Genomic DNA, 70,187 nt, shown 5'->3' with positions numbered 1-70,187 from the left:
CCTCCTTGTTGAGTTCAGACCGAGTTAATCAGCAGCCATTGAGATCTATGAATTTGGATGTGGGAAAAATCTGATAGCACTGGCACTGGCAGCAAGACTCTGCAAAAGGGGGTGATAGCACGCAATTCCTGTTGAGATAGTATGCTTATATCCATATTCAGTATGCTTCAACCATAACACAAATCAATCTTGTATATAGTATCTACAAGATTGCTTCTGGGGTTTCCTTCCTAAGTGAATCAGAACCATATCATTCTCACTCCTGAGTGTCACAGGACTTTGTGTCTTTGAACTTCAGTGTCCATCCTTTGTTCCCCTCAACAAGTCCCTCCTGCCGAGGGCTATCAGAGGCTTGCTTTGCAAGACCAGACACCCGCAGCAGCAAGGGACTTGGGTGAATTAGTTCGGGGAAAGGCTGGAAGTCTACACGGCGGGGGTGCTTCCTGGCCTGCCCGTTTGTGGAGACAACAGGATCACCAGCTCTGTGAAATCCATTGGATTTCACTGCTCCCCCCGTCGTCTCCGCCCTCCCGTGGAAGATGCGTGGAGACAACGGTGTGGTATGCTTTATGGTATCCCATATACCAAAATCAAAAATTTTCTGCTTTTCTTTCTTATTTCTATTAGTTTTACTCTTAATCTCCCTTTTCCTCTTATCAATCACTTAATATTCCTCAAGATTCAGTTTCTAGGGACAAATTCACCCCTAGTCTTGCCTTACAGAACACTCATAAGGGCACTCACTCAGAAGTTACATACTCTTACACACTCACAATACCCCTTACTAATACAACCTCAAACAGTTACACAATCCACATTTAAAACACTTAGTTACACACATGGTTACATAAATAGCTACATATATATTTACACATAGCTGCATCATCACTTACATACATACAGTATACCCATGCAGGCACACATGCAGGCACACATGCAGGTGCTAGCTGCATGTGATAGCTGCATGCGCTAGTGGATTTTTTGTTGCATAACAACAGCAGGTGACCTGGTTACAGCATGACTACACCAACATCCTGTCCTGACCAATCACACCTCCTGATTCAGCCTGCATGTCATAACCCATAATCACCTGTACAGTCCTGACCAATCACATTCACCCATTCAACATATGTACTAGCCAAAAACCCTCATGTACCTAGCTAAAATCTCTCATGTGGAGCTCCTCTGGAGCTAAAATCCCTTACTGTTGTCTATAAAGGGAGGCTCTCCTCCACTTTCCCCCCCAGCAGACTACCTGCACTCAGTTTCCCCTATAACAAAGTACACAACTGCTCACTCCACAATATATCAGTCAGCCTATATTTTGGTTTTACACACATTACAAAACACTTACACACAAAATAACAACTCTACACAACACTCACTTTACATAACACAAACTTCTGAGGGGACCTCTTTGACCAACTATCACCTGGTTGAAGTCCAGACTCCTCACTCATAACACATTTTAGCAACTTCATCTCGCCCACTTTATAACAACAGTTATCTTTTGATAACACCCCACTATCACTACATTAAACCTGCCAATCTGAGATTGGTGGGCTTGTTTTAGTGTCTAGTGAACCAGGAAAGGCAGAGGTTTCCTCATACATCCCTTTCCGCACTCAGCAAAAGGTTCTCAGGAACACTTTTGAGCTTTACAATGGGCTTTCCCGTCGTCTCCGCCCGCCTGTGATTTCCTTGTCATTCTTGACAAGGAATCCACGGCCACCTGCGGGATCGCGGTGGAGCCCACAAGCACAGGGGCAGCCATGGATTCCCTGTTGTTCTGAACAGCAAGGAAACCACGGTTGCCCCTGAAATGCTGGTGGAACCAACAAGAACGCAGCTCATCGGGAGATTAGGGCTAATTTGATGACAACCGCCGCGGCTCAAACTTCCGGTCCAGCTTGATTACTCTGGATGACCCAGGGAAACAAAGCCTCCTACCAAGATGGAATCCAGGAACAACCAAGCAGTCCATCACACTCCTTGGCTTGGTTGGTACTTTTAACAACTCACTGATCAACTAACCCTGTCGGGCCATCCTCTGCAGCTTGCTGCTTCATGTATGTTTTATCTTCCTCCGTTCCCCAGCAGCCGTCCAGCCAGTCGGAATCATCCCCACTCATGTCATCCATCTTGGCCTTCAGGTTTGGTTTTCTGGTTTGAGGAACTTTGCTGGAACCGCGGGGGACGGACAAGTCCCCTATTGAGGGCGATGATTGCAGCTCGCCCTTCTGAGAATCTTCAAAAGCAGCTTTTTGCTTCTTGCCCTTCTTCTTGGTAGCTGACATTCTGAGAGGCAAAAAGGGAGGAACTGGATCTGTACAACGACCAGATTGGGAAGATTGAGGGTCTCAATAACCTCCAAAATCTGAAGTACTTAGCCCTCATTCATTCCTTATTTGATTTCTGGTCAAGTAACTGATTGTATCGACCAAATTCATTTCCTCACATCTGCTCCGATTGAATTTTGACGGAGGCCACTACCAACACCTTCTAATTTTTCCCTCTTATTTGATTCAGTTCTTATTTCTTTCATGAGATGCTTTCTTGTTTTTTTTTCCTACCATGACCAATTGTTATTTTTATGCTCTCACTACCACAGCCAATTGTAACTAGTGATATACCCTTTTCCTCTGTCTACCACAGTCATTGGATTTGCAATGCAGCGCGTGGTACCCTGGCGGTACCACATTCTGCTACAATATCACCTGTGGATTTGAGCTGCTCCGCCCCGGGCTAGCTTACCTATCACAGCTATTCCTTGGGGAGACCACGGTTGAAGGAGTTGTGATCCACCCGTGGGCTCGACCTTCACGTCGGCATCACTGGGAGTCCACGGGTATTCCACGCGGAGCCGAAAGCTGCCGTGGAATCCACGGGATGATCACGGGGTGGCCGCGAGATCCTCCCGGTGGTGACCCCGTGATTCCCTGGACCTCCAGCAACCTCGCGCGCGGCTACAGCAAAAGCAAAAAAGCTTGCGGTCCGGCAGGCTCAATTTTGGAATCTCAGCCACTGCCCTTCAAGCCTGTATAGGTTCTGTATGTCAAGCTGCATACAGGAATATCATTGGAAGAAAAATGCTATTTCCTTCATTATCAACATTGGGGTATTGAGGGTTGCACCATTGGAATCCTGATGCAATTTTACCCTCATCGGCCACTTTGCCAGGACTATCTGCCCCACCCAATAGTCGGGCAAATCAAGCTCAACCAGTTGCCCGGAGGCGATGTGACATCCTGTACAGCTCCGCTGTACAGGTGTGTGGCTGAAATGCAGCAGGCAATTTTTGGCCTCCCGCACCCGCAAGCTTTTTTGCTTTTGCTGTATTGTGTTTTGAATAAAGCTTGGATGATTTCTCAAATTTTCTGGTTTTGTTGACCAAGGTCAACTCCATATTTTTGATATCCTTTCCACATGGTGCATCTTGACAGATGTCAGATGAGGCCCAAGGCTAAATCCACCCCTGGAGCCAATTTCCTCCAGTAGGGGGTGAAGGAGTTGGGTTAGAGAAATACCGAGTTCATTTTCAGAACCAGAGCAGCTTCTTTACCTCACCCACCACAGGCCATGACCATCGGCCGTTGCCCTCTGCCAGTATGGGCCGGGCAGGGAGAGGCCGACCGAGCGCGGGGTCGTGACACAAAGACATCCCGGGCGGAAGTCAATTTCAAGGTTTTGTTTAAAGTTGGGTCTGGCTTTTACAGTTTGGTGTGAAGTTTAAGATAAAGTTACTAGGGGTGTTCAAAGTTGACTGCATAAAATTATAAAACCATAAATTCATAAAATTTTAATCTGAAAAAAATGTGTAACACGCAATCACTCAAAAAAGAGCAACAATTCTAAAATGGTACACAAAAAATGATCACTCAAAAGTGTTATGATTTTATGATTTTATGATTTGAAAAAAATATGATTTCAACTTTGAACACCCTTACTACATAACAAAACCAGAAAATTTGAGGAAAGATCCAAGCATTATTCAAAACACAATATGTACCACGTGGAGTCCTCGTGGACTCTGCGTGATTTCCCCGTGGATGGACTCCCCGGGTGTATTTACATGCATAAACTGCCGGTATTTGGGTGCCGGGCCCCGGCGCACTTTGAACGCATCCATCTGAAGATGCACCAAGTTGTACAACTACGCCAGCGTCGTCCCGTACAAGCCAGGATAATGTACTACCAACAGATTATCCGTTGTGATGGTGGGTTCTTATTGAAAAATGTACTTCGGACGCATTGGAGATGTTTTTTTGGGCGTTGTCCTAGTCGTCCTTCCGAGATTGGACCCTACTGTACCCGAGGTGTACAATATTGAACACTAGGAAAAGACGACACATTAACAGAGAACCTTTTTAACCGATATGGCAAAATAACGAGACAGCCGCAAGGAGTGAATCAATTTAAACGTTTCGGGTTTCGTCGGAGACACCCGACCACCGGCTGCAATGGATTCTGCATACAAAACCGCTTCAAAGGGCCCGGCTAGGTCCGGCCATACCGCTATCCCTGTAGGCTGTACTTGCACCCAGTATGGCTATGTACTGTACATGTATCACCGACCCTGGGCACCCTGGAGCACCTGAGCGACTGCCACTCAGCTGTCCGTGGGGTATTTAATTAGTGGACAATGCCGGTTAACACTTTATCATTCCAATTCCCCCTCTCGTCGACTGTTTTTTCTTTTTCTTTCTGGTGTATAAACACGGACAAGTCATTTTTTTAATTTCCTTGACGTTTTCAATACTGTGCAAGAAAATCAATCCTGGACAGAGGCCGGCAATATGTCGAAACTGGTTCTTTTTCAAGCAGCCATGCTGATTAGCAGCGCATTGTGCGTCCCATCTTTGCCCGGAAATTGTGAGTCACAAGCAGCTTACACAACACCGTTCCCAATTCAAAGTTTGACTGAAATTATCTGCCCACACTTCAGCTGGCATCCAATCACGTTCCATAACTTCGGTTCTCTCTGAGAGGTCTGCCCCGGATGAACGTCAGGTGCACACAAGTACAGCTTATGCATTCGAAAAAACTGCGATATTAGTGTACGAAGTTCTGAACCGCGTAGCAAGCCACAGGTCAGTAAAAAATCCTTGATACACTTTTTAAACAAACAGTCTCACTGATTTCATGTTGTTTTTCCTCTAGTTGGGAATGGGGCGCCCAAGCGCAGGTCATCTTTGAGAGAGATTACCCGGATTATAGCGTTTACTCCCAAACTCGTAAACTACCACTGTCTTCAGAAGATGGGCCGCTGAAACCTCCTACAGGATTGATCAATTTCCTCGAGCCGATTCTTGCCAAACGCGATCCTAAAACTAAGCCTATTGTTGATGGGGATGGCGCATCAGGTGACCCGGCAAGCCTAGGGGTTCCGGTGATTGTTGCTGCTGCGACCAGCAACAAAGGTAGATTTCGGGTTTTATTAGTCTTCCGCTCACTGGGCTGGTCAACTGAACTTTTTATTTCTCTTGTTATCAGAAAGGGCCAAATATTTTCAAAAGCTGGCGGATGACCAGCTAGATTGGTTAATGCATCACGTCCCGACTAACGAAAATGGTGCAATATCTCAAAGAAACAAAGAGCTGCAATACTGGTAAGTTTCTTTTTTTCGCAAGTTCTTGAACCTCAATCTCACCCTCGAATGCCTTTTGCCGATGTTTGTTTTCAGGTCAGATTATATGTACATGGCTCCTCCATTTCTTGCCTTTTACGGAGCTCAAACCTCCAACGCCACCCTACTGGAAATCGCCTACAATCAAGCCAAGCAATACCGAACTATTTTGCGGAATGGCAAAATTAAAGTATGGGAACACATCAAGGATGGTTGGTGAAGCTCATAACTTCAAGAGATAGGGACTGGCTGAATTCGTGTCTTTTTATTACAAACAGGAAGCTTTGAAGATCGAAATTTTTGGTCTACTGGTGAGCTTGTGACCCTGAACACTGCGATCCCCCGTGTTAGGAGCGCGAGATCTGATACAAAAACACGTTTTAATCTTTAGGCAACGGGTGGGCAGCCGCTGGAATGATGAGACTCTATTCCACCTTTCTCAATTTGCGCGACCCGAAGCTCAGAGAACTTACAGAGCTGTGGAGACAGGATTTGGCTAAATGGGTCGCTGAAATCGTCAAAGGTGCCTATGCATATCAAGACAAAGAGACACTTCTGTTGCCCAACTACCTGGCAAACACCGACCCAGCGCACAATTGCAAGTATCCGGAAATTTTCCTGAAAAATTAGACCCTCTGAAAACTAATCCCATTGGCTCCAAATTATTTGCCTAGACCCCGAATGCTCCGGTACTGCTTTAATCGCCGCCGCTGCTTACCGGCTAGTATCCCTTCGCCCGACTAGCGCAAAGCGCCTGCCGCTTGATGCCATCAATGCAGCCCGCGTGGCTATCTTCACAAAATACACCAACCCGAAAACGGGCGCAGTGGCCCCAGTCGTGGACCCTCTAAATTGGAATGCACCCAAGCCGTTCAACGGAGAAAAGCCAATTGTTGGATATGTCAGTCCCGAAGGTCAAGCCTTTACGATTTTACTGTTTGAAGCCTGGAAGGCGTATGTCTCAACCCTCAACTGCAACGCCAATTCTTCTGATCATCCCCACTGTCCAAGCGACACTTCAGCCTCATAAACGTCGTTTACCCCAATACCTTCGCTCTCGTTCTCAGTTATCAAAAAGTAGCACAAATTTAGGAAATCTCTCTTCACATTTCTTAGGACGTTGATGATACGCTTTAGTAATAATTTTAACTGTTCTTCACATTTCCCATTCATGTAAAGTTAGTCGCCCCCACATACAAACCATTTCAAATAATACTTTGAGATGCAGCGCATAAATCAAGCCCAATAGCGGAATAACAACTTTATTTACCATCTTCTTGATTTTTTGAGTGGGTGCATCCAGCCGCATAACAGCCCTGCCCATTGTCCCACCTGCGGACGCCGGAGACGGCTCAGGGGCGGAAAGTTAGCCGACCGATGGGAGAGCCTCCCATCGTACCTCAACGCGCCCTCACCGTCGTCGCCAACCAGCCAAGCCAGGCGGCGCCGTCGGCGCCTTCCAAACCTCCACTCGCATGATTTGGGGGACGGGAAATTTCCGACGCCTATGCGGCACGCCCTCGTCCCCGAAGGCATTGGGATGAGAGCACAGCAGGCGACCAAAAGACCCCCAAAAGGCGTGCGCAGGTCATCAGCAATCAGTCAACATGACCGCCATGGCCCCCGCAAGTAGGACGCCAGGCAGGGCGCCAGAGGACCCTGGAAACCCCCTATAAATGGGGGTAATGAAAATGTATGAATTTTTTGGCAAAAACCCAAAATGGTAGGCACAAAAACAGTATGAATGGGCTTTTTTGGCCTCAATGGTAAGCACTTCAAGTGTATGAATTTTTTCCTGGGCAAGGGAGGGTAGTAACTAAGATGTATAAAATTCCTGAGAGTGCAACAGAAAAGCCCCTTCCCCCTCAGCAGCCCCCCTTGTCTTAGGGCCTATACCATTGGCATAGGGCATCAAAAGTCAATTTTACCAATTTTATTTCCCTCAATACTTCTTAAAAATTAAGCTGAAAATCACCAGAAGGCATTCTTATAAAGCCCACAATTGAACCCTCCTATTGTTTTCTTTTTTGCATAGAGGACAAGAAAAGTGGAAATTTTGCAGAATTGAAGCAAGATTTTATTCTTCTGCGCCACCCCCCCCCCCCCCCCCCCTTGGCAGCAATGGTAGGCATTAAAAATGTATGAAAAACTGGAAAATCCCCTGAGTGTAGGCATGAAACGTGTATGAATCAAGTCAAAAAATGTATGAATTTTGGCGAAATTCTGGATTTTACATTCCCCCCTTTTATAGGGGGTTTCCAGGGTCCTGGCGCCAGGCGCTTGCGCGGGCCTGGCTTTTTGAATGCAGACTCAGATGAGGCGCCACCCCCTGGGCGTCATCTGCGGGCGTTTCCGGGGCGCCTATGTCCGACGCCTGGCCGGCATTGCTAGTCCCAGCGCCACGTGGGCGCGATTGACCTGCAGGGCCACGGTGGCGCCATGGGACAATCGGGGGGCGCCCCAATCGTCCCGGTGTGTAGGTACAGCTAACGCGGAAAAGCTTGCGGCCAGCTTTTGGACGAACTTAGTCAGTCCCTCTTCTGAGGGGCAGGCAGGGGCCCCTCGCGCAAAGCGCGAGCCTCCAAAGGAGGAACTTGGGACTAAGCGGCAAAATTTGGTGTGAGTCCTGAGAACAGCTTTCACCTCTTTGGCTGGTGTGAAAGTTTGGCACCACTTTTCTATAGCATCCTGGTGGCCAAATGGGCTGCCCAGGGGCCAAATTGAAGGTCTGCATCTGGCCTTCAAGACTACATAGGCCACATGTTGATGCTTTGAATGGCCTTCAAGCTACAAGGAATGTAAAGTCATGGAATCATGATTCCAGGATTGATCTTACACCATACTATTAGATAAGTACATGAAAGTTTCAATTAATTCTAATAAGTACATGAAGTATGTTTATTGTTTGAATTGAACAATGAACTACATTTGGTATGCAGGCCACACATAAAATGTGTACAGGAGTTGAAAAAAACACGCTCAGCTCGCTGGGACAAGCTTGGCATGATTTTTGAAAGCATGCCCAGCAGCTCTACAAGGAGCTTGATGGATGGTGGATGGCTGGCTGTCTGCGCAAGAAGCTAGGCTTCAAGGCCGTGCCACTCATGAGCCTGCCCGGGTAGTGGTTGATGTGTAATAAGGGATCCTTTGAAAATTGGGGGTTGGCCAAGCCTTAGGTGCGTCAGGATTCACGCCAAAGCTTGACGCTTGGGGGAAAGCCTCTCTGTGAGACAAAGACCCTGCCGGGCCCTCCTCCAGAGAGGCTTTGTTAAGCTCAGCTTTTGGACCACTGATTTCAGCCTCAAAGCCTGCATGGCTCATGTTTGTCAGGAATGCCATCAGAAGAAAAAAACTAGTTTCTTTGTTTTCCACTTTGGGGCCTTGAGGGCTCCACCATTGGATTCCTGGATCAATTTTACCATGATCTGGCCCCCCGCCGCTCCTGCCTCCCTCGCCCCTTGCCTGGCCCAGCACCCATGTCAAGCAAAACCAGCCGGCCAAACAGGTTTTGAATGGGCCTGTGGCTGAAATGCAGAAATCATTTCAGCCACAAAATTTGGCAAGCTTTTCCACATTAGCTGTACTTCTAACTTAACTAATTCCCTCTCTGTGTGGAGGGGGGGAACGTCCCGCAGGGACCCTCCAAAGGAGGGACTTATGCGCTATTTCGCCCCTCTTGCCTGAGAGCATCAGGAAAATCAAGCTTTTTTTCAATCTGCTGTACAGCTGCCATCTCTTATTGGGTGACTACAAAGTCACCCAAAAAAATGAGGGGCTTATCCAGGAGAATCTCTGTGTCTCCTTCTTGAACTTGTGAGGGCCTTCAATGTTTGGTTAATTGTGTGTTTTCCAATTTTATTCCTCCAAAGAGACTGAAACAACAAATCCTGTATCAACTGCCACATCTCATGGAACAAATATTCCACATGAAGTACAGCAGTTGAAATGATTAATCAAAAATCGTAAAGAACCCTTGCTACTTAAATGTCTATACGCACTCATGGGCTACAGTCATTGAAACAGCATAGTATGTTTCAGCACTGGATACAGTTTGAATGTGTGGAAGTGCCTGGAATTCAAGTGTAATGCCCAAGAGGAAATAAAAAATCTACACAGCAGGATAGTGAAGGCAGCTGATGGCATGGAGAAAAAAAAAAATAGTAGGTACATGGGGACCGCTTGTGTGGTCCCATAAATGAAAACTAGAAGGAAAAGCGTCCAGAGACAAGTGTGTGAGGTTGATTATGAAAAACTGCCCACCAAAAGCTGAAATGCTCTCAGGCCACAGAGTCGACTTAGCACGGAATTCCCTCCTTTGGAGGTCACTGTGCTCCCCCAAGGAGGGAAATTAGCTAAGTTGGGCTGTACTTACTGAAGGGACTCATTCCCTCCCGGTGTAAGACTCAAAAGTGGTAATAAAACCCTTTTGCTGAATGGTGTCGAAGGGTATGATGGAGTTGCAAGCTCTGCCCTTCTGTTATCAGTCAACAAGACCCACCAAGCTCAGCTTGACAAGTTTTATTAAGTGATAGGTCTGGTCTGTTCCAGATGAAATCTGTTTGAATGGCAATGTGTAAGTGTTTTAATTGTTATAAGGGTTGAATTAATTTTTTATAAGGGTTGAATTAATTTGTTATAAGGGTTGAATTAATTTGTTATAAGGGTTGAATTATTGTTATAAGGGTTTTAGGATTTGAGTGTGGATGAGTGTTGGGTGACTTGTGAGTTCTGGGTGAGGAACTGGGCAGCAGGCCACTGGGGGTGGAGAGAGCTCCTTTTATAGACAAAAGTGGAGCCCCAAAGGGGCTTGTGGGTTAGGGTTTTCAGCTAATCTAGAAAACAGGGTGAGGGATTTTAGCTGGTGAGAGTAGATACAAATGATGTCATAACCCCCCAAGGCGCATGAATGGTGTCAGAATATACCACAGAACATTCTAAACATGCCAGGGGTGCATACATGATGTCAAAATATACAACAGAACATTGTAACACATGGGTAAGGTGAAAGTAGACTGCATGAGCTGTCATACAGGGGTAATTAGTTTATACACAAAGTCTGAGGCTGCAGAAACAGTGTAAATGATGTCATATTATGTATATAAAGGAGTGTATTTAGCTAATATGTAATGAGTGTAGCCTGATGTATTTTTGTATCCTGTGATATTTATAAGTGTACTACTGTGAAACTTGGGTTGAGGCAGGTGACAGCTGGGTTACTGGGGCTGGCCGTGTGATAGGTGTAACTTCCACGCTAGAGGGGGCCCAGAGGTTTTTCCGGTGGTGACTAGGGGTGAGATTGGCCGTAGAATCCATTCCTGGGGTCCATTTGGTTGTATCTTGAGGCCTGTTATGAGTAATTATGTGGCATAGAAACAACTTTTTATTTTTCCACTTTTCCGTCTACCACACCAGCTAGCATGTTTGCAATACAGATTGGAACTAGAACTTCTGCCTCCGCCAGATCCATGTGCCTTTTCCTCTCATCTCCAGTGACGGTCCACAGGACCCTTAAAATTTCCTTCTCTCTATCGCGATGGGAAAGTGCCTGGTAAAACTTGCGCAAACGCCAAGCAGATTGTGTTCCAAAAATCAGTCAAAGATTTGACTTAGTTAGTTGGAAAGAAGCTTGAAGGACTCACCCAGTGAAGCAATACTCTTCTGATTGTGGTATTTGTACTTACACCAGGAAAGGAATATAGCCACTTGATGGCAAGTGACCCGATGCAGCTTTGGTTTCTGCTCCAGAGCTGCTCCAAGTCCCACCAGCACTTGTAGAGATTGCAGGACTGCACCAGAGCACTCAATGTGGCACAGTCAGCTCAAGCTGATCCTAAATTTTTCCCAGGAACAGCCAATGCTCATCAAAAGCTGAGTAGTAGGCATTGAATGAGCCTGGGCCAAACTGAGCATTGGGTGAGCCTCAGAGACACAGCTCAGCATTGGCTATTCCAAGTCTGATACAAAGCCAAGTGTCAGCTGTACCAATAATATTCCAAATCTGAGCATCAGCTTAGCCAACAATGGTACAAAGCTGAGTATCATCTTGGAAAAGGCTTGTGCAGAGCTGAGGATCAGCTGGGACAATACTTTTCCAAAGATTAACACCATCTGGGCCAAGAATTTTCAAAAGCTGAGCATCAGCTGAGCCAATACTGGTCCAAAGCTGAGCATTGGTTGAGCCAAGGCTGTTCCAAAGCTGAGAATCAGGTGTTTCAAGACTATTCAAAAGATGTGTATCACCTAAGCCAAGGCTGTTCAACAGCTGAGCATCAGCTGAGCCAAGGCTGGTCCACAGCTGAGCATTGTCTGAGCCTAGGCTGTTCCACAGCTGAGCATCTGCTGAGCCAAGGCTGGTCCACAGCTGAGCATCTGCTGAGCCAAGGCTGTTCCAAACCTGAGCATCAGCTGAGCCAAGGCTGGTCCACAGATGAGCATCAGCTGTTACAAGAGTGGTCAGAAGCTGAGAATTGGCTGGGACAAGATTTATCCAAAGCTGAAAATCAGCTGAGCCAATACTGGTCCAAAGCTGAGCATTGGCTGGGCCAATGATAGTCCTAATCTGAGTCCAAGCTGAGCCATGACTGGACTAAAGCTGACAATCAGCTGGGCCAGGACTGGTTCAAAGCTGAGCATGATCTGGGCACCAAAGCTGAGCCTGAGCTGGGAGCCAAAGCTGAGTATCAGCTGACCAGAAATGAGGATTAGTGGTGCCCAGCCAAAACTGAGTACACTGCCAGCATATTTGGCTGGGATGAAGTAATCCCAGTTTAACTGGGATGCACTAAACCAATTCAAAATGGGTTGATCTTGGCCAATAAAATATAAATCCAAGGGGGGTACCTTGTATTTATATTTCATCAGTTGAGATCAACCAATTTTAAATTGGTTGTGTTCATCCCAGTTTAACTTGGATAACCTTAACCCAGCTAATTATGCTGGCAGTGGTATCTCCTGTGTAAATTCTGAGAGGTAAGTAGCTGGGGGGGGGGGGGGGGGGGGGGGAGATGTGGTTAGATGGTAGATGGTGGGTAGATGGTGGGTAGATGGTGGGTAGATGGTGGGTAGCCCGCTGGAGCTGGCATGATGTCACTTGTCATCAAGTGACTATTTTTTCTTCCTGGTGTATCCTTTCAAAGAAAGGAAAGAATCTGAAGTGACAGACTGGAATTAGCAGAAACTACAAAATTTAGGAAGCCTCAATTTTGCTGCCATCCACAACCCCAACATGCTGACAGAGGATTTCACACTTACATATGTGAAATCTGATCTCATTGCCTGTGTCCACCAGTTTGCCAAAATCATGTGCAATCCCAAAGTTGGAGATAAAGATCTTTGGTCAGCTGAGACACTTTATTGTAAGATGTTAGATATTCTGCAAAACGCTTGAGAAAAGCTGGAGAAAAAACTGAGCTATTCATAAGCGTAAGTAGCTCCACTACTCTTGGTTTGCCTTGTTTGGTTAACCCACTGACCTGATCTAATATTTCTAGGACATGAATTTTTGTTTACATTTTGTTTCCTTCTGATATCATCATTGTTCTGCCATTGATTACCAATCCCTATGTGATTCTTCTTTCTTCTGAAAACTAAAATCAACTGTGGGCCGATGCGTTACGTTACAATATTTAGGCCTAAACGCGTAACGCATCAACCATTATTTTTAAGAAAAAGGTGTTAATTTTATCAAAAAAATATCGAATTTTCAATACTTTGCGATAAATTACAATACAATTTTGGCTGTATCTATGAAAAATGGCCAATATTTGCTGTTATTTAGGGTATTTTTGCATATTTTTGCACCCGTGGGTGTTATAGTTAACTTATTTTATACACTCGATAATCTTAATTTTCTGTATTGTAACTTATTTTTTGATAATTTACGATACTTTACAGTTACGGTTAACTGTAACGGCCCACCGTTGCTAAAATCTCTTTTCTCTTTTCCAAACTGTGCCAAATTATTGAAACAGTAATTTTATTTACAATGTTGTCCAAAAAAGAGCAAGAGAAATATTTTCTCTCAAATAAATCCCTGTTGTTTTTCACTGATTGTGGTTTGATGGAGTCTGAGATGATCAGTTCTCTGCTCAATTTTCTTCACCTCAGAATAACGGCCAAATCACCAAGGCCCCGTTTGGATGCCGCGCTATACAACATAAATGGTCAAATTTATGCTGCGCAACCCCCGGGGGTTTCAAATTTTTGGTGGCAGCGGGGGGCAAACTTTGGGTTGCGGCTTCATAAATTCAACTAAGGCTGTTACCCGGGGTTCAGGACGGGGTCTGAGGGTCATCCCGAACCCCAAACCCCGTGAAACCCCAAAGCCCCGGGGGTTACCTTTTTTTTCAAATCACCGCAGTGGGCAATGGTCTGGTAGCCGGATTTTGCCCTAGTTAGGGCTAATGTGAGCGTAACTGTGGGCTTCAGAGGTGTCTAACAGATAACGGAGAGGTTAAAGATAAGCTTTTTGACATCCTCAGAACGTTCCACACAGTCGCCGAAGCGTTTGAAGAAAGTCTGACATCTTGCGCAAAGGATGCGAACAAGAAGAGGCAGCCCCCTAGTTCCTCCAAGAAGCCCAAGACGAGTTTTTTTTCTGCGGCATTGTATCAACCAAGCGTGCCCGTTGAGGGCGTCAAAGCTGAAATTGCGCGATACTTGAAGGAGGACACCGAAGCGGAAGGAATCAAACACCTAGCATACTGGGTCAATCGCCGCAGCACCTATCCTGTCCTCTCGACCATGGCTCGCAAGTACCTTTCGATTCCAGCAACAAGTGCCGCTTCCAAACGAGTTTTTTTGGGAGGCCAACGAGTTGTATCATGGCAGCGATCTTCCCTCAGCGCTAGCAGTATTGAACAACTTTTGTGCCTCAAGGGGTGGTACAAGATGTTTGGTGGACAATTCTAGGTTTCTTATTCTTTTTTCTACTGATTCATTGCAACTCAGGACCTTGTACATAGTTAAATGGGCAATAGAATGCAAAAAAAGACTCAAAAAAAAAGACTCTGACATCGACCCCTCTCCCCCTCTCCAAAGTCCTTCCATGCCCCGGGGCTTCGGGGTTTTCCAGAGGGTCGTCCTGAACCCCGTGCCCCGGGGTCAGACCACGGGGTTAGACCCCGGGGCGCCAGTTTGGGTCACAGCCTTAAATTCAACCATTTATGACGTATAACGCGGCAGCCAAACGGGGCCTAATATATCCACACAGCTTGTAAAATGATGAACAGAGTCAGCTAGAGAAGTGGAATCTAACAGCTGTGTGCCTTGTATGCATCCTAATTCTTTGGGACCTATTTGAACACTGACATCACCAGGAAAAATTAATTGTCAGCAGACATCAGGTGACATCAAGCAACAATGGCTGTCACTTTTTTCCAGCTCTGGCACTACCACAACTAGGCTACAATGGCCCCTTTGTTTCCTACAGGGGGCTGTAAATGCGGCCCACTGTGCAACTGGTGGGTAGCTCAGTGGACTTAGGCTGATGTCACCTGTAGTACAGTGACAATTTATTTTTCCTGGTGCATCTGCCCTTGTAGAGGGTGAATCAAGTCTTTGGGGAGGGAATTTCATCTAAGATTCTGACAACAACCAAATCTGCAAAAATCTCAGCCCAAAATTATCTCTGGATTTGGAAAGTTGTTCCATACCCCTGATTACATTCAAAATCATATGTAACATTAGAATTCAGGTATGAGGTAGGAAGTCATTGTCAGAGATAAATAAACGGACTTACTTCGCGCACTGCAAAAAACTCTTCGCGCACTGCACAGTGCGCGCAGTCCCAAACACTTCGCGCACTGCGGGTGAAATACACAACTTTTTCAAGATTTTTTTTGACCAATCAATAGAACGCCCTTTAATTGGTCTCTCTGAATTTTTTGGGAGTTTTTTGAAGCATTCTTCCACGTTAAAAAAAATCATAAAAAACCAGAACAAAGGTAGGATGTGGGGGCCTAAAAAACAAGGTTCCTATAGCCCAAAAATTCCAAATAATTTATTGAGTAATGAAATATATAAAAACAGCTCTTTTGGAAATTTTTAGCTAATTTGTGGAAGGATAAGGGTCCAAAAAATGAGGATATTTTAGAGGCAATGTGCTATCATGTGGTGAAATTTCCTCATTTTGCATACCCTTATTTTTGCACAAAGTGGCTCAAAAGTATCAAAGTAGCTGTTCTTATATATTTCATTACTCAATAAATTATTTGGAATTTTTGGGCTATAGGAACCTTGTTTTTTAGGCCCCCACATCCTACCTTTGTTCTGGTTTTTTATGATTTTTTTTTAACGTGGAAGAATGCTTCAAAAAACTCCCAAAAAATTCAGAGAGACCAATTAAAAGGCGTTCTATTGATTGGTCAAAAAAAATCTTGAAAAAGTTGTGTATTTCACCCGCAGTGCGCGAAGTGTTTGGGACTGCGCGCACTGTGCAGTGCGCGAAGAGTTTTTTGCAGTGCGCGAAGTAAGTCCGTAAATAAAATGAGTGGAGGGTTAAAAATGGTTATTTTGTGCTGAGATTGACAAATAGTGCTTGTAGTGGATATTAAAAATGAGGCAGGAAGGTGGAGAAGAAAGTTATGGTGATGCAGGGCACAATGAAAGCTTAGGAGAGGAGGGAGAGTTGAGGCTCTTGATTTTCTAATGCCACCACTAGACACCAAATTTAGAGAGATTTGAATTTGGGATCTTGAAGGATTGTGGGTTCAAACCTAACTTAGCTAATTAGTCCCTCCTCAGGGGAGCAAAGAAAACTCCAAAGGAGGGACTTACTGGCGATGTTGACCCCGCAGCAGTAGAGAATTAGCCCTTTTGGTTGCCACTCTTTTAAAACCAATCTCCTGCATGAGTTTCTGCATATTTTTTTCTGAAGCTGTAATCCCAATCTTTCTACCATTTTTTCTCATTGTCAACTCCTCTTGTTGAGCTGCAATCAGATTTGTAACATCATCAATTTCAGATCTGTACAGTGCAAAATGTGGAATGCACATGCCAGTGAAAAAAAAGGACTTCAAGGGGCAGCCAAGGCCCCAAAAGATCTGGGAGATAAGTAGAAAGAAATTCCATGATTTTGTTCATATTTTTTCCCCCCAAAACACTATTACCTGGTGACAAATGGTGTGTCTAGAAAGTGTTGTGACTGAAATCCATGAGTTTCCATTGCTCCACCCTGACCACCTCTTGATCACTCCATACTCCAAATGTAGAGTTTGTCCACCCCACATCACAACACCCCCCCTCAAACTCCACATCACTGAGTTCACAAAACAGAGACAAAGAAATGAAAAGAAAAAAACAAGGGTATTTTATAAATGGATAATATGTAGAAACAGGGAGATTTGAGGATTGAGAATTGAAACAATGAGATGAAGACAAGATGGAATGAAATTAGGTGAATATTTTTTCCATAGCGCTATGGTGAATTGTTGCTTTGACCGGCTTGGTGAGGAAATCTGTGATGTTGGAATTTGTCAAAACCCACTCAAGATTGATTTGATGTTCTCTGACCGCGTTGTTCACAAAAAAGAAATTTTGTTCCAGACTCTTCATCCTTCCCTTGGATGCATTGCCGTTGGATATGGGTACCGCCGCTCTATTGTCGCATTTGATTGATAATTTTAGATGTATGTCAAGAGAATGAAAAATTGGAATGAGAAAGAGTATAAAATCAACCAAAGAGCCAAGAGAAATGAATTCGGCTGCACATGTGGACGTGGCCACAACTTTTTGTTGACAGGAACCCCACGCAATCGGGCTGCCAAACATAGTGATGACAAAACCCAATGTGGATTGTTGAAACTCTCCTCCCCAGTTTGCATCTACCCAGGTGATAAGTTTGTCGCTTGATGGTGACAGACGTAGCCGTTTGTTCCGGGTCGTGTTGATGTATTGGACCAAGTGCGAAAGCGCCTCCCAGTGACATGTGTTTCATTTGGATCAATGCTGAATCTGGCTAGGTAGTTGACCGCAAAGCTGATATCCAGTCGAGTCCCCAGCGCAAGGTAGTTGATTGAACCAATGAGAGATTGATACAATGTTGCTGCCACCGGTTCCCCCCAAGATGTTGTGAGATTGTCGCCAGTCAGGGCAGTATATGTTGTTGTCGGTTTGGGCCCGGCTAGCTCAGTTGGTAGAGCATTTGACTCTTAATCTGTTGTGACTGAAATCCATGAGTTTCCATTGCTCTACCCTGACCACCTCTTGATCACTCCATACTTCAAATGTGGAGTTTTTCCACCCCACATCACAACAGAAAGGATTGAAAAATTTCATTTTTCTAATTCTCTACTGCCGCAGGGTTGAAATAGCACACAAGTCCCTCCTGTAGAGATCCCTGCGGGAAAGTACCCCCTCCAAAAGAGGGACTTAGTGAGGGTTCAAAATAATGTTGAATAACTTGACCCATTCCTCCTGAAAGCGGATGAAATACCAAAAAGCATCCAAAAACTTCAGTGTCTCTTCTTCTGATTGGTCATAGTTCAGCTCGCCAATCTCTCAATTTGATAGCTTGTATGTAGAGCTGTTTCCTTTTGTCCATTTGTTGTTCATTTCTTCAATCATGAATGGCCTTCTTGGTTGTTGGAGGATCATTTATCTGAGCAGCAGAAGTTGTCTAGGGATGGCACCTGGTAGCCGTTGGCGGTTACCTACCAACTAAAGCAGGTAGCTGCCCTTGCAATTAAAGCAGTACCGGAGCATTCGGGGTCTAGGCAAATAATTTGGAGCCAATGAGAGTTTCCAGAGGGTCTAATTTTTCAGGAAAATTTCCGGATACTTGCAATTGTGTGCTGGGTCGGTGTTTGCCAGGTAGTTGGGCAACAGAAGTGTCTCTTTGTCTTGATATGCATAGGCAGCCCTTGGATTGCAGGTACTGGCAACAGGATTTTTTTGGCTATCTAGCAGCAATAATCTTCATAATGAGCAACATGTGGTACACTTTTAATTTTTTATTGAAAAATTGATGTCCTTTATTGGAGTGCCAAAAGATTAAGTTTTTTTCATATAGGCCTTGAATTTACCTCCGAATTTTTGTAAAATTTGATTGCAAACAACCCTAATACCAGCACAAATTTCAATATTAAAGCAGTGGTATGGGTACTGTTGAGTTTTGGACTTGAGACACACAGATACAGACAAGAGATGAGCTTTAAAACAAGGAGGCTCAAGTATGGGGGGTGAGGATGAGAGTCTCACCAGATGTGGATCACGGGTGGCACAGAGAAAACTGACAAAGAACCAATGGGGCTTGATTTCATGTAACAGGATACTACATAAAGAATAATTACATATGGTCAAGCTGTGGCTGTGATAAGATGAATATTAATAGAAATGAATCAAAGTTTCTGGAACTCTGAGAAGAGATTTCACAGGGCACTACAACTTTTACCAACAAAGAGCGGACACACAGGAGTATAAGCAGTAATCATGGAAAGAACCCGTCTTTTTGAATCACTATCAGTGAACAAGGTCTAGATGAAAATCAGTAATAAAAGTACATGAAAAAGAATAAAAGACAGAAAAGTGTGAGGGGGCTCATGAGTGTATGAAAGGTGAATGAGGTACAAGGCAAGAAGAAGAGATGACCAGTGGCCAGAAGTAAAACAAGTACAGGTATCTGGTTTGAACCAAAAAATCAGGCAGTACCTGGAAGCAGAACCGCCACAACCTGGGTGCTTTCTGGTACAATTCCCATTGGCAACAATTTCTTTAAACCACTTTAATATTCATCCTCACATTCTGTAAAAATGGCTGTACAGGATGCAAAATGGCTGCGTGGGGGCCCCACTGGTTAAACTGTCCCCTACCCTAAAAGGAAGAGGATTCTAATGGTCCAGCTACCAGCTCTTTAATCTCAAAATTTTTTAAGCTTCAATTGAATCCCCCAAATTCTGTAGCCATAGGACTCAATACAGGAGGGGGAGGTGTAAACCCCCTCCCTCCCTCGGGGTTCACAAGGCCACAATAAATGTCAACCATAGATACATAGCCTGTTACTCTTCCTTCCTTGGCTCAGCAGAGAACTGATCCCTTCTCTCTCTGAGCCAGGTAAGCATTTCATTCCTTCTCTTCTCTTCTTTTGATTGTACCTAGCAGAGAACTGCTCCCTTCTCTCTCTGAGATAGTCTTTCACCTGCAATACATTTACTTGGGCACTAGAAACCTTGAGAAGAGCTCTCAGCGCCATCCTTACGACCTTTAGTGAAGAGTCCAGACGGGACTCTTACAGGAGGTGTGAGGGGTGAGTGGCTTAAAAAGCTGAAAAACTCAAGATTGGCCCCCATCTCCCCTCAAAGCAAGATTTTTGGGGAGTTCTATAGTAATTATATTGGCGGAGAGGTTGGAAAAATCATATCTCTGTTGAATCTAGGTCAAGTAATCCAACCCCCCCACCCCCCTGTTTGGCACTAGAGATATTAGACTTTCCACTTTTTTTGGCCTGTTGCCCCACGCTAGGAAAAAAAATTAGTCACTTGATGGCAAGTGACATGACACAGCTTTGTTTTCAGCTCCAACACTGCTCCAACGCTGCTCTTCTCCACCAGCACATCTAGGGCTCACATTACAGGTGTCAGGATCAAAGCACTCAATGTGACAAAACCAGATGATGCTCAGCTTTGGCCCTGGCCCAGCTGATGCTCAGCTTTTACCCTGGCTCAGCTGATGCTCAGTTGTTTCCCTGGCCCAGCTGATGCTCAGCTTTAGCACCGGCCACCTGATGATCATCTTTGGCACTGGCACAGCTGATGCTCAGCCTTGGCTGTGGCTCAGCTGATGCTCAGCTTTGGCCCTAGCCTAGCTGATTTTCAGCTCTGGTTCTGTCCAAGCTGATTCCCATCTTTTTCCCTGGCCTGGCTCAGCTGATACTAAGAAAGCTGAGCATCAGCTAGCCAGCTGGCCCAGTACTGGGTCAAAGATGAGCATCAGCTGGGACAGGATTAGGAAAATGCTTAGCAAGGACTGCTACAAATCTGAGCATCAGCTGCACCAGGACTAGCACAAAGCTGAGCATCACTTGGGCAAGGACTAGCCAAAAGGCTTTATTCCAATTCTGAGAGTGAGCTGCGTGAAAAATCTGAGTATGAGCTGGGAAAAAAAGCTGAGTATGAGCTGGGTACCAAAGGGCAGAACTGAGGATCAGTTGGGCTCATAAAAAACTGAACAGGACCTCCTTGGTAAATTTTGGAAGTTGAGGAGATGGTTGGGAGATTGGGGTATATAGTGGATAGATGGTGGGTAGCTGGCTGGAGCTGGTGTGATGTCACATGTCATCAACTGACTATTTTATTTTCCTGGTGCCAGGTCCAGGACAATATCAGGGAAGGGATCCTTGGTCCCTTTGATAAACAGTCACCAGATGGGGGCCACTCCTGAAATGCAGTTGTTACTGTGGCTGAATGCCAACCAAGGGAGACCAGGGCAACTGACTGCACAAAAAGAAAGCATCACAAAGGGGGTTTTTTAAATCAAAAAATCAAGTTACAGAGGAATGGGACAAGTTTACAGACAGAGGGAGGCGCAAATTTTTCACATTTCTTGCTTTGGCTGGAGAGACCAAGTTTGGGTTTCCATTCACCTAAAGCTATCTACAAAATAATTCTAATAACAAAACGCAAATAAAAGGATTGACATATTTAACTATCTACATCAACAGGGTAAAAAATGGAGATGAGTTGGTATTCCTGATTAAGATGTGACTGTCATAAATGGGCAATTGGGTTTAAAAAATGGGAAAATGGAAGAAGTCTTTTCTGGGGCTTCAAATCAATACCTGACACATTCGTCAGGATCATAGGTGTTTGAGGGTAAGAGCGTGCAGCCATTACACCCTGGGAGGTTTTGATGGGATGGTTTTAGCAACTATGACTTGGTTTCTATTGCTCAGAATTGATAGCAACTCACAAGGTCTTTGCATGTTGATCCCCGAAGCTCTGTTCAGAGGGCATCTGTACTGACGTGGTGTCTTATCATTAGAATCGTCCCAGCCGGTGAGCCCTAAAGCCGAAAGGTTTTCAATCAAGGGGCATAAGCTTCATAGCTACTCTTTGCACATGGTAAAAAAAAAAGCTAGATTACACACATATAAATCCAGCGTCATTTTTGGTGCAGTATTGGACTGGATACGTTTTTGGTACTGTTTTTGGCTTAATGCTATTCTGAGCCTCTGAGGGCTTGGGGTACCGCAGGCAATCTTGAAAGAAAAACTCGTTGATTGATGCTGAGGAAGATAAGGAAATTTAAGGGGAGGAAATGGATATTAGTCTAAGTTTTGCACTGTCAAAGACCATGCCAAGAGTCCAAGGATTAGTCAAGACTTACTAGATTTGCCCTGAGTGGCTGGCTTGTTCTCTGAATGGCATAAATCCTTTTGGCAAAAGGCACGGGTACCACTGTCGGATTGGCAAACTTTAAACAAAGAGATTATTGTCGAGAGTTAGAGCTTGAATAACTTTTTTGTTGAACTACAAACGCAGGATTCGCTAATTCCCCTCGGGTGAGCGAAGCGACCTCCTTTCGGAGGGTCCCAGCGGGACGGCGTCCCCCCTCCAATAGAGGGACTGAGTTGAGGATGAGGATTTGTGAGCTTACAGAGCATGCCCTTTGGTGCATTACCTATTCCTTCACCAAAGCTTTTGCCACATTGCATAGGACCAGGTGGTGCTTTGATTGCGGGCCATTGCGGCGATCTTCGTAAAAGGGCGTGTCGTTGGACTTCGGCAAGCTCAACGGCTGGCAGGCTGACAAGAGCCATCACGGCCGAGACGACGTATAAGTTCCAGATTGCACCGGCTGGAGACATGATGGCGGTGGAGGTCTAAAGGTATTCAAAAGTGCCAACACACGAAGAAAGAATGCGAGGTTTTTAGTTTGGTTTTTTTGTAAAACGGCGAAAAGGAGACTGCGAATGGGTTTTATCTACAACTGTCAATAAAGAAAGAAAAAGGCAAACTGTGTGAAGCGGCGAACGGGGACTGCAAGTGACTTTTACCTCCAGCTATCAAAGTGCCGAGGCAGGCAAATGAACGGGTGGTGGGCGGGAACTTTACTTTGTAGATGAGTCCTCTTGGACCCTACGAAGTGCGTTGCCCAATGCAAGAAGGTTGCCTGTATTGTTTCTAACTTCGCCCGGTGGGCTAGTGGCCATCGCGGATGCCATGTGCAATACCAAGCCAATAGTGAAGGCTGAGGCGGAACGCTCATGTGGAAGCTCAAACAGCCGAGATGAGTACCCTTCATCGTTACATAGCAGAGCGCAGCGGGAGAGTCTGGGTGGTTCCTCTGGGGTCTGAGCTGACAGCGAGCAGAAAGGGAAAAGGAGAGATGATGATGAAATTCGACCATCTCACTGTGAAATGTGCAGTCAAGCTGGCTGGGTTGACTAAATTCCAAGAAACATCCACCACACATTTTGCTGGATGTCACATGCACCCAGTCGAGTCTCTTTTCTGCAGTGAGCTGGATAGCCTATAGGGCAACATCTCCAGTTCACCGTCAGATTTGATCAGGTTCCTTGACCGCTGAAAGTACATGCACCCTCCTCCTCAGCTCAATCAAGAGAGCAACAATCGACCCGAGCTCGGCCGTCAGCTACGCATGTAGTCATACACAAGCACGCACACATCCTGCCGGCCTTCTATTTCTTACATACACACGCCTGGTACAACACCCATCATCTAAATACACACAAAACACGAGTAATCAAGAAGAAAGAAAACGAACGTTCCAGGGAGAAATCAAGAACAGAGATGAGGCGGAGAAGGGTCAATGGAATTGGTAAGCGTCAAGCGAAGCCGACCCGGCCGCCCCAGTGCCAGTGTTTCCGGAAGGCCCAGGATTGCCAGCGGGCTCATGCGCCGGATTGGGCGCCGGGAACGCGGCGACCGTCGGGGTGCCCGTGCCGAGCCCATGGAACCCACTAGAGATGTTGACAGACGAGCTCGAGCTGGACGCTGTTGTGCCAGGCTTAAACGAACTGACCTACACCCCCCAGCCCGAAAAAAAACCAGCACAATAAAGCAGAGTGAGCACGAAACACGGAAGAGAAACAGGGAGGACAGAGAGAGATGGATGGGGGAAAGCACGCACCGCAAGCAGGGTGGCGAGTTCCTTGGTCGCCTTAGTCAGTTCGCCGAGGCCTTCGCGGATGGATTTCGACAGCGGGTACTCGAGCATAGTCGACCTCGCCAGATTGGCGGTCTGGATGACCGCCTACACAACCAACCCTCCCAAAAACTTCAGTAAAGCTGTGAGGGGGAAACAAGAAGAGAGGGGAGAGGGGGGGTGACGTACACGGACGAAGGCGGTGGCGTCGTCGAAGACTTTGCGCGACTCGAGGGAGCCGGCGGCTAGGCCGCTGTCTCCGCCTTGGTACTGCTGTTGATACTGCTGCTGGTGGTGGTAAAGCTGCTGCTGCTGCGGGTGGTGTTGTTGGTAGTGCTGCTGCTGCTGGTACTGTTGGTTGTACTGTTGCTGGTGAGGATGATGGTGTTGGTGGTGGTGGTGGCCAAGCGACGAGTTCGACCCCCCAAAGTCCGGCGAAGTAGCAGTAACAGAGGACCCGAAAGCGCTTGCCGTCGAGCAATTAGACGACGACGAGGAGGACGCGAAGGATGCAAGGGAAGAGGAGGACGACGAGGCGATGGACGTGGCGTCTTTGGATGGCTGGTTGTGCGGGTCGTGCGGATGATGGTGGGGGCGTAGCGCGGGGGCGGAGGAGGATGCGGCGGCGGCGCGGGCGGCCCAGAAGGCGGCCAGACTAGCCCGAAGTCTACGAATGACCTCGATCTCGGCCTCGCAGAGCTCCTTGAGCTCAGCAGGCTTAGACAGGGCGACGCCAGCCGATGTATTTTTCCGCTCTTTCCTCCCGGAGACCGATGCGGTCGACGTCGACGAAGGACCCGCTTCAGATTTAGAAGAGGAAGGGTCGAGGGTGTCGGCAGAGGTGAGGGACGATTGGCGGAGGGTTTCGAGCATGAGACTGGTGACTGAGAGCGCGATATCGATAGTAGCCTCGGTCATGTCCAGAAAATCTTGGTCGGTGCGCGAGAGGGAGCCGTCGAAGCGGGGATGATGGAGTCTCGAGGTCGTTCGCTCGGGGATATCGACGATCGAGGTCGGCGTGGATTTCGCTGTTGGTGGCAGAGGACGAGGGAGGTCGTTGTCGAGGAGGGAAGAAGAAGAAGAGGTGGTGGTGGTGGGGTCGGAGACGAATGGGGAGGGGCCGGAGGAGGAAAGACTGGCGATGGAGGTGAGCGCGGGGCTCCGTGGAAGGCTGGGCGAGTGGAGGGAGGGATATAAGACGTCCTTGGAGGAGGGATCGAGGGACGGCGGGCCGAGAGCGAGGGGGTCGATCTGTGCGCGTTGCATCCGGCGGGGCTCGTCGGAGAAGGCGGAGTTGCTCTTTGCTCCAAAGGCGTCGTTGGGGGGTGAGGGCGAGGGCGGGAAGGAGGCGTAGGAGGGCATGGGCAGCGGGGGCGGGCCGGCGGAGATGTATGCGCCCAGCTGGACGTCCTCGGCGATAAACGAGCCCGCATGGCGGCGGCCCTTGGTGCTGGTTTGGCCGGTCGCGCTGGGCAAGATGTGGTTGGTCGGCGTCGGGGCGGCTGAGGAGGAGGAGCAGTTGAGGATCGTCTTGGAGGTGCTAGACTCATGCTGGTCTGGCTCCATCATCGTATCCCGGGATATCTTCCGGCGAAGCTCGGATGCAGAAGAGGCTTTTTGGAAGTCGCTGGATGGCGAGCTCTCTTCATTGGATTCGTGTAGAGGGGGCGGCGGAGGCGGAGGCTTTGATTTGCGCAGGCTGGGCAGACTGATCACATCGTCGACGAGGGGGGTGATGGTCTGCCAGGACATGGCGATTTCGGCGGTGGCGCCGTACAAGCTCAAGAGGAGCGTGCGAGAGTATCGGACGTCGGCGGAGGCCGTGAGCACTTTGAGCTGGATGCTGAGCACGTTGACGAGCTTGCCGAAGACGATGACGTTGTCGCGGCACGACTTGAAGACCTGTTGGACGACCTCGAGCTCGGGCTGGGCCCGCCTGGTGGAGGAGTCGAAGCGGTCGAGCGCGTTGATCAGCTTGCCCATCGAGTCGTCGGCCGCACTCGTCATCCGCGACAGCGCCCCCGGCAGCCGGTCCTGGGTCGCAAACATCACAAACTGTTTGAGGGCGGCATAGATCTGGGAGAGGCTGAAGAGGATCCCCCGGATGCCGTCGATGAGTTGCAGGAGCGGGGTGGGCACCTGCTTGGAGATCGTCGAGGCCGGGAGCATCGAAAGCCGGCGGAAGTATGCGCCGCTGTTCCGGTCACCTGACAGCGAGTCTTCGTCGGCCGAGGCGCCGATCTTGATCCTCCGGATCTGAGAGCCGCCCCCAGAGCGGCCGCTGACCAAGTCGGAGTGATTGAAGCTGACTTGCGAGCTCGACGGCGGCGGGTTGTTGTTGTTGTTGGTTGTCAGGCCGGGGGTCGAGGTTCCGCTGGAGAGGGCCATCGCCGAGCGCGGCCCCCGGTCGACCAGGCCGGGCGAGTTCAGCGAGAAGGTCACCGAGGAGCCCGAGTTCGGTTGCGACGGGAGCATGTGGGCTGAGCGGTTGAGCCCGAAGTATGCCCGCTCCACATCCGCACTCCGTTCGACCATGATTTCGGCGTGGTTCCGGCGCAGGTCCGGCAGCGACTTCTTCAGCCGGAGCTCCGGCCGCTTTCGCACCCATTGGGTGCTCGAACTCGACGACGCATTCCGGTTGTGTTGGACCATGTGGTCGTACGCCTTTGTTGAGCGCGAACTTTGTTGGACCGGGTTCGTCACCGGCGACGTCCCCGGTCCTCCACTACTCAAGGTCATCACCGGCGAGATGTCGGGCGACTGGGCGCCTTTGAAGTTGTGGAAACTTCGTTCAAAGTCAAGAGTTGATCGTAGTGCCCCAAACTCACTACAAAACAAAGAGCACCATTAACGCTTTTTTTTTTGCCAAAAACGAAAAAAAAAGTTTACACTCACGAAGGGTCTCCCAGGGTTTCTGAGGTTGAGGGTCTGGTTTGCTTAACCGGCCGGACGTAGGGATTCTTGCGCATCCAGTCCTGTAAGGTCCGTAGCCACTGGGTCATAGAGGCGCTGGTTTCGCTGGAAGGCGTTCGTGTTCTGACGTGAGCTGATCGGTCGTCCCGGGCCCGCTGGCTCGGATCGGCCTCATCCTCGTCCGCTCGTTCGCACGCATCGACGAAGCTGACGAGCTCTTTGGGCGGCCAGATCACTGGGTTATGGTCGATCTTCAACACCCTGAGCGTTGTGAGATTGGCAACATAGTTCGGCAGACGCTTGATTCGATTGCGCGAGACTGAAAGAACCTGTTTGTTTGATTTTATTTTTGTGTTTGTTTGTTGTAAGTAAATTTATTTGATTTTGAGTGCGTGTGTGTGGGTGTATGTGGGTGGGTGTGTGGTTGTGTGGGTGGATGAGTTGACTGACCCTGAGCCGATCCAAGCTGCCAGGTCTCCGGGGGAAAGCCTTGATCTTGTTGCGACTGACGTCCAATATTTCCAAGGAGGGCATCCGAGTGAGCTGTTTTGTGGAACGTGATGAGCACTTTGACAATTCAGTTGGATGGATGGGAGTGGACGGACCACTTCGGGGAAGATTTCCATGTGGTTTCCGCGCAGGTTGAGGTAGCGCAGAGATTCTCCCAGGATGGCGAAGTGGTCGGGGAGGATGGGCAGATAGTTGTAGCCCAGTGCGAGCCGCTCGACGTATTCGGCCAGCTCTTCGACGACGGGCTGGGTGAGGTCGGCGATCCGCTGGTGGGAGAGGTCGAGGGTCTCGGCCACCGTCCTGCTCGGCTCGGCGAGTGCTGCTGGGCGTGGCTCGGGGATGGTGAGGGTGAGCGAGCTGGGTGTCGGGTGTCGGGTGTCGTTTGCTGGGTTGGAGTGGCCGTCGTTTGAGCATGTTGAGATGGTGGATGAGCTGAGACAGAGCGTGCTGAGTTCGTCGTTGTAGTTTGAGCTCGCATTGCTTCCCGCTCGACTGTGGATGGTGGTTGTTGGCTCGGTTCTCCTGCTGCTGGCTGCGATTCTCATCTGCCGGACATGCTTGAGCAGTGCTTCCGGGGTGATGGGCAGGGCAGGCTCGGTGATCGATTGGCTGCTGTGGCTGTTGGTCGTGGTTGTTGCGAGCGAGAGTGCTGGGGGCTGCTCGTCTGGTGCAGTGACCGTCGCCATCGTCGTGGTTGCGAGTAGCTTTTCCGTTTTTCCAGATCGGCGGCACCAGCCCAGGATATATGCCCAAGCCCCCCGTGGGAGAAGGGCAAGCCCCCCGCCAGAATACGGGACGCCCCCCACCAGAAAAGGGGAGCCCCCCGCGAGAGCGAGTGAAGCGCCTCACCTCCGTGGACTCCGACTCACAAGATGTCTCAAGCCAGGGAAACTCAATCACATTGGATCACAATATGTACCAGTTGTTAACAGAGAAATATATGAACAAGAACCCAAAACTAGAGACATAAACACAAAAAAACAGGAGAGGACAATTAAGCATTTCATAACACTAGACTTTTAAGGCGGCTGCGCCGCCGCTCGTTTTAGAATATGAAGAAGTCATACCTCTGAGAGTTGATCAAGTTCGGAATTTTGATGAAAAGTCTCTTGATTTCCCCCAATCCTTATCCTTGAGGCAAATGATCCGGCAAGCCTCCCATGATGCAGCAGATCGCGACACAACAAGAATCTTGAAGTCCTTTCTCGACTATGATCACTGCTGTAACTCGAATCATCGCCACAACGACTGTTGTAACTCCAATCCGCGCTAGAAAGGGATTGTTCTTCGTCGAATACCAACCTGCATATGAGTTAGAAAAAAACACCATTCATATATGAAAAATTGAAGAACTGTTTACACGCAGGAGTGGGAGGCGGATCGTGGAACTGCTAAGTTTAACATATGAAAGTTGAGAAATTGTAAGGTTATAGCAGCAGGTGATAGCAACTCAAAGGCGGACTCTGCTTTCCATGACGAGTTTGCGTTGACCTTTTAATTGTCCTCAATCATAATGGTTGAGAGAACGCGTAGGTGGCTACCTATCACTCCCCATGAGTCACACAAACGAACAGGTGCGAGCTCGACCCGTCATCACCAGGAAAAAAAAGTAGTCAGTTGATGACAACTGACATAACACAGCTCTGGTTTCAGCTCCAAAGCTACTCCATCTGCTAGTTAAGGGCTGGCTGGCACACAGCTCAGTGCCCATTTTGGCACAGCTGAAGCCTCTAGCTTGCATTTTTCACAAGCTGCTCCTCAGCTTTGTCCCAGGCACAGCTGCTGCTCAGCCTTGGCCCAGGCCCAGCTGCCCCTCAGTCTTGGCACAGGAAAAGCCACTGCTCAGCCTTTGCTTGAGCAAGAACGGGTGTTGATAAACGCACACCCGTCCCCCGGGGGCACACCCTCGCCCACGCCCTTCGAAAAGGGCGTGTGGCGCTGGTTGGGTGTAACACACCCTTGAAGGATGTCTCCCGCGCGCGCGGGAACAATCCTTCAAGGGGGGAATATGCGGACCGGTCAGGTGGACCGCACGCCCTTTATCAAGGGTGTGCGAGTCGAAGGGCATGCACGCCGCTGTATGGGCGTGCGAGGGCGTGCACGCCCCCACATGGGCGTTCACGGGCGTGCACCATGGCTCGTTGGGAGCCCCTCGGCGGGCAGGTGCAAGTATACCTGCTCGCCGAGAGCCCCTCGGCGGGCAGGTACAGATCCCACCTCGCCGAGAGCCTCTCGGAGAGCAGGTATACATGCACCTGCTCGCCGAGAGCCTTGCCTGCTCGCCGAGAAGAATAACTCTCGGCGAGCAGGTATACAAACACCTGCCCGCCCCCCTCGGCGGGTAGGTGTATGTATCCCTGCTCGCCGAGAAGGATAACTCTCGGCGAGCAGGTGCATGTATACCTGCTCACCGAGAGCCCCTCGGCGGGCAGGTGCATGTATACCTGCTCGCCGAGAGAAATCCTCGGCGAGCAGGCATACAGATCCCACCTCGCCGAGAGCCTCTCGGCGAGCAGGTATACATACACCTGCCCGCCGAGCCTGCTCACCGAGAGCCCCTCGGCGGGCAGGTGCATTTATACCTCCTCGGCGAGCAGGCATACATATCCCACCTCGCCAAGAGCCTCTCGGCGAGCAGGTATACTTGCACCTGCCCGACGAGGGGCTCTTGGCGAGCGGGCTCGGCGGGAGGTGCATGTATACCTGCTCGCCGAGAGAAATCCATGGCGAGCAGGCATACACCTCTCGGCGAGCAGGCATACATATCCCCGCTCGCCGAGAGCCTTGCCTGCTCGCCGAGAAGGATAACTCTCGGCGAGCAGGTATACAAACACTTGCCCGGCGAGCCTGCTCGCCAAGAGCCCCTCGGCGGGCAGGTTCAAGTATACCTGCTCCCGAGAGGCCCTCGGCGAGGTGGGATCTGTATGCCTGCTCGCCGAGGATTCCTCTCGGCGAGCAGGTATAAATGCACCTGCCCGCCGAGGGGCTCTCGGTGAGCAGGCTTGGTGGGCAGGTATATGTATACCTTCTCGCCAAGAGGCTCTCGGCGAGGTGGGATCTGTATGCCTGCTCGCCGATAATTTCTCTCGGCGAGCAGGTATACATGCACCTGCCCGCCGAGGGGCTCTCGGTGAGCAGGTATACATGCCCTGCTCGCCGAGAGTTATCCTTCTCGCGAGCAGGCAAGGCTCTCGGCGAGGTGGGATCTGTACCTGCCCGCCGAGGGGCTCTAGGTGAGCAGGCTTGGCGGGCAGGTGTTTGTATACTTGCTCGCCGAGAGTTATCCTTCTCGGCGAGCAGGGATACATACACCTACCCGCCGAGGGGCTCTCGGCGAGCAGGTATATGTATGTACATGCACCTGCCCACCGAGGGGCTCTCGGCGAGCAGGCACGGTGCACGCTTGTCACGCCTATGTGGGGGCGTGCACGCCCTCGCACGCCCTTGATAAAGCTTTTCAAAGGGGGTGGGCGTGGGCGTGCCCCCGGGGGACGGGTGTGCATTTATCAATGCCCGTTCTTGCTCAGGCAAAGGCTGAGCAGCAGCTGGGCCTGGGCCAAGGCTGAGCAGCAGCTGGGCCTGGGCCAAGGCTGAGCAGCAGCTGGGCCTGGGACAAAGCTGAGGATCAGCTTGTGAAAATTGCACTAGAGGCTGGATAGCCAGCTGGAGCAGGTGTCATGTCAGTTGTCATCTAGTGACTACTGATTTTTCCTGGTGCATCAACGTCTATTTCAACTCGAACAGTATTTAGATTGGAAGAGGTGCGACTCGCTTTTTTTATTCAACTCTGTCAAACACAAGAAAAGTAAAAGCGAACAACAAGTACGAGGAATACGGTCTGGTTACGTCGAGCACAATCACTTGGTTGAGTCTTCTGGGATTTGCCAACAGCACAGACGAATCAAGATAAGTACCCGCGCGTGGAACTGCAGGTACTAATCACGAGCCTTAAGATGAGGGGTTTTGCCGTTGCCTCTATCGAGAGTGCCGCCCGACACCTGAAAATCGCGTCAGTTTACAATCACCTGTGAGGTTGAATGGACTGAAAAGCTGACCTTCACTCTAACCATATCTCGGTCTCGATTCCAGCCCGCTAAAGTTCCGCGGAATAAGACTCGCCGACCCGCCGTAAAAACTTCTGTGGCTCGGCCCGAGAACAAGTTCCGGGGAATAACGTACTCGACGACCATAGCCCCGTCGTGGGGATCCTAAGAAACCGGGAATAAGCGGCACTGCCAACAGATCGAGCAGAATTTTAACTTACGTTCTCATCAATACCGTCGTGTTTCACAATTACTGATAACATTCCTTGCGGTTCGGGGTTTATTTCAGGATCAATGCACCCCTCTACAAGGCCAAGGGATTCGATTCGCGTCTCTTGGAAGGCAAACGTGTTGGGAACTTCCCGCTTCCCGTCGACGTCAATCAGCAGGAAAGGCATCTCGTGTTGCTTGGCCCCAACGAGAAACCCTTCTAGTGCGTAAAGTTTGCCGTAAGTTAACTTGTTTGCTATTGTGGTGCGATACATCAACCTGACACATGCATGGTCATCCGGACTGGTCAAGCCGCCGGCGACATGGTATTTGCCGCGGGTCATGAGCTCAACGTTTTTCCCACCGAGGTCCGATCCATCAAAAGACTTTGAATTAAGAATTTGGGTGAGTTATTCATCGATTTCTGTGAGATACAAGTTTAAATATTATTTACCGTGTGCGTTACAGCAAAAGTCCCTTCGAAATTGAACCAAGCGTATTTCTCGAGAGGGCTGATTGTGAGCATGCTTCCTTTTTGGTCAATGATATATTTAAGTCTAATGTTGGATCGTGGAACCATTAATTGTGGATCAATCCAAACTTGATTGATGCTTTAAAGCAGTTGTCTCGCATGAGAGCGCGAAGTCTTCCAGATACCATCTGTCACCCACGAAGGTTCCCTTTCGAAGTCTCTATCGCGTTGTGTGTGCGGAACCGCGACGAACAGGGGTTTTACCCTTGCGACGGTAGCTATTACTTTGACGGGTTCTCTACCAGCCAGCCAAAGAAGTCGTAATTCTCATGTCAACCAGGCTCAACTCGACAAGATGTCGGTAACGTACTTGCAATCTTTCTAAGCCCCGTTGTCATTCCCTCAGTTAATAATATGTAGATGAAGACAACGCCATTAAGTAGAGAGGGCCAAGCAGAAGCATGCCTCCCAGGAACAAGGGTCGAGCGCGGATTACGGAACATTCGATGGTTAACTCAGGTTAGTCCGGCCATGGAGGCCTGTATCCAGTCACCAAAACTATGGCCTCCATGGCGGCCGTGACCAGAATAGAGCCCCTAGTAACCCTGACCCCACATGAGGTCAATATTAGTGAAAGTGCCTCGGTGCTAGGCCAAAAGGCCCTTCATTTTAATATTTTTGCGTATGGCAGGCAACGATCATGGACCATGTTACAGCATGCTCGAGAGTTGAGCGCGCCAAGTCAAGGTTTGACTATAAATAGTATGAATGTTGTTCCTTCGAACACTCAACAGTTTTCATCCATCATAAGCTACCCCCAAACCACGTTTGAACATCCTCCTATTCTTTCGCAAAACTACCGATACTCACGAAAATGTTCCTTGTGGACCCAAATTTCTCACAGTTCAATGAGGAAACTCGACTGCGCTTTTATGGCAAGTTCATATCTGTTGGAGAGGTGAGTTATCATTTATGATCTTCTTTGGGCTACCATTCTTATACAGCCCTAGGCTCTTCAAATGCTTAGGCTTCCCGACGGGAGAACTCCGCTCGCTAGCAGAACACTTGCTCGGTCAACGGGCGTGTGGAACGGCGGGCGAAGTGTTCTTCCTGTGCTCTTGAAGACCTCAGACGATTCTGACACTCAACTTGAAAAGGGGAGATTGTATTCTCTGGAGGGCCAAATTACCGGGATAGACTCGTTGGGTGTGCCGAGGTTTACATGGATTCCAGGGGATCAACGCCTGAGCAATTTAGGAAAGCGCTATGCTGAGTGGCAGCAAGTCAGGGTTTCCGGAGTTGGAGTAATCAAGAAAGTTCGTGTTGTCGAGATAGGGAGTGGTACCGAAGATGACCTTATTGATATCACGGTCGAAAATTTGGCAGAGGTACGCTTCTCTAATCATCTCCGGAACATTATCCCTCATAATTAGGTGCTAACGCTTCAATACGTAGGCCCGGTTTGGCGGAGCCATGCGCGTGCGATGCCTGTTGGGCTGGAAGTTCTGTAAGGTGCCCGAAGATACGACGTTGTATGTTGGAAGTAAGATATTTTACGAAGGTGTTCTCGACGGCTGGGCATCTTCCTGTGGTCGCATGGTCATCAAGGTCAGCAGTAAAACGTTGGTTGGAGATTTTCGCGCCACAGCTATTGACTTGAACCTCACCCATTAGGTTCGCAGCGCAACTGTAAATTTTGCTGATATCCAGCTCGCGAGATCGACACTTTCACCTGATTCGGACGTCTACGCCTATTAATGTTGTAATTGGCTGCCTACGATATGTTAGAGCTGCAAGCCTGCGTTGGGAGAAATTTTTGAAGTTTTGTGGTGTCACAGTTGCAAGAACATGGAGGGGCTTGTGACAAAACAGATATCTGTGACGCTTGTTCTTTCGAACAAAGATTTTGCTTAGCATGTACTTTTTGTCATCTAGTGTTGGTGGTAAGTCGACGTTAACTTCCGAGATGTTTGAGTCCCTTCCTTATGCGTAAGAAGGTAAAATATGTGTGAAATTTAAAAGGCAAGACCATGAGAGCAGCCAGAGATAACAACATAAATCATGTCATAAATACATCCCATATAAGACTCCCTGATCCTTGGCTGGGCAGGTAATGTGGAGGGTGGCTGATTCTGGATTAGATATTGGGTCATACACGGAAACTTCGTTTGAGATGGCATCGGATACATGATGGAAATTCAAAAAAAACGCCGCAAAAATTGTAGACTCGCGAGGCCTTCTTCCAGATGACATGGAATCTCTGAAACGTGGAACGTTAATATTTGGCGTGGTACTACTTCTATTTCTCTTTAAAACTATCAGCTATTGTATCCTAAAATGACCTCAGATGTTGTTACTGTGTGTTTCCTCCATCTTGAAGTCTACAGACGGAGCTTAAGAATATACTTCTTGCTCCTGGACTTCACCTGTGGTGCAACAATGTATCAGTGAAACCCGCGAAATTTGATGACAAACAAGAAGAGGACATACCAAAAATTGACTTATGCACCACATTAACCAAACCCGGGTTCTTGTCAACCTTCGTGATCAAAAGGTTCCGTTTCTCGGTGACTCTTGAAAGAGCGACATAGAGTTGACCATGGGCGAAACAAGAATTCTTTAGCATTACTCCCACACGTTTGAGAGTTTGGCCTTGGGATTTGTTAATTGACATGGCGTAGGCGGGCGTAATTGGGAACTGGTGGCGGTAGAAGCTCAAGCCGGATTTTTTGCTTCCGGCGTGATGTAGTTTTATCTTCGGCAGTGTGCGTGATTCGCCTGCAAAAGGCCCAGACATGAGAGTTCCATCAATTGATCCTTGACCTATCCTCGTTAAGATCATTCGACTTCCATTGCAAAGACCTTTAGCAATGTCCATGTTCCTAATAACCATGATGGGCATGCCAACCCTTAATTGCAGGAGATGGAGGGGAAAATTTGGAACACTAAGCTTGTTGAGAACTTCTTCTGGAAGACTATCAACTCCGTCAGGGTCGGGATAGTCAATCGACCTGCATTTGACCAGATCAGTTGTTAAACGGTTCATCACGTCGGTATTAAGCTTCCGCACGTCTGAATTAAGCGGAGCCAGGATACATCTTTCTGAAAGGTAGAGTGCATCGCGGGATAAGTTATTTAGAGGGGGTGTTTTCAAGTCCGCGTAGACGAAATCAATGAGCTTTTTGTTTGCATCGTCTTCACTCAGGGTCGAGTATTGTGAGACCTCTGGCATTTCTACTATGTGATAGTCTTCGGTTTGACCTGTGCCTTGTCCCATGCGGAGAAGAGAAGATGCGAACTCCAAGTTTTGTCGCGCCTCTTCTGATCCTTCTTTTCCGGTGATAATTCTCATGTTTTGGGTTAGGTTGAATGTCTCAATTTGTTCCCAAAGCAAAGAAGATTTCAAGGTGGCGTGAAACGAGGCCGGGAACTCATCAAATTTGACTACAGGTAAAATCTGTCGGAAGTCACCTGAAAAGATGACAAGTTTTCCCCCGAATGGTTTCGTGGATTTACAACATCGCTGAAGCGAGCGGTCGACAGCCTCGATAGCAAACTTGTGGATCGTAACAATTTCGTCCCAAATAATTAAGTCAACTTTAGATAGTTCGATTCCGAGTTTATGTTGGGGTTCGAAGTTGCACTCAATGTCAGGGCTAAGCTCTATTGGTATGCTGAATGCTGAATGCGCAGTCTGGCCGCCTTTAAGTAGGAGCGCGGCCACTCCGGAAGACGCGACCACAACTGTTTTCTTATCAGTTGACTTGCAGAGGTCGATAATGGAGTTTAGCAAGAAAGTCTTTCCCGTCCCCCCAGGCCCGTCCAAGTAAAACGACTGCGATTCACGTGCTTCGAGCGCTCCCATGACCCTCAAAAAGAACCGTTGTTGTCCGGGGTTGAAACGCAATCGGGCCTCGTCTAGTCTAATTGCGATACTAGCCAATGACTCGTGTTCCCCGGGTTGCACGGCGAATTGCTTCATTTTCCTCGCGTCGTCCTTAGAAATAGAGATGCCAGCGCGGGTGAGAGACGAATTCATTTCCTCGAGAACCTCTTGAAGTTTGAATAACCCAAAAATACGTCTTCGGATAGGACTTAAGAGAATACCGTTCCGGTCTCTCCGATCTATTCGCATGAGATCGTCTGTCATAGCTTCCCAATTATTTTCGTACAGGACTGATGGATCGGAAGGTGGAGACATTACAAGGATTAACGCGAAGAAATGCCGGAGCTCGTTGCCAGATCTATAGGTAGATGCTTCCTTGATTGCCTTGTCGTACAGTGTATTGTTGACGAGTAGACCCAAAAGGTTACAAGCCGTCTGGTAATTAGGTGCGACGATGCCATCGACGGTCCTTAAGTCAAGAAAAGAAGTTGGGCCTTTCTTGTGCATCAGAAGTGTCCGCAGGTAAAACTTCTCTCCGGCTTTGAAGGAGACAGAAAAAGCCCTTCCAATTGCGAGAGTTTTATGTTGTCGTGCTTTCCACTTTTTGTTAGTTTTGTCCCAAGTGAAGTATTCAGGCATCTGTTCGTAAAACAATAACCTAGCCCTCATGCCGTTCGCACCAATGTCGTCATTTGCATTTGCCTCGAAGAACGCAGTTAGTGTCGTTTCATCAGGTTCGGTTACTTTCAGTTTATCGGCAATTGCGCCGCCGTCCTTGAAGTAAATCAATTGTTTGCCGTCATCGTGAATGGCAAGGCGAGTAACTGCGGGTGATCTGTCAGATAACGGAAACTTGAAGAGGCGCCAAGCAGCTGAAGGCACGAGGTCTTAGTAATAGTCTGGTGGGAGTGAAAGTAATTTGACATACCTTCTGGAGCTGATATGAACCGGGTGTCAAGAAACACCTTCGTCTCGTTGCCGCAATCAATTTCGACGGACGATCTGTCGTGACCTTTCGTAATGTACTTGTAGAGGTACTTCACCGCCGTTGTATCTACTGGAATCTCGACGTTAACATGACACTCGAACTTCAAGCTTAAGTACCGATTATAAGGGACAACAGAGCGGTTATCAAAAGTCGTCTTATTTTTATGGATGACTCTTCCGGTGTCGCGGCGACGGTAGACAGGATAAGCACCGGTTATCGTGATTGTTCTAGGGGAGAAAGGCTTGGGATAACCTGAAGTGCAACTTTCGTCTCCCTTTTTCCAACAAGGCCGGCCTTTGCAAGGGCCGTGGAGCATCAATTGAGAAACAATGTCATGAAGTCTGGGTTCTTTTACTGGGTCGGGGATTTCTGCGCAAACAATCAAGTCTATTTTGTCCGGTGTATCTGGACAATCGGCTTCATCGAGCGTTACCATCAGGTGGAGGTGTGGAAGCCCGCGTTTCTGAAATTCTATGACAGACACCCATGCAATAACTTGTCCGAGCCGCGCGTTTTCGATTAGTTCTTCCATCAGGGCTTTAACCTTGAGCCGACAAACGCGCGTGACGATAGTCGGGTGATCAGCAGACGAAGCCTCCTTGCCGATTTCGTCGAGGATATCTTTCCATTTGGGGTTAGCAGTCATAGTAATGAACAGGGATGGAGGTCCGAACTTTCGGACAATGGCCATAGCGTCCTGGTAGAGTTGTCCCATTGCCCGGGGACTACCAATGAAGCTTGAAGGCAGAATTACGCGTCGACCTTCGGGTTTGACACCATTCTCAATTGATTTCATGAGGGTGCTGTACTGACTGGCCTTGAGGCGTAATTGATTCTTGACGATGAAGTGTAGGCGAGAACCTTCGACGCATGCGTACATGTCGACAACGAGTTCCTGTAACAACGTTCGGCCACCTAGAATTGGTGAAAATAGGGCGGATCGTCTGAAGAAAAGGAATGCAAACCACTCAAGAGCCCTTACAGCTTGGTTTGACACTAAAATAAGTTTGAGTTAGCGCAAAGTTGGAGTAAAATACAAGATTCGAAACCTACTTACCACGCGCAGTAGAACATCTGTAGACGTTATCCCACTGTTGAGACCCCAGCGGGAAGAAAATTGGGTATCGCAGGGGGAAATAAGATGAATGAAGATCGGAGATGTGGTCAAACTTGCCGTCCTTTCGCTTGAGCCAAATATGACGAGTTTTGTCTATAGCCCCGCTACCATTTACTACAATTCCAACGTCTTCAGGTGTGGGAAGATTATACCGTTTTTGGTCCGCCCCCGGCTTGTGAATCGTGGTCAAGGCTAGTGTTTTGTTTGGGTTGTCACTTAAGATCTCGCGAGCGTTTTTGTATAATTTTGCGTAAGGATTCCTCTTGTACATCAAAACCATTAGGTCGGATACAATATCCTCACGCAAACGGAACCGAGCGCCTGTTTGATCTTTCCGGCCAGTTGCTTTTGATATTCTCAACTGGGTCTCTTCTGTTCCGCCGTTCCCTACAACGTAAATTTGGGCCCAACCGGGATCATTTGCGTTAAGCGGCTCAACGCTGGGCACCAGGTGACTGACGCCTCCGGAAATACGAAAAATGTCAATGCCGTAAGGCCTGCGAACCGACGGGTCAATCGTAGCTCCTAGAGACGTAAAACTGATTGCATTGTTGTACATCCTGATGAGGGCAAGGAAATTTTCCGAACCTGAAAATGAAAGCTATGAGTATTTGGTGGGCATCTGCCATGAGGGAAACTCACGGTCATCAGTCCCTGTAAATAGTGCTTCGAGTTCAGGGGGGAATGCGGGAGCCGACTCGTGCATCATGGGGAGCGTTACTTGATTTTTCTGACAACACATTGTGAAATCAAGCGTATCCTTTTGTTGATCGAGTTTAGTGCCTTCGGCCTTCCAGTGCAGGGCGGAGCAGGCGTTGCATTTGACGTCACATAACCCGAGTCGATGAGGGAGGCTGAGAAGCGGGTGTTTCAATATATATTGCTCATTGTTCTGTGAAGGCAGTGACACGACCTTGAATTTGAAGGACATGGTAATGCTTGAGTTCAGAGATGATCTAAGAATGTCTCGAGTCGTGGTCGAGGAGAAGTAAGATGTTAACACAGCAAGCAAGGTAGAGCGGGAGGGAGCGTAGTCAGGTGAAACTCTAGGCTAAATCTCAGCAGGAACTCGTCAACGGTCACAAGCGTGCGCAAAGGGGACGCCGAGTTTAGGCCGGTTTGTTAGTGACTGTCAGTTTGGACTGTGCATAATGTAAGACGGCAATCATGGTTGAGGGTGCGTGCACCAAAGTCTGGCCTGTGTGGGCACCGTAATACTTCAACCGAGGCGAAGTGGAGCCTTTATCAAATGGTGGGATAAATAAATGCATAACGTGAGAAGGAAAGTATTCTCGTTTAGCTCATGGTTCATTTGGTAACGTTTGCCTCGGTCTGTGGCCCTGTTGGTTTCCAGAAAGTAGAATGAGTACTCGTCGAAATGTGTTCAGGAGAATTTTCATTATACATAGATTTTTTATTTTATTTTTTGTTTTACAAGAAGGCAACAGTATTAGAAAGGAAAAACATGAAAAATTGAAGACCGGACCGTTGAACTGAGTTCGTTCTGCGCGTTGGCTAGAATGGATTTCAAGTGATGAGAATGGGAGTAGGATGTGGCAAAGGGAAAAAGACCGGCTGAAAGAACAAACGAGTAACGCGTCGAGATGATGAATTCTTGAGGCGCTTTGCTGCAGAATTGAGGATTTCCTTGCGGGGCCGCATTATACATAGATTTTTTATTTTATTTTTTGTTTTACGAAAGAGCATCAGTATTACAAAGTTAAAAAAATCAAAAAATGAAGACCGGACTGTTTGACTGAGTGGGTCTGGCAAGTCTCCTTGAATAGTTTTCGAATGATGAGAGAGAGTAGGAAATGGCAAAGAAAAAAAGAGCGGCCGAAAGAACAAACCAGTGACGCGTTGAGATCACGGATTCTTGAGGCGCTTTGCCGCATCTTTGAGGATTTCTTTGCGGGGCCGGCCTCGCTTCTTTAGGACGGGCATTTCGTCTTCTTCGTCGTTGTCATCGACTTCTTCTTCGACGTATTCTTTGGCTTCTGGCTCTAACACCGCTTTCCCTTTGCCCTTGACCGATGGATTGAGTGAAGGGGAGATTGACGAGCCCGAAGGTGTCGGGGTGGGGGTGGGGGTGGGTGGCACAGCGCTTTCTTTAGACCATTGGTGACTTAAATGAGAGATGATGAGCCAACAATTGATGATGTCAACCTAAAAATTAGTTGACTCACAGCTTGCGTCCACGCCCACCGGGGGTCACCGGGCCCGATGCCCCTTTTGGGGAAGTCTTTGGATTCTGATGTCCGCTCGTCACGCTTACCCCCCCGACCTTAAAGAATATGGCATAGTTAAAAGTTTAGTTTTCATTAGAAGCAGGAGATAGTGGAGAAAGGATAGGTCACGATCGAAATTAATGCGGCCTTACAAGCATGACAGCCATTTTGTTCCTGATGTCCCAGTCAACTAACTGCCCAACAATCAAGACTTCGCGGCCGACAACGTATAAAGAGTGGGTTTTCACCATATTCTTCGTCAATGGAATGATATATTTCATGACGAAGGGGCGGTGGGTGCTGTTCTGAGGAAATGAACAATAAGTATGGGTACAGGAAGTGTTATTGAAAAAGACCGACCTGGGGGTCCCAGTTGGTATGGGAGACAATCACTTCGAGTTGGTTCTCTTCTTCCGAGTTGGGGTTTGGAATTTCAGTGCGTTGAATGACCGAGCCTAACCCGACGACACCGGTCTTGTTGGTAAGGTCCAAGGAGAGGTCGGAGGCGCGTCCAAGGCGGGTCAACGAATCGTGGGAATATGTAATTGTTGGAGGAGAGCCGTCGTTGGGAGCGATCATTCGGCCGCCCGTCAAGGAATAAATGTAACCCTCCTCGAGTGTATTGTGGATGGAGGTGTTGGACGCTAAATTAACTTCGAAATCAATTTCTTTATCGCCGCTCACTCCAGCGCAAGAAAAAAAAGAAGGTGTAGTGACAACACCGTACTGGTTTCCTCGGACTACATTAAGTTCAGACTGAGGAGAGGGTCAGATAGTCAGAGAAATTTTGTGAACCAGCAGTGCAAGGTTGGTGACTCACATCCGCGGTAGCTTCAAATAGCCCAGAGATTATTCCAGGGTGGTTGATGATGCGGTTAGTGGACATGACCAAAGCGGGATCAAAATAAGCACTTGTGATGGGTATTGAGTAAAAGGTTGCGGTGAGATGATCTATGGAGGGTGAGGTCGAAGACTGGTTTTATAAGGAGGGGAAGAGGGGTGTGAAATATGAGGGCGCTTGAGAGACATCCTAGGTGGTTGTGGCCGGGGTGTAAGTTACGGAGAGAGTAGCGGAACTTGATCCCTTGCGAAGAATGGGCGCCGTTAACGGGCGTCGCAAGGGTAAATATTGAAATCACCTGAGGTTGTAACGGAGGGGGAGAGGGGTGAATTGTGCGATGACGAGGCGCAAAGCAAGTCTATCAGCGAAAAAGTATAATGTGCCATGGAGATTCTTGTTGTAGGCGGCGTGGCGACGGATAAAATTAGAGGCTGGGAGGGATCTAGTCGGACGGTTAAACGCCATGGTCGACAGGGTCGGGCCTGTGAGGGTGTTACGGTTGCGGTAGGGTGGTATCAGGCAATGTTTCATGGTTGGATTGAGGAGAAGAGTTGGAAAAATAGGGCGGCCCAAAGCATGCGACGAGGGGGGCTGAGAAGGTGTTACGGTTCCAGTACGTTGTTGTCCAGCCAAATTGGTCGACGAAGGCAACCCGACGGCGTTCGATGTGGCGTTGCCAAATGATTCCAGAGTAGAGGAACGGAAGGGGATTATCCGTGCGACAGATAAACTCAGTAAAGCCAATACACAAGCAGATGAAACACTTAGAAGAAAGCCCACCTGAGATCACGTTGTCAGCACCATGCGCGAGACGAGTAGGAGGTGACCATTTACGGAAGTAAAAGCGGCATCCAATGGCTGAAACGTTCCGTGGGGGCCAGGGACGCGGGTCGAATGCAGTCAAACAAGGAAGTATGGCTGGTGAGGGCGGAAAAAATCTTGCGCTGAATGCACGGGTTTGGTTCGGGGTGACGGATCTATCTGAAGGTATAAAAGAGGCCCATCATGATGTGTTGTGTCCCGCACGCACCCCCACCTAGGCACTTTAAAGCCACGGGGGTGTGTCAGAGGCACGGGGGTTAAGGGTACTGGTTAGCGGGTCTCGCGCCAGCCCTTCTGAGTTGATGGTAACATTGATTCACTTTGGATAAGGGGAAACCCATGAGTTACGGGTTTTAGTTAACTTAGATGTTTGAGATTCAGTCATGAGAAAGAATCCAGGGATAGCTATCATCTTGAGCCATCTTCAAGGATGATCATTAAATCCTATGAGACCACAGCTTAAGCTTTTCAAAGGGTATACCATCTTCTATAACATTTTTCAAAAAGTTGAGATATTTAAATAAAACCTTCCCTTCAGACTCATTTAATTTTGTTGCAAGCAATTCATCTAACTTATTATGAGATTTTTCAGTGGATAGACCTGCTAATTCAAATTGTGAAATCAGATTCCCAATCTTCTCCTGAGCAGCTATATGGGCCATTTGTTCATCAGCGGTTAGAGAATGCCAGAAATGTTTGAAGTGTGAGCCAGTGGGTGGTGAGTTCTCTAATAACTTGAGGCTTTGATAGGAGATAAATTTTTTGTATTTATCAACAAATTTCCAGAAATCCGGTGTGTGTTCTTCATTTCCTCTAAATAATTGTTTGATTTGATCAAGGGAATATTCAAGTGGTTGTGTTTTGCGATTTGGTATAATATTCCTTATAAGTCCTCTTAGCACGCCACCTCCATTTTCACCAAATTTTGCTTTCAAATCACCATAGTCTTTCCAAAAATTTTCATCTTCAAATAATTCTATTGGCAAAAAATTCACTGGGACACTTATCTCATCTGCATCTGTCAAAATTGATTTTACAATCATCAAAATGCCATGATCCTAAGACTAGGATCTATATGTTAATGGGATGCATGGAATGTGGTACCACATACCATTGGTTTTCAAAACAGATTCACTGGCTGTCATATGATGAGAAATCAAGTTTCAGAGGTCTCCCAGTTGTTTGCAAAAAGATCATGAAATGTTATATAAAAAGCTAACCTTCAGGGGGTTTAATGTTTTCAGTAGCTGAAAAAATCAGCATCAGAAGATATAATGCCCATCCATCAGCAACTGGATTTTGACCAAAAAATCTCAAATTTTGGTACAGAGGTACCCCAGAAGATTGACATACTGCATAGTTTTTCGTCGGCTCCATGGCCTTCTGATAAACAAGAATGAAAGACCATCAGTACACTGAAACAATCTTTGGACACAAGGTTCTGATCAAATAAAGACATACCAGCCACATCAACAATTGCTGTTCCTTCTCCTGTGTGAGTAAGATCAGGAACATCATCCAGAAAGGCTCTCTTGGCAAGGGTGTATGAGGGTGAAATGGCGTGTGTTGAAACCTGCTGATAGATTAAGAGCTGAATGGCAACTAAGATCTTTGTTAACAACATTTCTATTGATTGATGTATCTTTTTGTTGAAATCAAGCAAGTATCAAGTAAGTAGATGGGAAAATTAATGTTTAGTGGGAGATGGGATGGGGAGGAGGTCCAAACAGGCGGATAATGGGACTATTTATAATCTTAGAAGCCCGTTCTCTTTGCCCGGAAAATTGTCTTGCACTGTTGCCTGCACAAAAATTTGTACTGTCCATGAAACTATTGCACATTAACAGTCTGAGCGAAAAATAAAACCTGAAACAATCTGAATGGCCAGCATGATTCTCACCAAGCACTTGCCCTGGCTATCCAGCAAAGTTTGTACCCCAAGTGTTTCTCTTCGCCGATACGCGAAGCCACTTGACCTGACAAAATTACCTGCGTTGGCATAGTCGGAGCCTGTAAGGAAGCCCGGGGTGTAAAATGCGGCCAGAGTTTCTCTTGCTGGTTCTTGCAATTCGTCAAATGCTGTTTGTTCGATACAAGCTTTCTGTGAAACGAAAATGGTTCAACAAAACAGCCAGAGTTTGATGTTTTCCTGGCTCTCGCAATTCGGGAAATGCTGTTTTCTGGATACAATCTTTCATTCAGACAAGGTGGCCGGCCCTTGGATACATATTTAGTTGTACTTGTCAGCACTGCTAATGGTACTTGAGGTGTTCAAAGTTGAAATCATAGAATTTTCAATACATCCAAGTTTAGCAAAGCCTTGGAATCACAAAACAAAAATTCAAGGGTTTCCCTTACAAATCTCCAAAGATCACAAAAAGAAATCAAGGGAACTTCCAGAAAAAAAACATGAAGGGTTTTCCATTGACAAATGCCAAAATCAACAAAAAAACTACAATAATTCAAGAATCAAAAACAGAAAAATAATCTGCACCCAGCCACCTAACATCAGCAAGCTGATGCACCGTGGCCCACCATCCATCCCTGTCTAGCAGGGTTAAAAAATGGTGAGAGGATGACCCCCAGCGGGCCTCATTGAAGGCATTATGCAAAGGGGAGCCACTGAGTAGAGCCCCTCAAACTGCATAAGTGCAGCAGCAGAGGGGGTGAGGACAAACCACACACTGGAATTATAGCAGCAGAGGACACCCTGGGGATTAATTGCACCCACAAGCACCGTCTTTTATATCCAACTCTGGTTAGCCTTGCCCTTCCCCTTGACTCCGCCTATGGTTGACAACCATCTACAACCTCCCCACCGCTACTGTATGTTTGACCCATGTGGCACTGACTGCATGTACATACATCAAACCCTGACAGCCAGATTGTGCCACACGCTGTGGTGATTTATATGGGCAGGCGTGGTAGAATGTCCACTTGGAGATATCGCGGGCGGGAATGCACAGAGCGGCTCAGGCAGAGTGCATTCTGGTGACATAAGCACTGAGGATGACGTCAGAAAAGCATGCTAAGAAAGCTTACAGAAAAGTTGTGCGCAAATGGAATGCACCGATCACGGATTGCGGATTGCGGACCCCGGATTCCGGGTTGGGTATTTGGACCAGAGCGGAAAGACAGGGCTGGACTGCGGCGGACTACACACGTGGACTGGTAGCAGCGGCGCGTCAGCAGGTGAGCCACGGCAGCTGAAGCGGGTGGAACCGGCGCGGAGGCGGTGGTGAGAGACTGACTGGTGGGGGCTAGACAGAGGACGGTTGGAGGGCAAGCATTGGAGAGGAGCGGAGTCTGGGACAATGACGTGCAGAAGCGGGCGGAGCTGAAGGACCAGTGCAGGAAAGTTTTGGATCTGCGGGATCAGGTGGGAACGGTGAGGCGTGTGGAGGCTCACGGTTTCTCTTCTCTTTTCCTTATTTTATTATCCTACCATCTTACGGATTACTCATTATTGTACTTACACTTATGGACGTAATAGAGTATTAGGAGAGTTTTATGTGACCTTATCTTTACTTACGGAGCTACTTGCCAATTCTGTGCTTTCAGAGTGCGGAGCTTTATTCACTTGCGGATTATTACGCTATATATCAGGCTCAGAGAGGAGCGCTGAAGGCTAGCGGATAGTAGCAGTGCGGAGCCGAGTCACCAATAATCACACAGCCCGGTCACATATATCTTTGAAGAGGGCGGTTAGCGGAAATTTCTACCAACATACCAGCTCTTATTCTCACAACGCATGTGGGGTGTACTCTCTCATCATCATCTCGCTCTACAAGACCCTTGGTCCAATGGTAGTGAATTATATTTATTTACTTGGAACTTGGAAGGTGACTGGACCGCTGGGGAGGTCACCAAGGTCCAAGCTGAAAGCCTAACTTGCCACTGCCTGCCCCGCACCATGTCTCCACTGCCTCGCCCGTGGCCAGTCTCTACTGCCGCCACTCATTCAGCCTTTCTTCCTGCCCAGATCAGGCCTCCCCTATGTACGTATCACCTCAGCGCAAACGCTCAGCACACCCATCTGAATACCATGACAATCTCTCCTGAATATTGCATGAAAAAAACAAAACAGTTGGCCACTGCGTTCCCCATCCAGTATGGCCAATGAAGGGTCCAGGACTCCAGCGGTTCTCATCAGTGTGTTTGTGGTCATGGGGCTGGCCAAGCCCTAAACTGTCCAAGTACACCACGGGACGGGTTTCTGGGAAACCGCCCCATCGAATGGACGCTACAAGGCAAAAGCATAACTTGGATGGTTTCAAAAAGTGTCCCAGTGCCGCTTTGCTGGCCAAAGCTTCATTTGGATGCCCACAAAATAGCATCCATTGGACACTCTCCTCCAGGAGTGTCCAATGGATGCTTTTCACACAAATGTGCGCTCCAACAATTGGACACTCCAGCCGGAGTGTCCAATGGACACCAAAAAAGTTGCCCAGCAGACACTCTTGGCTGAGAGTGTCCAATGAACACAAGAAAAACTGTGCATCAGACACACTTGATTCATGAGGCTGTCCAATGGAAACCAAAACAAAACCTCCTTGGACGCCCTTGATCAAGAGTGTCCAATAGACTGTTGGACAGCAAAGGGGTATTGTGGGTTGCAGTCTTTATGTGATAAAGTTGGGCAAGATTGCAGGACTTGTCTACTTGGTGTCAGCTGGCTACTATGGCAGAGCCACCATGACATAAAAATATAAAAAGCAGTGTTACATATGAAAGAGACATTATTACTCTTACGTATGTAAAACTACGCAAAAACATTAAATACATATATGAATAATTAATTAGCTTTGTGTAATTAATAATTGAAATATTATGAAAGATTCTGAATCTACAGGTAAAATAACCTAGGGTACCTCACTTACACGCACCCTTAAATATTATCCCTTCCTTGTGTAAACTAACTTCAAAGTTTAAGCAAGTGCATCAGATGCCGTGTGAATGCACTTGGATGCTTATATACCTAAATACATATGTTTACACCCAGTTTCAGTGATAAAACTGAGGTGTTGTGTACAGTTTAGAAGATGGCTTTATTTGTTGCGTGGCGCACCCAAGCCTGCGTGATCTGTTGCCTGGAGCTCAAGCCCGCGCGCATGGTGCACATATATGCATACACTACAAACATTTATTATTTTGCCCAAAAAAGAAATAAAAGTCAACATGAAAAAAATGAAACCAAAATTTCACTCAGGGGAACAAACTGAGCATGCTGAGCCAAAAAAATAAAATGTCCCAAACTGAGCAAAAATCATTGGAAAATGTTTTGGGATTGTTTTTTTTCACGGGCCTGGAGCGGGCTTGAGCGGGCCTTGAGCGGGCCTGAGACAAGCCTGCCCCAAAAGCACATTGGGTCAGTATTAAAGGTGTTTTGCCTTGCCCTGGGAGCTGCTGGGTCTTTTGATGGGCCCAAAATCTCAACATGGGCTTTTGGTGGTCTAGAAGTATCAACCCGGGCCACTGAATAGCCCATGGGCCTTGGAATTCCTAAAAAGCCCACCATGAGCCCCCACATAGCTAATGGGCTCTTGATGGCCCATGAAGATCCGTATGGGCCAAAAGATACTTCCATCATGTGATCCCATGGGCTTTTTGCCTCCTTTCTGGGCCACAAAAAGCCCATGGGGAGCGTTTTGGACCACCAAAAGCCCATGGGGAGCGTTCTGGACCACCAAAAGCCCATGAGGATATCTGTTGGCCCATGGAGATCTTCATGGGCCACCAAAAGCCCATGAGGGCATCTGTTGGCCCATGGAGATCTTCATGGGCTACCAAGAGCCCATTAGCTATGTGGGGGCTCATGGTGGGCTTTCTGGGAATTCAAAGGCCCATGGGCTTTTCAGTGGCCCGGGTTGATACTTCCAGACCACCAAAAGCCCATGTTGAGATTTTGGGCCCATCAAAAGCCCCAGAAGCTCCCAAAAACTCCTTTAATACTGACCCAATGTGCTTTTGGTGTAGGCCCATCTCAGGCCCACTCCAGGCCCACTCCAGGCCCACTCAAGCCTGCTCCAGGCCCGCCAGGCCCGTGAAAAAAAAACCACCCCAAAACATTTTCCAATGATTTTTGCTCAGTTTGGGACATTTTATTTTTTTGGCTCAGCATGCTCAGTTTGTTCCCCTGAGTGAAATTCTGGTTTCATTTTTTTCATGTTGACTTTTATTTCTTTTTTGGGCAAAATAATAAGTGTTTGTAGTGATAATGCATGAACAAGCCCGCAAACAAAGCACTTGGGCTGCCAGTAAGTAAGAACTAGAGGCCAAGGCGGCTGCGCCGCTGCAAAATTTAGGGCCCATTGCCACTCCCACCTAATCTCATCTAATTCCAATACTTCAATAAACACAGCTGTGCTCAATCCATAATGCAACACATTCTCCCACATCTTTGGGAAACTGCTTCCTTCCACACCCTTCCACCATGGCAGCTCTTGCTATAGATTCCACATCAGGCCTGTGTATGGATTATCAGATGTATAACTCCTAGTTTCTACCTTGTGATTCAATCAAAAGGGAAACTGATACAATAAAATATTGTACCAATTATGAGTATTGTATCACGTTTTTAATACAAACTAGAGGCCAAGGCGGCTTCGCCGCTGCAGGGCCTAAAGCCACTCAACCTCTGCTAGCTCACAATTGGAACAAATTCTTTGCAAGCCCCACCAAACCACCTCAGAACCCTCAATGCTTGCCATGCCAACAACACAAAGCCTTGGCTGGCAGTTTTTCCATTGCTCTCTGTTTCTTGCTGGGGGAGGAATGACCTATAGCCGCAAGGGACTCTGTGAAGTTTGCTTGTCATTGAAGCTGCTCTTAGTCTTTGTCTCCACATTTACAAAATCCCCCTTTTTCTCTCTCTTTCTCTCACTCTTGTCTTTGTCACATAAGATTATTATTAATGATACACTTGCACTTACAGACCAATGACATGTTATCTTCTTGAATACAAGAAAAAATAAAGATCTATCTAATTTTTCCTCTTGTGGATTATGGTTGAGCATGGCCCCCTAAGGATAAAAATACAAAATCACAAAGGGGAAAAGAGGTAAGCAAATGAGGGGCGACATAAGCAAGAAGATAATGTGGTTGGAGATTAGACATAAGCAGGGTCCCTGGTAGACTGAACAGGGAATATTGTTGTGGTTTGGAATGATGATTGTATTCAGCATGAGAAACACCCACCTCAGAGCTACATGCTATAGGTTCTAGTGAGCGGAAGTGTAACCCAGCAGGACGTCTTCTGGTGGATAGCTTAGCACTTTTCAAAAAGTTGTTCATAAAGGCCCTAAAATGGGCTCCAAAGTTTTTTTTAAAAATTATAATGTGAGCCTCCCTATTACATTACACATGATGGCACTATTTGTGTGTTACTGCTAACAATAATGACCCCAAAAGTAACAGTGAGTAGCTAATTGACAAAAAAAACTCAGATATTGTAAAGTAAAGTAACTACCCACCATTGATTTACCACAGTCATTTTCACATCCTAAGCAGCAGCCCTTGCTCATTCCAGCAGAATCACAAATGCTTAACTGATCCCAAGCAAGAAATATTTGAAGGACATTAAGAACAGTGACACTTTCACTTGTCTACAGATTTAGAGGGAGGGGCGGGGGTGATCATACATACATGTGTGCCGGTTGATGCAAACAAAGATTAACGAAAAAATGTATGAACAGATGTACAGTAGAAAGAATGAGGAAGGCAAGAAATTCTATGAACGATGAAGAAGACGACACTAAACACAATCTTGAGGGACAAATTGAAGAAAAAAAAACTAACAGCTAAGAAATAGAAAGTAGTTTACTTCGAAAGACGACATTGCATGAGCCGCTTTTTCTTTTCCAGCTCGTGTTGTCTCAGACGTTCCTCCTCTCGCTGATCCTCAAGTTTTGCCAATCGAGCTCTGTGGGTGAGAAAAATAAATACAGACAGTGTCAATTTCATTGCAATTAAGACAAGATGAGAAAGCTGAAAATTGTGAAACTCCATAAAATGTTATGTGTCCTATGGGAGTTGAACCCATGTCTCTTATATCCATGTCAAGTGTACTAACCACTGTACTAAGGACGTTTGGATATGAATGGCTGCAGGTGGGTGAATGAACATCCACTGGTGTCACATGAAGATCCCTAATTGAGGGTAAGACCTGTAAATGACAGGTCATGAATGAGTGACACCAGCAGGTATGATAAAGCTAAGAGTAGCAGAACCACAACCTGACAGCCCCCCGTGCTATGAAAGGGGTTTATCATACCAAGACTCCATAATATCCTAGGTATCACGCGGTAGCGCTGGGCTCATAACCTGTGAAACTCCATAAAATATTATGTGTCCTATGGGAGTTGAACCCATGTCTCTTATATCCATGTCAAGTGTACTAACCACTGTACTAAGGACGCTTGGATATGAATAGCTGCAGGTGGGTCAATGAACATCCACTGGTGTCACATGAAGATCCCTAATTGAGGGGAAGACCCGTAAATGACAGGTCATGAATGAGTGACACCAGCAGGTATGATAAAGCTAAGAGTAGCAGAACCACAACCTGACAAAAATAAAGATTACTGACGCTCGGCCTTCTTCTTCAAGGACATCATCCACATCAGCCTCCATATCATCTTCTTCATCGCTGAAGATCGGTTTCGCGGTATACTGCCTCCGATCTTTACCCATGATCTTCCAAATCTCATCCCTTACCGAGGGGGCCACAACTGCGCCATGATCAGAAATGCCATTGGTTTCATCAGAATAATCATCTTCATCATCTGAGACAGTTGCGCCCTGTCTACGACTGCTGCTGTGTGAGCCTGCTCTTGCTTTAGGAACAGTTCGTGGGCCGTTTGGTTTGGTATCCTTAGGAAGACTTATTGATAGTTGAGTACGTTTGGACGACGGAGTAGGCAAGCCGTTCATTGCCTTCTTCTTGCCAGCCAAGACGACTTCAGATCCAGCTCGGGGATTCTTGTCAGCGACCCTCAGTGTTGAACTGCTCGCAGCGGATTTGAAGGGTATGGGAATTCGTTTTTTGGTAAAGTATGAATCAATTTAGGATGATTGCGAATCTCTGGTGCCCTGAGTCCTTGCTTCGACTTTCTTCCGTTTCATATCTTGTTCAATTTCTTCAATGGTCCGTCGGTCCCTATTTGTTAGACTCAAAGGCTTTTTTTTCACTTGGGTTGAAGGTTTGCTCTATCCGTTGACGAGCGGGGATGGCTGTAGGAGTTCCTGATGCTCTGTTGGAGCTGTTGCAAGAAGGGTTCCCTCTGCTTTACCCTTAGAGGCAGATTGGTTGCGCTGAGGGGCATTGGCGGAAGGGCGGGAAGGTGCGGGTTTTTTGTGAGCTGAGACCGGTTCACCAAAAAGTTTCGCGCGTGATTTCGCCTGCTTTTCCTGACGCTCAATTCAACGTTTTTCTTCAGGATCCAGATCGAGGTTTGCGGGGGTTGAGTTAGATGGACGAGCGATGGAACGATGACAAGGGCTCGGAGATGATGAGTTGCTTCACAGCGTCCCTCGCCTTGGGACCGCGGAAACCAACAGCATCCAGGGGACAGAAAACCAGGGACGTCGGCCGAGGCCCCGGATGTCCACGAGCACGCTCTTTGTCCTTCCTGCCTTTCGCTAGCCGGTCGGGGTCTGAAAATAAAGCGTGGCCAATGGCAACGATGTAGCTCACAAAGAACTCTATTGATATGTTTGACTGATGCAAACAACCAAGAGTGTAACCGGTCAGAAATTCAAGGGATGGCGGCAGGAGCGTGGCGGTGGCATTATTGCCAAGGCGCCGCGGAGGTCAGAGGTACGGCGGTGTGGCGGTGGCGTAGTTGTCAAGGTATGATGAATGTTGTAGTTGAGCGCACTGGTGGATTGTGAGGGCAGTCGTGCCCGATTATCTATAAAATAGGGATCTCTCCTGCTTGTGTGTGCCCCTCCCAGGGCGTCCTCTGCCGCTGTACTTCCAGCGTGCGGTTCTCCCTCAACCCCCTCCGCTGTTGCACTTGCACAGTTTGAGGGGCTCTACTCGGTGGCCCCCCTTTGCATAATGCCTTCAATGCGGCGCGCTGGGGGTCATCCTCTCACCATTTTTTAACCCTGCTAGACAGGGATGGATGGTGGGCCATGGTGAATCAGCTTGCTGATGTTAGGTGGCTGGGTGCAGATTATTGCTCTGTTTTTGGTTGTTGTAATATTGTGGTTTTTTTGTTGATTTTGGGATTTGTAGGGGGAAAACCCTTCATTTTTTTTTCCTGGAGGTTGTAAAGGGGAAACCCTTGATTTTGTTTTTGTGATTTTTGAAGATTTGTAGGGGAAACCCTTGAAGTTTTGTTTTGTGATTCAGAGGGTTTAATAAACTTGGATAAACAGGTAGTGGATTTCCTTTATCAGCTTAGCAATACAAAACACCTGGATTGTATAGCTTGCCACAATACACAAATATCTTTGATCTTGCATTTTAAATAACCACCAATCCATTTGACAAAGGTGGGTCACATACTACACTGTGCTAAATGACCACATTGCACAAGCATAGTTGCCTTTGCCACAGCTCTCATTTTCTGTGATTTTGGCCTGACTTTAGCAGTGCTACACCTATCAGGAGCATTTGATTGCTTTTTCAACTTGAAAATTGAAGTAATGCAGCACAGCAGTCATTTTTTCTGCAGGAAATGGTGAGCTGAGTGCAACACTGCTCAAAGCTGGGACAAAATATTACATTCCGTTCCAGTGGTTTTATTTGCTTTCAATAGATTTTTCTGTTACAATAGCTGTTTAACACAGAACTGCTGCTAGGTTTTCTGGCTGGAAATGTTAGCAATATCACAAAAATGCTAACAGATGACACATTTCATGCTCAGTTCTAGCAGAGTTACACTATTGCTGCACTTAGAGTAGGATGACCAGTTTGGCTTGTGATATGAGTGTTATGAGCTGCACCTGTCATAAAATCTACTCACACCTTGTAGAGAGATCAAGAGAAAGAGAGAGAGAATGCATAGGACAACTGCGGAGACAGGGCACAGCAGAATATATATTGAAATTTGACACTGATAGAGGCACACATCCCCTCCCCTCTCTGTCCAGTCCGCGCACTTCCAAGATGAGAGAAACTATACACACATATATATACAAGAGAGAGAGAGAGAGAGAGAGAGACGGACGACGTCGTTTTGGGGAGATAATGAAGAGGAGACGGGGAGCGAGAATGTCCCGAGCGATCTCGGGCGCAGCAGAAGCCAAGGCTACGCGAGAACGGCCTCCTCCTCGTCTCGAGGCGCAAGGCGCCTGTTAGGTCCAATGCAGGCGCGCGTGGACGACGGCCCAGCGTTTGATCCCGCCTCTGATGGGCTACCACGAGGCCCCGGGCGGCTACAAGCAAACGCCGACACCGTCAGCCCCGCTGTGCCGTCGGAAAGGTTATAGATGTTAGATTATGAATACCCCGGATTTGATTATGAATATGCAGCAAGAATATTCAATTCTCACCAGCATCTGAAAAAGTACCGGTCGCAACCCTAACCGCGTTTTTCCACCGTCATCAAAAGAATTCTTCCCCGCGGCCAACCTTGCTGGTCTTTTCCTCACGCGTTTACATCATATTACTCGTGAGGAAGAGACTAGTAAGCAGAATCAACTTTCCATAACATCATCAAGATTGGATCACCCAAACTAACCGCACGCTTTCCTCATCCCCTTTCTACTCCTCTCATTCCGTTTCCCTTTCCAACATAGATTCATATCTCTCTTGCGCGCGTCCCTCACTATCATCATCAACGATAAAAATCAAACATAAATAACTCCTGCGTAATCGCAGGTATGCCCTTCTTATTCTTTCAATTATGTATTTAACATTGATCTAACACTTGTTCTCTATCTTGTTATTCTTTTCAATCTTCTCTTTCAGGTGTGTTGCTGGGTTCTTAAGTCTTGTCAGGTCGTCACCGTTTGCTCAGATTCAAACGTCATCATACTAGGTGTGTTGCTGGGTTCTTAAGTCTTGTCAGGTCGTCACCGTTTGCTCAGATTCAAACGTCATCATACTAGGTGCTCTTCGTCCTATCTCAAAATTTACAATAGAGAGAAATATATGTATGCGTGGAGCGGGTGTGACGAGGCGTGTTTTGGGGCCGCTGTAGGGCCAGCCATGGTGGTCACGGGCAGATGAGGAGCCGGGTTGTCGTCATCGGAGGAGGGGGAGGAGGGGAGCAGAAGGGCGCGGGGGTCCAGCTTGGATCGAGAGGTGTGTGACCCCTCGATGGCCGGTCCGACCAGTCATCGGGAGGTGAGAGTGCGGAGTCCCCTCAATGACCGGCACAGACCGGTCATCGAGAGCTATGACTCCCCTCGATGACTGGCACAGACCAGTCATCGGAGAGGAGGAGTGAACCTGATCGATGCCGGTCTGTACCGGTTGTCGAGAGGTGTGAGCCCAATACCACTACAGACTGACATCAAGACATCGAGAGGAGATGGAGACCTCGGGGAGGACGCCTCCCAGCAAGTGGGGACACAATTGAACTATAACTCACAGCTCCAAGTTCCTCGGATCCAGAACATGTCTGGATGACCCTGACACTACGAAAAAAACTCGAGAAACTGGTGTCAGTTGACATGCCAGATCCAGGCTGATACAATGCCACATACCTGAGTTTGTCCAGCTTTATTCCTGGTTGAGTCCATGTATTTTTGTGGGTTAGCTCAGGCTAAGCAGTATGTTGAGACTCTGCTTAGCCACACCAGCCACCACACTAACTTTGGGCACAGTTAGTGTTGAGCTGCTCAGCGGGCACAGCAGTAGCACCTAAGTGCATACAAGCGCCCTTTCAAGCGGGAGGCACCCCTCCCTCCGACAGACAAGGCCACATACACCCACCCACATGGACCAGGAGGAACCCCTCCCGGTCAACAACATAACGCAACCGGGAGGAATCCCTCCCGGTCAACAACTTAACACAGCAGTCGACCGGGCGGAATCCCTCCCGGTCGACAGTTATATACAATTGTCACTGTGACAAATCGGGAAAACACGAGCATCAATAATCCTGATCCTATGTATGTACCTGTCCAGGATGCTCCAGGCGGCCAACTTACTAGCCAAGTTCCAGGCTCCAATCAGCTCCTTCGTTATCCACGATCACTCTCAATCGGTCTGCTGTACTTATCAACAGTTGCAATGTAGGATGCAGCACTATTATTCACCAGAGTCTGAGAGGTGCCTTGTAAACATCCCAGTTTTTGACTGGACAAATGATGTGCAGAACCAGATCACACCGGAAGTTTGGACTGCAGTTGATTCTTGTTGGATGTTTCTTGGACAAGAGAGTTGATCTGGTGGAGTATGACGTTTGATGAGGTCATCAGGCTGGCTGGAGTGTTTCGGCGGAGTAGCCTGCCCATCCGACCACCCAGCTACCCCACGAACCACCATCCATCGACATGGCCATCAGGAAGGATACCAAACCAAGCCCAACAGCAGTAAGCGATCAGCTCTCAAACCACCATCCACTCTACACACGTTGACCTGCTGCTTTGATAATACCCCAGTGGCGGCAGTTCACCTTCTTCCACTCCTACCCGCTCCACTCCTCATCAGACTCGGAAACCCACCCGAACTGCTCAGCCAGCCGCACTCAATTGCTGCCATCGAGGCCGGATTCAACTCCACCATCCTCGCCCATCTCGACGGCCGGATCTCCCTGCTCGACCCCTCCATTGACCTGCTCCGCTCCTGGCCTGCCTTCCCCGGTGGCAGAACCCTGCTCGTCATACCAACCTCAATCAAGGATGTACTCATATCAATAGGCGTCCGTCCTTGTTTGTCATCTCCTGTTCAGCTCAGCAACCATCCTTCCACCGATCCCATCACATCCTCAGCCTAACTAAAACTGCCCCAATCCCTCGTAGGAAGAAGCCAGTAACAGTGTCCCCATCCTCAAGATCTGGAACCTGCGTCACGGGGATAATCAATCTTCTGCACCTCAACTACTTGGTTTCTCAAAAATCCAAAACGGGAATTGCCCTCATCCAGTCAGTCCTACTATCTTCTTCCAAAAAAAGAAAAGGGTCTGATCTCCACAAAAAAACCAGGTAACAACCTGGCACCCTCTCTCAACCTGTCTTATCTTGCCGTTGGCTTGGCCGATGGTACCGTCCTCCTCTATCGAAATCTTGACCAAGCACTTGTCTAGGCCGCCTCTGTTACGCACATCAGTCGCCCGCCTCCTGTGCTACCCAAACCAAAGATAATCTATACCTCCCCAGAACCAATCACCGGGCTGGCCTTCCGATCACCCAAACCAAGCGCCAGCCAACCATACTTCTCCAACCCGGATTTGCCAGAGCCTGCTCTGAAGCCGTCCAGCACCCATCGCCACGCATGTCTCTTTATTGTCACGACTGCCAAAGTGCTCTGTTTTTTTTTTACCTTGGGTCATGGCGCTGGCTCTGGTGCAGAGTTGATTGTGATGGATGATCTGGGCGGCTCGATAGGCCGCAGCGAGATGATGGACAACGGGGACCTGTTCCTGGCCGACGACTCGGCCTTGTACGTCTATGGCCCCGAGGGCCGGGGCGCCTGTCTGGCCTACGAGGGCCCCAAGGCGAGGCTCAACAGTCGCGGCCACTACCTCGTCATCACCTCCCCCCAAGCTCAGCCTGCCTCAAAAACAATGTCGAACAGACCAGAGTCATCGTCTTTGATCTCCAAAATTGTTTCATCACTTATAATGCTTTGTTCCGTGGTACTGTCTTACATATATAGGCCGAGTGGGGGGAGCTTTATGTACTCACTTCAGCTGCTGAGGTTTGTTCTCTTTTCGGGGGAGGGGGGGCTTGTTTAATGGGATCGCGCCTAATACTTTCTTCTAAAATGAATCAATTACAGGTTACTAGACTAGTTGAAAGACCTCTGTCAGAAAAGCTGTTGATACTCTACCACAAAGATATGTATGTTTTGGCAACTAATGTTGCCAAAGTGGATCCCAGTGAGCTGTTGAAAATCTACCGAAGGTTTGGCGATTATCGAAGGCGCTGTTCAACAGTACATCAACACTATTGGGACTGTCCCGCCTAGTATAGTAGTCCGAAAGGTGAGAACATTTTTCCTGTCTCAGGTCGTTGTCCGAGGCAAGACTGATTTATTTGTGTTACTCTGGCGTAGTTCTTGGCCGCTCAAAGGATATCAAACCTGATGCCTTACTTGCAAGAACTACACGCAAGAGGGGTAGCTAATTCAGATCAAACGGCTCGATTGCTCAAGTAAAGTCACACCTCTCTCCCTCGATAAACTCTATAAGAGAAATAAGCTGATTGGGATTGATTTGTAATGTCAAAGTTGCTATACGAAGCTCAAGGACCACGCAAAACTAGATGATTTTATCAAAGCGAACGAGCGTGCATCCAGGGAGGGATTCCTCCCAGTGACAGTTGTATATAACTGTTGACCGGGAGGGATTCCGCCCAGTCGACTGCTGTGTTAAGTTGTTGACCGGGAGGGATTCCTCCCGGTTGCGTTATGTTGTTGACCGGGAGGGGTTCCTCCTGGTCCATGTGGGTGGGTGTATGTGGCCTTGTCTGTCGGAGGGAGGGGTGCCTCCCGCTTGAAAGGGCGCTTGTATGCACTTAGGTGCTACTGCTGTGCCCGCTGAGCAGCTCAACACTAACTGTGCCCAAAGTTAGTGTGGTGGCTGGTGTGGCTAAGCAGAGTCTCAACATACTGCTTAGCCTAAACTGCCAAGCAACTTCCAAAAAATTCCAGGGGGGATTCATTTTGTATGAGGCTTGTTTAAAGGGAGAATGAACTCGAGTATGCCGCATGTCAACTGACAGTGGTTTCTCGAGTTTTTTTCATAGTGTGACGGGTCATCTTGAGGATTCAAGCTCTCAAGCTGACCTGTAAACACTCAGATGAGTGTGTACAGGCCTGTACAGGCCGCAGGGCCCTGACAACCAAGTTGTCAAGTTTTGGTTTGGAGGATGTCAGGGCCCAGGGTGTGTGAGCTTGGTCGGATACTTAAAGGGCTGGGGGGGAAGCTGTTTGTCCCCCCAGGGGATCTGGTTTCTTCCACCCCCTCCCTGAAGGCCCCCTATTTCATTTGAGTAGGCCCCTTCTTGATTTCAAAAAACAAAAATTCCAAACCCAAACAAAACTTTAACAATTTAAAATTTAAACTCACACAAAACAAGAAAATTCAAACTTTGAACTCACACAACACAAAAACATTTAAACTTTGAACTCACACAAAACAAAAAATTTTGAACACAATCAAAACACACAAAAACAATAATTTAAACTCAAACAAACCATAAACCCTGTACTGAAAAAAAAAACTTAAACTTTTCAAACTTAAGGAACAAAAATTTCAAACTTTTAATTTCTTCTGCCTGCAATTTCAATGAAATGCAACATGAACCCATGAAGTCAGTTTCTGTGAAACTGTGGTTTTAATAAACTTGGATGGGCCAGGATATGCCTCAATAGGAATATTACATGTGATACTTGTACTATACACATGTAATTAACTACTAATGAATGATGTAATTACCACGTCATTTAATATAAACCTCTTACGCGTGATTCTGGACTAGAACAACACGTATAGCGTGTGCAGGAGAGACTAGAAAGCGCCCTAGATCCCCTCTAAGCCTCACTTCATATAAATTACAACTGTAGTAAATGATTAGAAGAGGTCAAATGAACTGGAGCATTCAACAAGCGCCTCCAGAAACTTTATGAAGCACTGCTTGCACGTGTACAAGTGCACAGAAGCTGGTTCTAGTACCTTCTGTGGCACATTTCCAAGGACAGAACCCCCAAATCAGCCCCTATGACGTGTAAAGCATGTGTAAAAACACGCAGAACCTCTGTAAATGGTCCTTGGCAACCCTTGTATCCAAGCCCCAAGGTTTCACAACCCACAGCGCCTTCTAGCGCAACCAAATTGCCTCAGAATGCGCCCACAAGTGTTCCCCTGTCCCCTGGGCGCCCCTGGAGGCCTGCCTAGGCTCTAAAAAGGGCTCTTTTCTCCGCCCAAAAGGAGATTCCCCAGCCTTATGTTACCTATTAGAATTTTACCCGCCTTCAACAGCCTCAATAGCCTCTGATTTGCCAGGTAAAAACCTACTTTTGTGATCTTTAGCCCTAATTTTCCGCCCTGAAGCTGTCCAGTGTCCACCCTGCCCTCAAGATTACCTTTTCTGAGCGCCTTCAACTGCCCAACTTCACGCCTGAAGAACCTTAAGTGACTCCAGTGTCTTATACTAGTAAGTTAAGCCCCTTCTCTTGAGATTCTCTGCCATTCCTTGCTGGGATTTAAACCACCCCTGTTTACAGGCCCCAGTGCTAAACTGGTACCTAAATCCTCTGCTTTATCAAAATAACTTTGAGGGATTAAACACCCCTGATTTATCAGGCTCCTCATAATTTTATTAATATAATTGGCCCTTTTTGCCCTATTTTCTACGCCATAATTCCCAACAATTACGTTGGAATTATCCCTTATACTTTTTTCTTAGAGTTTTACACTCTAATATCTTGCTTTGCACCACATGTAGCTAGAAGTTTACAGTCCTCGGCATCACGTAGGCTGACACTTGGTGTAGTCGGGAGAGCAAGGGTCCCTAGGCTGGTCATGTGCGGCGGGTTGCATGTTCAACCTCATCTCAAGCAATGACGTATGCCGGCTGGCTGTGATGGCTCATTTTTTCATGCCCACTGGAGTGTGGCTGGCCGTGATGGCTCATTTTTTCATGCCCACTGGAGTGTGGAGCCAAAGAGTTTTTAGCTCTACAGCCTGCTCTACAGTCTCAAATATCTGGTTTCAAGGTTGGGAATGTCTCATTAAGTTTATGTAGACTAACTGGTGTGCTCAATGGGAGAAATTCCCCTGTTGATCCTCAAAGCTTAGCCAGATTCAGGACCGGCCATCCATCAGAAACATGTCAAGGTTAGTAGTAAAATTACCCCTGAACCTGACTGGGCCAGCTTGGAATGCATGTGGCAATAAAGGCACTTACTTAGGCTGTCCTAGGACATTTAATTCTGGATGGCCAGGAGTTGGCCACCAAAGAAGAGGATAAAAAAGATAAACTTTACCCATTGAGGAGTGAAAAGACATAATAAGGAAGTGCCATTGCATTGCTAGACAACAGTAATTGATCAGGCTAATGAAAATTACTCTTGCTGAGAAATAATAGGGCCCAGCTTTGGATCAGAAAGCCAAGGGGGAAAAATGGCTCCTTGAATTAAGGAAGAGAAGATCACAACCCACAATTGATTCAGAAGCACTATAGCCTGTGGGTATAGCTATGAGCAGACTATGTAGAATAAGGTCAAGTTGTGGGAGCAATGAAATTTTTGAAAGCAATTGAATAAAAAGAAAAGAATAATGTGAAATCCCATTTGGGCATGATCACATTGATTTTTTCTTTGCTTAGGGCACCCAGATCTAGAGTGAAATGAATCATCTGATATTCAAAGATATATTCCCTTGATTTTATTTTTCTTATGGCAACATGAAGAAGAAACCAAATTTCTGTGTGAAAATTGGGGATGAAGTAGCAAGTGGAAAAACACCATGTTTCATCAAATACAAAAAAAATCCAGGGAGATTTTTTTTAACTTTCATCTTGATCAGCCATTTTAGAAAAACTTGTGCAACTGATAAATGTAGATCCTGATACAATAAACCAAGTATTGAGCATCACATATTTACTCTGGTATTGGGGGGCTAAATAATTTTATTTCTTTCTTAGAATTTTTTATAGTGTTCAAATATTTGAACAAAACATTCTTTTCATTCCCATCTAATTCTTCTGTAAAGAATTGTTTTGATTTATTGTTGGCTATTTCAGGTGATAGACTTGATAAATGATGTATTTCCACAAAAAATGCAATCTTGTAGCGAACACCATTATGTAAAGTTTTTCCACCTTCAGTTAAAGAATCCCAGCCAGTATTTTTAATCCATTCTTCAAGTGGTGTATCCACAAATGAACTTAAATCTTCATAGGATATACTTTCTGTTTTCAATAAGGGTCAGATTCAAGAGTCATTATTACACACTGTCTATTGTCAGAGGAGTGGGATCATGAGCATAGGTTGCCACTTGACTGACCACTGTTTTCCAAATCAGATTCATTGGATAACTCATCTTTAAATGGTCAGAAATCAAGTGTCAGTGATCTTCCTGGTATGTGTAAAAGAAGTGCATGGAATTTGATGTAAGAAAATAACCTTTGAATGGAGTTTTGAAGTCCTCAGAAGCTAAAGAAGAAAATTTCATCAAAAATATTTACCATTCATCATCAACTCAGGTCTCATCACAGATATAAAATTTTGGTACCAAAGTACATAAGAAAGGTGACATACAGCATATTTTTTCTTGTTTTCCATCATCTAATAAATCAGAATGGAAAAAAAAAATCAAAAATCAAATTTGAAACAAGCATGTCAAACAAGGGCCTGAGAGAATTCATACATACAAGCTACTTCACCAATTTCTGATCCTTCTCTTGCATGAAAAAGTTCTTCAATATTATCAAGACAGGTCCTCTTTACAAAGGTGTTTGAGAGTGAAATGGTGTGGGTTGAAATTCTCTGGTAGTTTATGATCTGGATGGCAACTAAGATCTTTGTTATCAACATGTTTATAAATTCTCAGCCTGTGATGTGTTTTTTTTGGTTGCAATCAATTAATTTAATGCTGGGAAGTATGTGGTCAAAGATGGGAAGGTGAGGAGATCCAAACTGCTGAAAAACAGTGCTATTTATAATTTTAGAAGCCTGCACTCCTTCGCTGGTACAAGCAAACTTGTGTTGCAGTGCTTGTCTGCAGAAAAATGTTTACTTTCCATGAAACTATGGCACATTGTTCAGAGAAAAAAAAATATTAAACTTAAAGTAATCTCAATGAACAGTAAATATCTCACAAAGAGCTTGCGTTTCATATTCAACAAAGCTTTTTCCCCAAGTGTTTTACTTTTACATGACAAGAGAGTTAACCTGGAAAAAATACATGTTTTGTACATGTCTGCGTTTCACGGCGTGGCTGGGGAGCTTTCAGGTTTTCCTAGTTCCTGCGGATTTATTTTGATACAAGTGTCTGGCTGTACAGAACCAGTTTGACAATGCGGTTCATACTTTCATTTTTTCCTTGTCCTTGCGCGTCGGAAAATTCTGTTTGATAAATATAAGATTTTTGTGGTACAATCATGTGGTTATCCCTGGTTAACCTGACTATGTATGGACTTGCAAGTCTGGAGTGTGGACAGGTACCACAGTTTCAAAACAGGTTTGCAACAAGGCTCATGGATTTTCCAAGAAACACCCCAATCCAGCCAGTTTCAGTTCTCAATTCGGCACTAATTTCAATTTTGACTAGGGCTGGACCCCAAAGATGGGGTGGATGGGTATACCCGGATATCTGACCCGAAGGGTCGGGGGCCGGCAGTGCTCTCTTCAAAAAATACCCTTTGGGTATTCTTGGGTATAAAAGTTGGGACACTCTGCTGATCTCACGGGGACCGACGGGTATTTGGTCTCAGGGGTTGAGCACACCGGCCTTGCGCCTTGCAGCGGCGCAAGGACGGTGTGCTCAACTTTTTGCGCCATCTGGCCGCCCAAGGCGCGGCATGAATAGGCATCTGGGTGCTCACACCTGATGCCAAAGCCCTGGGGAAGTTGTCTCAGGCATAAACATCCCGAAGTCCGATAAATACGCGTAAGAGACCGGGTACCCGCAGGTATACCCTATAGTTCTGGGGTATATCCGCCGGTACCCGCCGCGAAAAATACCCGCCTCTACCCGTCTACCCGACCCGTTATCCGCGGGTATTCCCACGGGAGCAAAACCTCTGGTTTTACTCCTTGGGTATTACCACGGCAGGGCTGGAGGCTCTCGGGTATCACCCCGGGTCCAGCCCTAATTTTGACTGTGAAGCAGGAACACCTATTTGATACAGCCCCCCCCCCCTCCAGATGATTCTATTTCCCTCCCATTTTCACTTCGGTCCCACCATTGAAAGAACCTCCTGCATTTGATGAGGTCCTTCCATCCTCAAATCACTGGTTAGATATGATTTCTGCAATGAATGTTGCACCAAAACTGGTTTCCTAGTAATTGAGATTGCATGGTGGTTCAGTTACGGGTCTGAAGTTTGGATATTAGAATTCTGAAAATTTTGGAATATTTTGGCACAACTCTAACTTTAATAAAATTAGAAACCAGATTTAAAAGCAAGGTTTGGGCGGGCAAGTAAAAAAAGACCTACATGATATATCTATGACTCCTTTTCCATTGTTTTTTGAAACTGCTTAGGCATTGGTAATTAGGTTATAGGTGCGCATTATGGATTTCATAAAACTGAGAACATCAGAATTGGGTCCACAGGTTTACTTTGCGCACTAAGGAAAACCTGTTCCACATGGAAATTTCTGTTGACTTGATGTCTCTTGCCGTCAAGCCCCCCTCCTTCCACGCTACAAGCTGGGCAAAAGAACACTCTGGTGGGGGCCTGTATAGGAAATATGTTGCTGCTGCACACTCAAAGTTTGGCAGTAGTGCCATCTTTAGCAGTAAAATTGGCTGTGTGAGGAGAATAATTTTTTGAAAAATCAATAACCTGTTGCCTTCCTTACTTGAAGCTTCTGTACCTTGTGCCTACAATTTGTCAAATAATATTTGCTAGATACAATATCCAAGTATATTAAAGCTTCAGGTTCATAGAAAAAAAATTCAAGGGTTCCCCCTACAAAATGCACAATTCCAAAAAAAAAAAATCATGGGTTTCCCCTTTTACAGTTCTGCAGGACAAAATTTGAGGTCCTTCACACTAGAATAATGCAAACAAGCCAAACTATTTACATATAACAGTAGAAACCGCACGCTGCAACCAACCACCTAGCGCAGCAAGCTGACGCACCGTGGCCCAACGCCCATCCCTGTCTAGCAGGGTCGAAAAGCGTTGGGTTGAAGACCCCCAGCCCTCAAGCACAAGGGGGGCCCACGAATAATCCCCGCCGGACCGCGCAAATGCAACAGCGGACGGGGGTGAGGCAACCCCCCGCTGGAAATACAGCGGGAAATTGCCTGAGGTGACATAAACTGAACCTAAGCCCTCTACTTATACCCGACACCACCAACCACTGTTTGCTTCAAACCAAATTCCTCACGACTCAATCCCTACCCCCTCGGCGCCGCAATTCTATGACAACCGTCGGCCCATTGCACTTCAACCAGCCAACGCAACCCTTACAAAACCCTTACAACGGCCGCTGGGTAAGCCACCTCCTCACCTCGTCTCTGACTAATGACGATCAGCTCACAGCATAATCGTAATCCTGCCGCAGTCGACATCTTGATCCATCTTAACAATGAAACAATAAAGCCGCACCCTTCCGCACGGACTCCCCCTTTTAGCCCCATGATTCCCACAAACCACAATCGTGTTCGTCACCCAAGTCGCATATGCACTTCTTGCAGTAGGAACCCTACCAACCCAGTCGCTAAATAACGATTGAATCAATTCTGACCTTCGACACAACGCACGCTGCGCGGATGTTACAGTACCCAAGGCCGAGCCAAGATTATGTGCGACCCGCTCCGCAACACGACTTTGCCCTTACCTCCAATCCTAACGACCTCCACGTCACGAGGTGTTAGACCCTTAGCCTGCCGCGGCCCGCTGCTGCAGAAACTCAACCGCTCCGCAACACGACTTTGCCCTTACCTCCAATCCTAACGACCTCCACGTCACGAGGCGTTAGACCCTTAGCCTGCCGCGGCCCGCTGCTGCAGAAACTCAACCAGCCGAGCCTGGTTCCTGTCGTGATAATATTGGCCTGGGGGGTTTTTGGGGAGTTGATGAGGGGTCGCGGCGGGGGATGTTGGTTTAATGGGTAGGGGTTGGGGTTTGACATACATTGGCACATTGGTCTTAAGCCACGCGGTGAGAGGTAGCGTCGATGAATCAGGTATTGTTGGGGGTGACTGTTGGCGCCCGTCATTGGTAGATTGCGCCAGTCGCGTCGGCCTGGGTCTCGATGGTTCGCCGTGGCCGAACCTGGGCGGCGTGGCGCGTCTCACTGGGCGGGGCGGGGGTCATGGGGCCTTGGCGCAGGACAGGTGCTGGTGGGGGGGTGGAAGTGGGGTGGGCCGGGCGACCGGTGGGCAGGTGGGGTGCTGATGCACGGTAACCTGCTCGGTTCGTGCCTTTTTGCCGCCGGCAGATAGGGGGGGTTACCGGAGTCGCCCAAGGGGTGGGGACGACAAGGAGGGGCTGCCGCACGGGGCGGACCTGCAGCAGCGGAGCCGCTTGGCCTCTAGTATATGAAGAAAACCCAGTTTTATAATGCAGACAGAGTTTGCAGGTTCAGCTGGACTTTAACCAGCTTGCCAAGAGGAATACATACCTCCAGAAGAGCTGGAATTTGAGCAGCTTGCGGAGAGGAATACTGTTGGGTTTTCACTTCCTTCTGCCTCTTTTCCTTCCCAGACCCTGTTGACTACATCATCTCATCTTATGCTCTCTCACCAGTTTGTTTCCTTTTAGTAATGGTCATGCTCTCTCTTGCCGTACTAGTCTTGTGACTTAGTTCCCTGCCTAGATTAGCTGATTAGCTTTCCATTCTACTGTGTTCTCTTGTGCGTGTGCTCTGTGTGTGATTGTTTGTATGTCACCTGTCTGTTCAACCTGACATTCCATCAGGTTCTTTCCTCTTCTATTCATATTCATTTTGCTTATCACAACCACAACTTGATGCATTGTACGTAGTCTACTTATACATAGCCTAGTCCAAGCAATCAAGCTGCATCGGTTCTTTTCTCTACTTTTTTTCCGCGCCTCCTATCCGAGCCGATCCGGTGAGCTTCCCCTCCTCGCTGTCCCATCTCGAGCCCAAATGCTCATCTCTCTGCTTTATTTCGTGCTGCGGTCTTCTCGTGAAATCCCTTCAAATACAACCTCCTGGCGATCTGGAGTTTAACCAGCTCTCCGAGAGGAATGCATACCTCTCGGCGAGCTGAATTTGTAAACCAGCTCGCCGAGGGTATTCTTCCCGAAGAGCTGGTCATCAAAGTCCAGCTCGCCAAAAGGTATGTATTCCTCTCGGCGAGCTGGATCTCACCGAGAGGTATGTATACCTCTTGGCAAGCTGGTCAAAGTCCATCTCGCCGGGAGGTATGTATCTCTCTTAGCGAGCTGGTCAAAGTCCAGCTCTCCGGGAGGTACACCTTCCTCTTGGCAAGCTGGACCTTGGGGAATCGGCGTCCCCAGTCCTGTACGCCAAGTATGCAGGTGTGCGGGACTGAGGACCAGGTTTCTTGGTGTACAGTCAACATTGGTACCCCCAAAAGCTCATTCCAGAAGGCCAACCCACAAACTTGAAGTCATTAGGATTCAAGAATGAGTGTGTAAAATTACTTCAGAAGAATGAATATAAAAAAATAAAAAGTATTTGGAACACCAAAAAATTTACAAAATTCCTTGCATTGAATGATGATTTAAATCTTCAATACTATTCCAAAAAAATAATGAACAATCCAAGTTTATTAAATCCTCTGAATCACAAAACAAAAATTTACGGACTTACTTCGCGCACTGCAAAAAGCTCTTCGCGCACTGTGCAGTGCGCGAAGTTTGCAAACACTTCGCGCACTGCGCGTGAAGGGCGCAACTTTTTCAAATTATTTCTTGACCAATCAATAGACAAGCTTATTATTGTCCTCTGTGAATTTATTTGGAGTTTTTTGAAGCTTCCTTGTATGTTTAAAAATCCCACCAATAAAAAAAACAAGTACAGCCATTTGGGGACCTGGAATTCATATTCCCACAGGCCAAAAAATCCAAATAATTTATTGAATCATATTAAATATGTATTTAAAAGTTTTAGAACTTTTTGGCCACTTTGTACAAGGACAAGGCTTTCAAAAACCAGTAACTTTTTCTCAAGATATGCCAAAATGCGCCAGTAAGTGGTGAACTTTCCTAATTTTTGAAAGCCTTATTCTTGCACAAAGTGGCCAAAAAGTTCTAAAAAGTTTGAACTCATATGTATCATGATTCACTAAATTATTTGGATTTTTTGACTGGTGGGAATATGGATTCCAGGTCCCCAAGTGACTGTACTTGTTTTTTTTATTGGTGGGATTTTTAAGCATACAAGGAAGCTTCAAAAAACTCCAAATAAATTCACAGAGGACAATAATAAGCTTGTCTATTGATTGGTCAGAAAATAATTTGAAAAAGTTGCGCCCTTCACGCGCAGTGCGCGAAGTGTTTGCAAACTTCGCGCACTGCACAGTGCGCGAAGAGCTTTTCGCAGTGCGCGAAGTAAGTCCAAAAATTTAAGGGTTTCCCCTACAAATCTCCAAAAATCACAAAAAAAAAAAAATCAAGGGTTTCCCCTCTACAACTTTCAGAAAAAAAACCTGAAGGGTTTTTGCTCTACAAATTCCAAAATAAACAAAAAACACAATTTTACAGCAAACAAAAATACAACAAAATAAACTGCAATCAGCCACCTAAAATCAGAAAGCTGATGCACCAAGGCCCACCCTCCATCACTGTCTAGCAGGGTTAAAAAATTGTGAGATGACCCCCATTGCCCCGCATTGAAGGCATTATGCAAAGGGGGGCCAACAAGTTTAGCCCCTCAAACTGCGCAAGTGCAACAGCGGAGGGGGTGAGAACAAACCACATGCTGGAAGTAAAGCGGCAGAGGATGCTTGGGGGTAAAAAAAACATGATCCCCTGGTTTATATACCCATTGGACTCATCCACCCAGCACTTGCCTTCTCTCACCCACTCTCGCCCAACTCCACCCTGGATGCTACAGCCTGGTCAACAACGCCACCTCCACATCAAGAGATCCTACCCTTCAATCCCTGCTCCATGCTCCCCATTTCCTAGACACTGGCAATGAACAACAAGACTTATCTGTTTTACTGGTTACTCCGTCCCCTGCGCCAATCTCACCAGTTCTCACAACCAGAAATCCCCACAAAGCTCCAGGGGGTTGCGGGTCAAGCCAGTGATTCTCCGCCTTCCCGGTGTGCTTGATGTCTTCAGCGGCATGGCTGTCAAGGCCACATTCATCAATGCTCTTGTGGGTAAGGGTGCACATCTGGTGGCCATCTTGGAAGTCCATGGCGAAACCTATTTGGCTTGTTAAGTCCACCTCTGTCTCCTCCCTCCACCCGCCAACTCCTTATTCATAATCTCTCCTGACATCTCTGTACAGACCAAAATGCAGGCACATGTAATAAGTGCTTTGGCGAATACATGGACCTCAATGGGACCGTTGGCCCCCCGCAATCTGGCCAGTAAATCAAACTGGTCAACATGCCAGACATGAAAGCAGGTCTGTCCTTGCCATCTACCCATGGAAATCCTGGGGTTACAACACAGCACTGATTGTTGGCACACTCTGTCTGTCTGACCAGTATTTCACGACCAACACACCATATCCCCTGGGCATGATATGTGTGCTTTGATTTATCCAATACCATGAACAAAGCTTTGGCCATCAACGTTCATCTGACCAACCCGCACGTGGTATTCATGAGCTTGTGTGAAGTCAAGATCAGGGAGCTGAAATTCTTGTAAAGATACAAAGTGTTTGTTACTCTATGTTGTAAGTCTTTTATGGTTATTATTCAGCCAGTAGTAGTAGAATTGATTGAGTTTAACTTATAACTAGACAACTGAACACGGAAACAACGACATTGTAGACTAATCAAGCACTAAGAACAAAAAAGCTTTAACTCCTCCTGTGTTTACTTGATTTTAGTCCTCCTGAAACAACTTGGTTTTTCTTGTCTTGAACAAGCTGTATTGCTGCTTCTTGATCACTAGGGCCTTCCAGAGTCTTGATCTTCTTGCGACTGGTTTTGATAGACTCAACTTGGTTGAAAGCGGGAAAGCCAAGAAAAAGAAAAATGTTTATCCTGAGTGCGCGAGCTTGAAGTATCCAGCTTCCACGAGTACAATGCATATTGCATACGCATGTGATATTGAATTACTATCAACAATTCTAGCTCCCCAATAAGGATGAACTCTTGATCTTGCCCCGGAGCATTATCCTACACTTGCCTTGCCAAATCTCCATCAACTGCTTTGTGCTGAGACAACTATCACAAAAGAGGCCGGGAGGGTAGATTGGGTTCAAGGACCGGTACAGAGACATTGGAAACGGTACCTCAATCTATGAACAAGGAAGTACAAGATTTCTTCATCACCAGAGCTTGGGTGCTCAACAACTTTCAACAATTCTTGGACAACCTCACATTCTTAGAAGTCCATTTTGATTGTTTTTTTCTCTGGCCCGTCCAGCCTCTTGATACTGAACTTACTCTTCTTTCCTTTCTATTTCAGGTCGGGAATCTGTTGAACCATTCTTGCGGATTTCCCCAGATCAGCTGTATTACACCATGAAAAACCTGAGGGGACTAGGTGGTAGGTGACCTGAAGCTAACTCCAACCATACAGTTATGGAAAAGTAGTAGAGCCCCCTGATGATGCCAAAGGCGCCCTTGTTATTCAAGGGGAGTGATGCTGGAGTACCACTGGAATTTCAGCATATTCTACTGACTGTCACCTGACACCTATTCACATCAATTTTTTCATGGTGTTAAGAGCTTGTTGTTGGGGGACTGGATTGAGTGTACAAGATGGGGGAGAGTCTCCATCAACAAATCAAGGAATCTGACAATGTCTGTTCTTTCAAATCATGGCTTCTTCCAACAGTGCAAGAGCTACACTACAAAAAGTGGCAGCGTAGCGGTTTTAGCCTTGCTTTGCTAAGCTTTTCACCAGGGAAGAAAGTGTGGCACTCTCTAGAGAGTGCCCAACCATGACTTTCTTCTGGAACCCTGTGGTATATCAACTGTGGCTCCATGAGTAACTCATGCAAGTGTCAATGATGTTGTTGTTTTGGGAGCAAGCCAATCTCATCTGTAACTTCACCTGCGGCTATTTAAATGTTCACCCTTTGGATTGCTGGTTCACCCTGGCAACCTAATGACACCCAAGCAAGCTGAAATTTTGGAGACGAGTCGTGAGATGAGCATCTTTCTCAATCTATGTTCCTGAAGCTAGTAATGCCCACGGAACCTGTTTCCTACTTGGTAGTCATAAACACCATTTCTGGTCCCCAGAGACTCACACACAAATTGTCAAGGCTACCTGGCGGATCAGACTGAGAGACCTGTTAGCATTCATTCTTTCAAGATGACATTGACACACTACCAGTGGCACAAGCTGAACTGAGGCACTGCCAAATAAGTGGCACAGCTGGACCATGTTTGCACACTCTACTCTACTGAAATTCTCCTTGTCTAAATTCAGCTTTTTGGGCCTTACGTGTCCACCAATGACATATTGTCATGAGGAGTCCTTCAAACTCGTTGTAGCATGT

At 47.2% G+C, this 70,187-nt stretch overlaps 10 protein-coding genes across 10 annotated transcripts; 3 read left to right on the top strand and 7 right to left on the bottom strand.

Moving 5' to 3' along the window:
• Positions 1-2,018: 2,018 nt before the first annotated feature.
• Positions 2,019-2,297, bottom strand: PtA15_10A283 (uncharacterized protein; the record flags this gene model as incomplete). Its single annotated transcript, XM_053160443.1, has 1 exon — positions 2,019-2,297. The coding sequence occupies one exon, from the start codon at positions 2,295-2,297 to the stop codon at positions 2,019-2,021; it is 279 nt and encodes a 92-aa protein (XP_053024417.1).
• A 2,499-nt stretch (positions 2,298-4,796) lies between these two features.
• PtA15_10A282 (uncharacterized protein) lies at positions 4,797-6,656 on the top strand (the record flags this gene model as incomplete). The annotated part of the gene is made up of 8 exons (XM_053160442.1): positions 4,797-4,872; positions 4,946-5,090; positions 5,161-5,420; positions 5,494-5,608; positions 5,684-5,838; positions 5,905-5,937; positions 6,018-6,224; positions 6,301-6,656. The coding sequence occupies 8 exons, from the start codon at positions 4,797-4,799 to the stop codon at positions 6,654-6,656; spliced, it is 1,347 nt and encodes a 448-aa protein (XP_053024416.1).
• Positions 6,657-21,269: 14,613 nt separating this feature from the next.
• On the bottom strand, positions 21,270-22,427 carry PtA15_10A281 (uncharacterized protein; the record flags this gene model as incomplete). Its single annotated transcript, XM_053160441.1, has 6 exons — positions 21,270-21,324; positions 21,399-21,456; positions 21,530-21,622; positions 21,708-21,845; positions 21,947-22,033; positions 22,217-22,427. 6 exons carry the CDS (start codon positions 22,425-22,427, stop codon positions 21,270-21,272), a joined length of 642 nt encoding a protein of 213 aa, XP_053024415.1.
• A 962-nt stretch (positions 22,428-23,389) lies between these two features.
• On the bottom strand, positions 23,390-27,837 carry PtA15_10A280 (uncharacterized protein; the record flags this gene model as incomplete). Its single annotated transcript, XM_053160440.1, has 6 exons — positions 23,390-23,605; positions 23,714-23,836; positions 23,918-26,555; positions 26,624-26,970; positions 27,092-27,184; positions 27,247-27,837. 6 exons carry the CDS (start codon positions 27,835-27,837, stop codon positions 23,390-23,392), a joined length of 4,008 nt encoding a protein of 1,335 aa, XP_053024414.1.
• A 3,249-nt stretch (positions 27,838-31,086) lies between these two features.
• On the bottom strand, positions 31,087-31,930 carry PtA15_10A279 (uncharacterized protein; the record flags this gene model as incomplete). The annotated part of the gene is made up of 4 exons (XM_053160438.1): positions 31,087-31,149; positions 31,207-31,359; positions 31,416-31,790; positions 31,859-31,930. The coding sequence occupies 4 exons, from the start codon at positions 31,928-31,930 to the stop codon at positions 31,087-31,089; spliced, it is 663 nt and encodes a 220-aa protein (XP_053024413.1).
• A 965-nt stretch (positions 31,931-32,895) lies between these two features.
• PtA15_10A278 (uncharacterized protein) lies at positions 32,896-33,634 on the top strand (the record flags this gene model as incomplete). The annotated part of the gene is made up of 3 exons (XM_053160437.1): positions 32,896-33,264; positions 33,332-33,484; positions 33,551-33,634. The coding sequence occupies 3 exons, from the start codon at positions 32,896-32,898 to the stop codon at positions 33,632-33,634; spliced, it is 606 nt and encodes a 201-aa protein (XP_053024412.1).
• A 7,412-nt stretch (positions 33,635-41,046) lies between these two features.
• PtA15_10A277 (uncharacterized protein) lies at positions 41,047-41,467 on the bottom strand (the record flags this gene model as incomplete). Its single annotated transcript, XM_053160436.1, has 2 exons — positions 41,047-41,125; positions 41,235-41,467. 2 exons carry the CDS (start codon positions 41,465-41,467, stop codon positions 41,047-41,049), a joined length of 312 nt encoding a protein of 103 aa, XP_053024411.1.
• An 8,109-nt stretch (positions 41,468-49,576) lies between these two features.
• On the bottom strand, positions 49,577-50,689 carry PtA15_10A276 (uncharacterized protein; the record flags this gene model as incomplete). Its single annotated transcript, XM_053160435.1, has 2 exons — positions 49,577-49,679; positions 50,346-50,689. The coding sequence occupies 2 exons, from the start codon at positions 50,687-50,689 to the stop codon at positions 49,577-49,579; spliced, it is 447 nt and encodes a 148-aa protein (XP_053024410.1).
• A 4,433-nt stretch (positions 50,690-55,122) lies between these two features.
• On the top strand, positions 55,123-56,670 carry PtA15_10A275 (uncharacterized protein; the record flags this gene model as incomplete). The annotated part of the gene is made up of 6 exons (XM_053160434.1): positions 55,123-55,249; positions 55,319-55,578; positions 55,679-55,801; positions 55,862-55,923; positions 55,986-56,576; positions 56,658-56,670. 6 exons carry the CDS (start codon positions 55,123-55,125, stop codon positions 56,668-56,670), a joined length of 1,176 nt encoding a protein of 391 aa, XP_053024409.1.
• A 7,872-nt stretch (positions 56,671-64,542) lies between these two features.
• Positions 64,543-64,876, bottom strand: PtA15_10A274 (uncharacterized protein; the record flags this gene model as incomplete). Its single annotated transcript, XM_053160433.1, has 2 exons — positions 64,543-64,761; positions 64,835-64,876. The coding sequence occupies 2 exons, from the start codon at positions 64,874-64,876 to the stop codon at positions 64,543-64,545; spliced, it is 261 nt and encodes an 86-aa protein (XP_053024408.1).
• Positions 64,877-70,187: the final 5,311 nt, after the last annotated feature.

The sequence above is a fragment of the Puccinia triticina genome, chromosome 10A (assembly GCF_026914185.1).
Source record: "Puccinia triticina chromosome 10A, complete sequence".
Taxonomy (NCBI): Eukaryota; Fungi; Basidiomycota; class Pucciniomycetes; order Pucciniales; family Pucciniaceae; genus Puccinia; species Puccinia triticina.
Note: the sequence above shows the minus strand (reverse complement) of the source record. Positions and strands in the feature narration are given on the sequence as shown.